This window comes from Tubulanus polymorphus, chromosome 1 (assembly GCF_964204645.1).
Source record: "Tubulanus polymorphus chromosome 1, tnTubPoly1.2, whole genome shotgun sequence".
Classification (NCBI taxonomy): domain Eukaryota; kingdom Metazoa; phylum Nemertea; class Palaeonemertea; order Tubulaniformes; family Tubulanidae; genus Tubulanus; species Tubulanus polymorphus.
Window position 1 is genome coordinate 12695068 of NC_134025.1, and position 72089 is coordinate 12767156.

General features: G+C 37.2%; 4 protein-coding genes and 3 long non-coding RNA genes across 9 annotated transcripts; all 7 read left to right on the forward strand.

The window, feature by feature from the left end:
• The first annotated feature begins 16172 nt into the window (after nt 1-16172).
• Nucleotides 16173-19401, forward strand: LOC141898118 (uncharacterized). The gene is made up of 3 exons (XM_074783937.1): nt 16173-16447; nt 19110-19226; nt 19383-19401. The coding sequence occupies exons 1-3, from the start codon at nt 16252-16254 to the stop codon at nt 19385-19387; spliced, it is 318 nt and encodes a 105-aa protein (XP_074640038.1). The 5' UTR covers nt 16173-16251; the 3' UTR covers nt 19388-19401.
• A 1239-nt stretch (nt 19402-20640) lies between these two features.
• On the forward strand, nt 20641-21214 carry LOC141915369 (uncharacterized). The gene is made up of 4 exons (XR_012620953.1): nt 20641-20686; nt 20815-20851; nt 20959-21029; nt 21130-21214. It is a non-coding gene; the product is annotated as an uncharacterized LOC141915369 (long non-coding RNA).
• Nucleotides 21215-21368: 154 nt separating this feature from the next.
• Nucleotides 21369-22284, forward strand: LOC141915370 (uncharacterized). The gene is made up of 4 exons (XR_012620954.1): nt 21369-21398; nt 21565-21635; nt 21711-21824; nt 22216-22284. It is a non-coding gene; the product is annotated as an uncharacterized LOC141915370 (long non-coding RNA).
• Nucleotides 22285-22823: 539 nt separating this feature from the next.
• LOC141903243 (uncharacterized) lies at nt 22824-25357 on the forward strand. Its single transcript, XM_074791361.1, has 6 exons — nt 22824-22907; nt 23010-23051; nt 23154-23195; nt 24995-25053; nt 25130-25198; nt 25303-25357. Exons 1-6 carry the CDS (start codon nt 22824-22826, stop codon nt 25355-25357), a joined length of 351 nt encoding a protein of 116 aa, XP_074647462.1.
• Nucleotides 25170-28619, forward strand: LOC141903329 (SCAN domain-containing protein 3-like). The gene is made up of 14 exons (XM_074791472.1): nt 25170-25198; nt 25862-25902; nt 26100-26227; nt 26325-26399; nt 26480-26584; nt 26653-26796; nt 26866-27109; nt 27211-27267; nt 27347-27435; nt 27513-27551; nt 28016-28048; nt 28348-28377; nt 28490-28528; nt 28602-28619. The coding sequence occupies exons 3-14, from the start codon at nt 26117-26119 to the stop codon at nt 28617-28619; spliced, it is 984 nt and encodes a 327-aa protein (XP_074647573.1). The 5' UTR covers nt 25170-25198; nt 25862-25902; nt 26100-26116.
• A 1868-nt stretch (nt 28620-30487) lies between these two features.
• On the forward strand, nt 30488-34920 carry LOC141914822 (uncharacterized). The gene is made up of 9 exons (XM_074806132.1): nt 30488-30542; nt 30962-30989; nt 31944-32094; nt 32228-32295; nt 32387-32510; nt 32766-32818; nt 33165-33287; nt 33532-33615; nt 33820-34920. The coding sequence occupies exons 1-9, from the start codon at nt 30503-30505 to the stop codon at nt 34007-34009; spliced, it is 861 nt and encodes a 286-aa protein (XP_074662233.1). The 5' UTR covers nt 30488-30502; the 3' UTR covers nt 34010-34920.
• Nucleotides 34921-55388: 20468 nt separating this feature from the next.
• Nucleotides 55389-61144, forward strand: LOC141914570 (uncharacterized). 3 transcript variants are annotated; one of them, XR_012620858.1, is made up of 6 exons: nt 55389-55880; nt 56896-57121; nt 57206-57399; nt 59117-59345; nt 59690-60184; nt 60288-61144. It is a non-coding gene; the product is annotated as an uncharacterized LOC141914570 (long non-coding RNA). The 3 variants fall into 3 exon arrangements; XR_012620856.1 differs by lacking the exon at nt 57206-57399 and adding an exon at nt 59450-59603; XR_012620855.1 differs by lacking the exon at nt 57206-57399.
• Nucleotides 61145-72089: the final 10945 nt, after the last annotated feature.

Sequence of the window (72089 nt, forward strand, 5' to 3'; positions counted from 1 at the left end):
CAATGATTGGTCTCTCTGGGGAACATACGACAATGCAAGTCTCTCTGGGGAACATACAACAATGCAAGTCTCTCTGGGGAACATACAACAGTGATTGGTCTCTCTGGGGAACATACAACAAAGCTGAGGAATTACTACGAAACGGAGTCAAGCCTTAGCTTAACCAATTTATTAACCAAGTCGTACACAATTGTAGAGATCGGGATCGTTGTTATTGTAGGACATCAGAAAAGCGAATTTATCAGTGTGAGACAGAGTCCTGCCTGAAATCGGTAAAAGTATCCAAATATGTGTAAATATCAGACCTGGCACTGTTAGAATATGTACAGTTGATCAACCGGTTTGTGGCATCGTCCAGTTTCAATACGAACATGGTGGAACCCAAGGCGTAATTTGGAGAATTCGCGGTGATTTGTGAAGTTGTTAGCAACTACATAATTTGCTATAATAAAGCGTGATTGAAATAGTTTGTAGGATCCGGGATGGGTTTTTGTTTGAGCCTTTAATTTGGGGAATCTGTACATAGGCCTGGTCATAATGATATGCAGATGATAATGTACAAAGGCATGATCGAAAAGCCACCACATAAAATATAACAGACAAGAATCTATTATCCAATAATAAATGATTTATTCATTTTCTTTAGAAAATACATGTGAGTAGTCAAAAAATAATTTCATACATGAATATACGGAAATAATCCCACCGGAAGAAATGGCACCGGTGAAATTAGCACCGAATTTTGCAACGTAGGAAAACAATGCTACCTGTAAAAATGCCACTGTTTGCACAGTGGGAAAAAGTTCCACCATAAAAAAACTGCAATAATTATGAACCATCTTATCAATGATCTCGTTCGGCCTCTAACTTACGTATATTCAGTTTATATTCACTTTAGCACCCCCTCTCTAGTTTGCTCTTCTTACTCTTCTCTAATCTGTTAGGCTTGTAACCATGTTTAGATTGTTTCATGTTTCTTCTATTATTAATCGAAGAAACATGAAACAACCTAAAAATGGTAAATCATCCGTGTATATAAATGATTCTACATGTATTCTTACTTTCAATAAAATTCATAATCAGTTGTTAATCGATTGTACAGTCAACCCTCCCATATACAGCCACCCCGCCGTTTACCGCCAGGTATTCCCAATGTACATCTCAATACAAATACATAACAATAAATGATAATACAATGCCCCCTCCCCCGATATACCACCATACTCTCTATACCGATAAAATGTGGGCGGTATATCGGGGGCATTTTATTATCATCCTTTGCTGCTCAACTGTTGAAAAAAAAACATTGGTGTGGCACTTTTCCCTACTGTCATTGTCACTGACAGCAATTTTACCGGTGGCATTTCTTCGATCCGGTGGCATTTTTTTCTGGTGTTATTTTTTCCTACAATCATCATCAATATACGTACCGTATGAAAATAGCATGGACAATGGGCTACTCATAGGGGAACTAGTATTTGCAATGATAAAATATTTCGATCATTGATTAGTGCGACAAGTGAATTAAATGCAGAGAATTAATAATTAATCATTTTGTAGTGAAAACCATCAATTGAAACATTGAGAACAGTGAACGATTATGGATTTTACTTAGTAATGACATTTAAGCAAATCACGAAACATAGACACCTTTCTTAATTGACCACCAACAGAATGAATTTGCACACAATACCAAGATTGAAGATTAGCTTTATTGGCTTTGAAGAATTATATACTTATATGTGTGTATGGTGTGTATATAGAAGTAAACTTTAATTTACCCTCTAAACAATGGAAACAAAGTTTACTTCTTTATACTGCAATATTAGCATATTGTTATAGTGCTGAGATATTAAGTGGAAATACTTTAAGCATATTTGACTAAGATACAAGAAACTATACTCATTGAAAGATCAGGTCCAGATAAAGAACATAAGACCAGGTAGACAGAAAAGCAAAGCTGTACACAAAGGGTGATGAATAATGGAGAGACATCATACAAACCTTGAAAGACACCTGACGTTATAACAAATATAGAATTAATTCCCAATCACAGTTTACCTAAATAAAGGCCACCACCACAGTAGCATCACCAGCAAACCATACTGTGCTATTATATTAAGAATTTTTAAGTCCAAAATTTATTTGTTATAACAATCAACACAAAACATGAAAAATTAAAGTAATTATTACAGTGTACTTTCCCTGACATATGGACAATATGAATGTACTTACAATGCAGGGGTTCCAGTGATCTGGTCCATAAAAAAAATAGGAAGAGTGTCCAGAAATAGGAAAATTTCATAGAATATATAGGATATCCATCAGAAAATAGGACTTTAATATATTAAGAGAGGATACAACCTGCAGCATCATATTCACAGATGTCTTTGAATGAACTTCAGTAATCTGAAACTAGAAAATAAAGTTTATTTATTACATTTTTTCATTTCTTTTTTTCGAAAAAACATTTTACAATAAACTGAATGACAGCAGCAACTCATAATAAATTGCAGTGAGGTACCCGGTAGATACAAAAGGTATCAGAGTATTACTATTTAAAATCTTAACTACAGTGGAACCTCGTTATAACGAACCCTGATATAACGATTTATCAGTTAACTATATATTTTGTCCCGATTGGTGGATTTATTACAATTATCACCTGATATAACGAACTATCGGTTAAATAGCGAACATAGATTTCAGTCCCATCTACGAGCAATCATATGATTGCTCGTAGGTCCCATGGAGTTCGTTATATCGAGGTTACACTGTATAAACTTACAAACATAATGCTAAACTTTTCATGAACTTATAAACATTATATAAACATTATTAACTCGCAACACTACAAACTATATCATAACAAACTAAACACTGATGGTGCATTATGTTTTTTCAAAACTGTTTTAAAACACCATGAAACTGGTAAATAGTACAAAATGATTAATTTCACTTAACTATAAGACAAAATTACACTTTAATAAAAGAACAATGACCAAGGGCTTATACAGTACAACGATGAATGTGTCTACACACCGTTCATATCTTAACATTTTAGCTTTTTCATGGTTTCAGCATGGTCATCATTTAATTTTCTCTTCCTTTTCTCAATTTCACCTATTCTCTGTCGATTGTCTTTCATTTCCTTCTCAAGTTTATCAAATTTATTGTGTGCCACCTCAATCATGCACTGTGCAACTTTGATTTGTGTAAGGTCCTTTTCCTTGATAGCTTTGGCCAATTTTTCATTGCCTTCCATGAGTAGTTATTTATTTGTCGTCATTGATTCCATGGATGAATGATCAACTTCCAACAACTCTAATTTTCTAGTTTCAAGGATTTTTCTTGTATTTTCATATTCTGTCTCTACCTGCTTTGCCTCCTCGGCTCTTTTTCTATCTTCTAGAGCTTTCTTATTTGCCTTTTCAGCCATCTCTTTCTCTTTCTTAAGTCTCCCTGTATAGTTTTTATAAGACCGTCTACAGTATGATAGTAGCTCAGGTGATAATGTCATTTCACATGGCTTCCGTCCAGTGGTCTTTAATTTGTCCTTGATCATTCTCAAACCTGTAATTGCTTCAACTCCAAGACTTGCCCTTGAACCAGTAATGGTGCGTGAATTGGCAGAGAACCCTCTTTCAACCTCAGCACTACCATGAGATATAGTAAGGCATGCCATTACCAATTTGGGCAGGACAGTATATTTGCTATCACCAGAAGCAGTCTGGCGAACAAATATTTTCTCCCATGCTTTATCAATTCGTAACCTTATTCCATCTGAGTCTTTATACCAATCATCTTCAAGCAAGTCATTGCTATATATCTTCCATTCGTCTACAACTGTGGAGACTTGTGATGCAGGTATGATAGTCGGCAGATCAACCGCCAGAGCCTTAATTGACAACCCAAATCGATGAACAGACCGACGTTCCGGTTGTAAACACCTCACGTTTCGTAGGAAATTATTTCCAAGGGGAAGTTCTGTTGGAGATATGATGCTATTTTAACATAGAATGCCCGAATGCCTTTTATTATCAGTTTTTGTTTCGAAGAATCTAGAACAGCAAGTTTATCCTTGGTGAGCTTACAAACCACTAAACAAGCATCAGAGAGCTGCTCACATTTTTCAATATCAGCAGCCAGCAACTTTGCTCCAGTCTTTTCTGGGAGAGAATCAGGCTTAATAAAGCGTAACAATATTTTATGCATTAACTCGCACATTTCTGTATACAAAATGTGAATCATCGGTTCACGCTTTTGGAAAAGAGTTTCATACCGTTGAAACATATTACCGATATCTAGGATAAATTGTATCTTCACAGGAACAGTTACGTCGAGTAGTACCTTCTGTATTCGTTTACAACATGCAGATTGAGAATCATCATTCTTAGTATTCTTTTTGAGATCACCAAAATATGCCTTCAAAGCTGGAAACTGTTCGCTGATTCTACAGAGTGCTGGAATTAGTGTCAACCAACGCGAATCAACATGTTTGAGGAATGTATTTTCCTTTACACCAACCTTTCGCTGGAACACTGCATAATCTTGTCGCCTTGTGGCATACTTGAAGAATGTGTGTATATCTCCTGCAAACTCTTCTATGTCAGCGCCAAAAGATGCTAAGCCTTTTCTAAACGCATTATGAACCATATGGAGGCTGCATGATCCAACATCTATCATCTTTCCGCCCTTTTCTATTACTTTTGCTGACATCTTACGCCAAGTTGATATATTTACATTTGGGCCATCACTACACAAAGCTATGATTTTCGATAAGTCAATGTTGAAGTCATTCATGGCACCGAGAAGCTCCCCGAGTACCATTTCAGCTGTTTTGTGACCCATCATTATCGTCTTAATGAATCGAGTTTCAATTTTCTTGGATATAGGTGAAAAATACCCCACATATATATCCAACTGGTTCAGTTTCTGCTTGTTTGGTGTTTCATCGTATGAAACACAATATCCAGTAGTACAATCCTGAATATCATTCATCAACTCATTTGTCAACTGTATTCTTATTCCATCGCTTATCGTATAAGACACTTTCCCATTTGACAACGTCATTTTATTTATAACAGCTGGATCTTTGAAGATGCATCTGAAAGTTTCACACACATCGTTGCATGACAAGAAGCTGTAGTCATTTACAGCCACATACATGGCCCATATTATTTCTGCCTTGAGTACCTTATCACTTAAGCTTTCACATTCTAAAGTGTTATCAACCGGGAAAAGTTTTTTCTGATTTTTGTTCAGTTTTATCTTGCTATTATTTTGATGCATCATTTTTGAGGCATGTTGTATTAGTTGGCCTAAACCCTGGTTATCAATAGATAGTTTTTTTTCACATATAAAGCAATATGCCTTATAAATATCGCCTTTCACTGGTTGGCACCATTCATTTATTTTGTGTCCTTGTTTATCATCTTCAATCAACCATGAATCCGAGAACTTGGTCCGGTTCGGCATTGTTCCTGTCTAAGGTTACAATATTTAAAGCAGTGGCAACAATCAAAGCAATCCATAATTGCTTTCAGTATTGTCACTGCACACAGCTAGATCACAACAGAGCATCCCTGTGGTGATACTTGGCAATGTATACCTGAGGCGGACCCAAAAGAATTAGCATTATAATCAAGAAATGTTTGGATGAAAAGAGATTGACTTCTCGACCACCTCTGGTTTGTAACCCTCATATAGCCAAAGCCCAGTTGCACTGCAACATGTGACATTTGGAACAAAATCATTGGGCATGTTAGGATATAAAGATTAGAAAAGAAGTTGTATAGCCAGAACTTACCGAACATGAATGCTGCAGGTTCTACCAAACACTCAAAATGGTGTTTCACATCATATGAAAAGATATAAAGAACATTTTTGTCGATAAAAAGTCGTCGACGAGCTGGAAAATGAGAGAAAATAGGACAAATAGGACTTTTTCATATAAAAATAGGACAAAATAGGACAAGCACTAAAAAATAGGAAAAAAATAGGAAAATAGGACCACTAGAAGCCCTGACAATGTCATCATACTTACACCGGAAGAATTCCTATCTAATCATCTATAAAAAAAAGTTTCACTGTTTGGTGAATGTTTTAAAGCTAAAGTGGTTACACAACATTGTAAAGTCATACACACTTAAAAATCATCTATGAACAGGTAACGCGCCTCATTGTGTAAGAAATATCTAATTTTAGGATTAATATGAACATGTATCATATCATATTAAATCCTTATACGTGTATTTAGTTTTCGCGAGGGTGCACACCGTAATCTTCTAATTTGAAAGCCTTATATTTGTATTCAATTTCCGCGTTCTTTCTCCCAGTTGTTGCCCGGCAAATTCTGAATGCTAACTCCATATCAATACCGAAATATCTTGACACAAGATAACAACTAGCTTCCATCTGCAAAGCTTTCATAAATGAATCGGAACTGAAAAAGATATATTGTGCACACCGGTTTATGCTATATAATTCCTGTCTGAATGATAATACATACTCACAAATCTATATAACACTTTTGGACCTAACCTGATACCTAGAGAATGAAATTTATGATTATTGCATGCAGGTATTGTGCCCTTTGAGTATGAATTATGACTTACCTTATCCAGTCTTTTAATATATATGAAATGATCTTCTTATGCGCCATGAACGGTGCTCGGATGGGGGGATATTCTATACGCTTGCTGAAAAAAGATTTATTGATCGATTAACAAAAGTTATGGATGGCTAATAACTCTATCTGATTTCAAGAAAGTATTTTCATCATCATTCTTCATTTTCCCAAGTAACCAATGAAGATGTGCATTTGTTTTCATGTACATTATTCTTAAAAACAATGATAATAACAATAGGTGTGCTAAATATAGGGCTATAAAAACCATACAACCTGAGGAAGCCGGAAATAATGGGGGAAATTTGATGACCAAAGATGACTGACTGATTTAGCTAGTCTAACATAGAAGTGTAAGCGAACGTCTGTGTTAGACTGACTGAATTTTTGAGGAGTCGGCTTTCTCATTCGCTTACATTACACTTCTATGAGTCAAAGTAGAGAGATACTGGCTGGACTTCTAGGATCCTGGTAAGGTAACTGTCTAATGTGGAAAGTATGATTTTGAAGGACTTACGTTGGGTGAATAGACACTGGTTTATTAAATCCTCTTTGACTCCAGCCCAACAAAAAGGCTCCAACTCTGAGATCAATGACTCTTCCACCATGACCTTTTGATGACAATGGATTACCTCTAAGATATTTCTCAATAATACTGCAATAGAATAAAAAAGTATACAGGTAAAACACATTCCCATACAAATAAGAAAAACTATGTGTGATACATCCACATACTTTCAAGCGAGAGTTAGTTACTCGAAAACTATTCAACATTTTCCACATAATTAATTGAACTTACAAACATTAAAGAAATGTATCAATATCTTCAAAATTGAACTGGCCAGGATGTTCAGTCAACCCCTGATATAGTCAACCGCCCTCCCATATACCGCCACCCCGCCTACCGCCAGGTTTTCTAAATTTACATCTCAATACAAATACATACCAGTAGTAAAATACCCCCGATACACCGCCATACTCTCTAAAATCGCCAAAATCATTCTGCACCGATTTGGGCGGTATATTGAAAGTTGACTGTACATAACATCACTATGAGTTTTAGACTTAATATTGGATTCTGTGTAAAAACAATCCGTCAAATGTTGTATATGTTAAGTAATTTGATCATCGATATGAACGATTCATGCCCCAACCAACTTACTTGTTCTTTTCTTCAGATAACAGTTGAGAAATGTAGGTGTTAAGGTCATTCAGCTAAAAAACATTAATGATTTTAGATCTTCTGTCATAACTTCTTTTAATTTCATAATCTTCATTTTACATGCATGTGTAACTATGTACTCACTATTTCGCACTTGTTTGCAATCAGAAATTCATAAGTAACCATTCTTCCATCATCTTCCCGATTATTACCAGGAGCTTCTGGTTCAATCAACTGGTAACAGCGACCACAAATCATATACCACTTCATACTTAAAATCAATATTATAACAAATATTATAAAACCATGAAAAGATAGCCTTTTGGTTACTTAAAATCTCAATAAGGCAAAGGTAAAAGAATTGGAGCCTTTGGATTTCAGAAACCAGCTAGTATTATTTGATATCTCAGGGTTACAATCATACCATATCTTAAGTTCATAGCAGCATACACATTTAGACTTTACTTCACTTATCATAGCAGCCTAATGAAGATAATGAATTTCATTTATTCATTTATAATTACTGATTGATAGCCACAAAGAAGAATCTAAATTCAAGATTGGATAATTATTCAAATCAGCAACCAGAAATTTAGGTTTTCATTAAAAGTAATACTATGGAAGTACATTTGTTACTCACCTGAAAAATGGATTCATGCTTTCCGATGACACATACTGGACAGATATAAGTGAAGTGAAAATCAAAATCTTTGGAATCCCCTCCTACGCATTCAGGGTGAATTGCCCAGTTACAATTCCGTCCATTACATACAATTACTTGGACTCTAGGAATGACAAAAAGATACTGGTACAAGAAGATCTTTCATATTAAACAATATCAGTAGCATGTAGATAGAAAATCCCACATGGGAAGAAAAGTCTGAAAGGTTTCCCTAAATTTGTTCAATCGACGTTTTGACTATAACCTGTGTAGGATTTTCTATATATCATTACAACACAGAATAGCGATTCACCAATGGTTATCAGTAATATGGTTTCCATACCTTTCATTTTTGCAGAAGCAAAAAACCTTTTTATTCTTATCGATCTCATCTAGATATTTCAATCTTGGCTGCACCTATAAGAATCAATAATATCAATTAGGAATCTAAGGTGACATTTAATTTAAGCGTCATTTGGTCACTTAATTAGATAACCCTAGCAAATGAATATGTATTACATGTACTTTTTGAATGTGCTTGTACATACCTGAGCCTTTCTTTTGGAAGCAATATTTCTAACTGTACTCTGTAAAAAAATCACTAGTATAACAACATTACTATTTTTTCTGATTTCTAATTTTTTCAAAAGTGCATATTTAAAAAGGATTTTGCAGTATCAAAAATACTCCATAAAATGAAGAGAAATCTATAGATGTTAACACATTTCTACAAAGCATCAGCCGTGTCAGGTTCCCATAAAGCTATTTATTATCAAGCGCTGAAAAGAACATAAGCCTACATTATTAAAAGCAACTTACACTATGTTTTTTAAGCTTGGACTTGCAGGACGTGCAAACGAAATCAATTTTTTCTGCTTCCTCTTCACTTAATTCTCCTATTCCAATGCAGGAAGGATGATACCACGAAGAACATACATCACACGCAATGTAGAGACTAGAAATACATTTAAAGAAACAGAAAATCTTGACAAGGGAACTTAAAACATATTATATAGTGACTGATGAAGGAATATGTTTATATACCTTCCAGTATCTGACTTTTTACATAAACAGTATATAGTATTCTCAGGAGTATCGTTATCCTGCAGTAATTCAGAAAGTTTAGCACTTTTTCGTCTTTTCTTTTTTGCCTGAAAGATAACACATACCAGAATATTGGAAGAAAAGGCAAGTAATGAAATCCAATCCAATTGAATGTAGATGAAAAAGTATCAAATTAATTCCCAATGTATGAAAAATGCGAATTACGTAAAATGTCTACATAAAATGATATCAGAAAAGCAGCTCAACAATAATTCTGTGGTTCAGTTAGATAACAAAAGGTAAACTCAGCTCAGATCGACTGCATCAAATTATTGTAAGAAATAAATAAACCTGTTGACATGAACTTGTTCCAGCTACTGAACAAAAACTATCTCCCTGAGAAATTCCATCGTTGATTAACTGTGCTCTGTATGGAATATCATTTCATTTGCCTAAATCGATGCCATCAGTAGCGCTAAAAATTAAGTAAGAAAATCATAAACATTGTTCTAGCTTATAGAAATATACATCAAATACAGTGCATATGAATTTTCAATACTGCCCTATACATCAAACAACATGATGGTTATTAGAACTATCCTTAACTTTAAATCAATCCTACTAATAAAATTTCAATCCATTTACATTTTCATCTAGATTTTCATGTCCATTCTTATTTAAAGGTATTCAATGTAATGATACTTACTCTTCAAAAGGTATATCTTTGCTTGCTCCGAGTTCAGAAGATGGAAAATCCTCCTTTTCCAAAAATGCAGTGTCACAACCGAGGTGTGTGGACATGTCTTCTGAAGATACCTAGAAAGTGCGACCATTAAAAATTACAGAAAGATGCTTAAGAGATAATGACTTATAACCATCAATTTGGTACAAGAGACTAAAAAGAGAGTTTTTGCCTCATGTGCTGTAAATTTAATGGTATATGACGGCTTACTCCTTAGTCAAAAATCACTCAAATAGTCTGATAAAAACTTACTGGCAAAGGAACTGTAGTTGGTATAATTGCATAGATTGCACCAGTTAAACTTTGACTTCTCAGATATTCCAGGCCATCATCAATGTCAAGAGTCACTGGTTTATACACTCTTGAATCAATCAAATGGTAACTATCACGATTACATTCTAGTACCAGCCAGTGGTCACTACTAGCCGCTTTTATTATCAGTCGTCTGCTTGAAAAGGGTGCACAGTCAATAAAGGCGGTGTCTAGTAATACCTTGATATCATCTGGCGATTGAGTTTGCCTTATGCCGGACACAATGTTTAAGGTAATATATCCATGAAACTCTAAACACTCAGTCATTGTGTCCATAGCATAAAATCCTTCTCTGTCACGAAGGGGTGTGATGCGGCAAGTAGGACCAATTGCTGGATTTACCAACTGTCGTATCCACATCTGATCAGCAATATTGTCCATATCTGAAATTGTGACACGAAAGCAGCTCGTTTCAGACCCAATAGCGTTATTAACAGCACACAGCCCACAATAATTTGACAATCCTTGACACTGCATATAATCCAGCTGTGGTGTCCTGACCGAGGTTACATGCGCCTGTCTTTGTGGTGATGCTGTTTTGCCAATTACTGTTGCAGCATAACTTAAATTGTCATGGACAGCTTGTAGGTCTTCAGTACTTAATGAATCGATGTCAATTGACGCAAATATGTTCTGGATATCAGCATTGATTTCTTCTAGAAATGAACGACATCTTTGTATTCGTGTGTTTCTGGAAACAACTGAATTCTCCGATCTAACAACTGTTGGAGCCGGTAAATCAGTTGCATGATCAACGCCTGTGGAGTCTGTAGCTGATGTTATATCTGGCGAAGGAAAACAACTGTCAGTGCTGATAGATGGTAACGTTACTGATGTAGCACGCCCAAATCGGTCATAGTCTATATCACCGAGGTCTCGAATGAAGTTGTTACGCATTGATCTATTCAGAGTTTCATTACGCAGATGGCACATTAATCTATAGACAAACATATGAGTAGCAGGGTTCATATTGTTGAGAAAATGTAAATCTCTCTTTCGATGACTGAACTCCTGTTCATCTCTCTGAGAATCGATAAATCCTGCAACATTATCGAGAAGAGAAATTTTTCTCAAGACCTCTACCGAATTCTTGCAGTTATCTTGGTGGAACCAGTCATATAATAGGTAATGATTCGGCGTTCTTGTGACAGGATGGTCATTTTCCTCTACAGGAGCATTCAACATATGATCAGGAGACAGGAAAGGTGCCTGAAATGTAATTGCACGACGACTTGCTAGTTCAATATTTTCAGCTGTTGCTTCAGCAAGGCGGCCAAGATAGGGTCGGTACATTTCCCCATATCTTGAATTCGCAAAATTAGCGATTAAATGTGCAATATCACACAACGACACAGTTGGGCGATGTTTTAAGCTCCTCTCTAGATCAACGTAATCGCGTGGGCTTTCACCTCGAAAATGATTTTTAATGCAGTACGTTATCCCGTGTTCACAACAGCCTACAGCCCATCCACCTAAAAAAGGTTAATACTAAATATCAATAAAGATTTTAACTCATATTACATACCAAATATTTCAAATGATATATGACTTAGCTTAATTTTTAATTTCTAAATTAATATAAATCCAATATTGAATGTTATGTTCTACCCACAATAAGATAGGACTACATTTGTAATACATACAATTAATATTCACGACTGATGGAGACAGAAAAACATTACCCAAAGAAGGAAAAGTGGGTCTCATTAAAACATTAAATCTATTAACTAATTCTTCCTCCATAAAGTTTTGAATAGAGTTTATAAAAGTATTCACTTTGAGTTTAGCAGAAATTTGTTATGAGTAACATCATTTTTTCAATAATACCTACCTAAATGACCGAAAATTTCTTCATATATTCCATCAAACTGCAACCTTGACATTGACATACTTCTCAATCGACAAATCATGTCAGCTGTTGAACCCATTGAGCTTACACCAGCTTTCTTACAAAATTTTCTGATTTCTTTAACCTTTTACAAGATAGGAATACACATACAAGATAATGCAGCATGAGAATCTGTGTAACTATGTAAAACAAATAGAATAGCTACAATAGCCTCTGATGTGGGAAATGATAATGTACATCATAATTACAAAACTCACTGTATACAAATTTAAAGATTTTAAAATGAAATTTAATACCGTACTAATACTCAAGAATCAAAAACAAATGACATAATGCTTTGGACTCTACAGGTGTGATGTTGGTTTTAGACAGACTCAAAAGATCTGAATATATACAATGTAGTGGGTTTTAAACTTATAATCTAGTATACCCTATTGATCTGATCCATACCTTTTCATTTTTCAAAAGATGTTCAAGGGTTTCAGGAGGGATAGGCTCACCACCTTCACTGTTGACTTCAGTTGAACATTTCTCAAATTCGGTGTTTATCAGAATATTGGATTTTCTACTCCTTTCTCCAATCCAAGGACTCCAGCAATCAAAACTCGGTTTAACGATCGACTCTGGTAATAAATTATCCAGACGATACAAATCACTTTTCAGGTATCAAATAAATCAACAGGGGGCATTCAAGTAGGAAAGTGTGAGCTCATTTCTAAATTTACAGTATCTACCTTTTAAGCAATCATGACCTCTGCTCAATAACTCTTTTTCAATACTACTCCAAAATCTCACGCAATCTACTTATTCATTTCGACTAATGGGAGGTAAAAGTTCTGAAACTGATAATATAAGAACATAATGAAATTGACATAAATTTATTGACTCCAGGCGGTTTCAGTTGTTATAATAAATACCTGAATAACGGAAACAAGCTTTCCGAAATGTATCCCATATCAGCACTGGGGGATAGATACCACAGGAAATACAATAAAAGGAATAATCATGATCGGTCAAAGACTCAAAATGTAGATAACAATGCTGCAATGAGTTCAAAGGTATTGATTCTTCTTCTGGTATCAATGACGTCAGCGTTTTGATTGTCGACTGAATAGCTAAATGATTCTGTAAAAAATTGTATAGTCAGAATCATAGATATGAGCACAATTTTTCATGTTTTAATAACAATTTATTTGGTTATTTATTTGGTTTATATGGTTATTTACATTCATATCATCTCCCATTTGTCCAAGAATTTATAATTTGCAGTGAAGAGTTACCTGGAGACCTGCTCGAATAGTCTTGCACATTACGATTGACATAAATATCTGGTTGTTGAAATTGTGTATACCATCTTGCCATTCTTGGTATCGGTAACACATATCGCAGTTCACGCACCTTTTCGTGTAAACAGACACATCTGTAGAGAATATTAGAAAAATACAAACACGAAAGTTATGACAACAATAATCATCGTAGAAAGTTATTTAGAAATACATACGTAGGCTTAACTACCGGTAGTCTAAATGTTTAATGAAAATTACTTTAGCTATGAGGTAATGCATTTTACCAATACAAATAATAATATTTCAGTTACAATAATAGATCAAGATTCTATGCAGTTGATGTCTTCTTACCTTTGTGTACTCTCTGGATGTCAAATATTCTGGCAGTTTTCGTAGTCAATACAGATTCAAGTTGTGAATGGCAAATTGAACAAACCATTTCAGCGGGAACAATTCCATTTTTTAGATTGAGATTCACTGCTACATCATCTGGAATGTCGGCAGGAATCCGCTTCTGCTGAATGACGTAGTCAAATTCTTTTAATTTCCGTGATTTATCAGTATCTATTTCCACGGGCTCAGGAGGACATCCTGCAGTTATTTCGATCGGCATTGTGGCCTCATGTTGGGCCATATACCACTGGCAGCAAACTTTATGGCAGCAGAACCTTCGTCCCTTAGAACACCTACACCGATACGATTTCCGCACACGATCAAAAATCACTACCGTGCGACCTAACAGCGAATAATAATGTGTCTCTTTTGTGTAAACAGAAAAATAGATATATCTTTCAGATGGATCCGTAATTTGAGAAACTAGTGGTGAATCATTTTCAATAGCCATGTTGAAAAGTGATTCGATTTGGGGGGTGTGTTCGGATTTAAATATCTTCTTCTGCTCAAGCTGATTGAGATAGTCTAGATCTAGGGGATTACTGCACAAGGGCTCAGCAAAATCAAGAGATTTTACATGAGCACACTCGAATATATGATTCCCCGATAACGCGGCAGCTTGTTTCACATCGCGACATTTTTTAACTTCGCATGTAATTTCGGGGTTACTGGTTGTTTTTTTATCACATGGATTGGTTTCGAATGGCCATGCATAGATTCAAAAACTGCAAATATACTGTGTCGCTGATCTACACATACGGCTCGATGATGATGAGCAGATGAAATCATTTTCGGCGCAGCAATTCCTGATTTTGAACAAATTCTAATATGCTGTGCAAGCCACCGTTTGCTGAAGTTTTTCGAACAATGGGGACATCGGTTCCCAGCACAATCATTTCCTTTCTTCTTTTTAACTGCAATTGTTTTTTCACGACTTTTGGCAAGATGACATTTGAGCATATGTGACGATATTCTGCCTCTGTAATGGGCAACATGCTCACAAGAATCACAATGATAGTGTGATCTTGTAATACAATTGTGTGAGCAGAGAACACTGTACCTAAAAATTATGAAAAAAAATCCAATTTCAAAATGGAGTGCACGAGGGGATCCAGGTTCTTATTATGACTACCCGCAAATAGGTTTTTTTGGGGATATTTCTCTTAAAAATTTGAACACATTTCAATTGCTAAAACGTCTGTTTTTACTCGTTTGAATAAGAGAAAAGAAACTCAATCTTTATTTTAAAAACTAGCCTAAATCAATTTGAACAATATGTCTCCAGTCCATATGCCTACCATTTATAGGCCTACATTGGTTTCAAATCATCAACAATTATTGTTCGTACGCACGGCAGCATGGAACATATTGTTTAAAATTTAAATGTGTCCGATTTTTTGTCAGTAGGGGAAAATGAAGACGCTTAGCAATCCTTAGTAAAATTATAGGCCTGACGATGAACCTCATCATCGGATCGATCACGCTAATAAAAATTTGAGGCCATCTTATTCAAGTATCATTCAACGTCTTCAATCAAACACAGACATTTCTATCTTACCTGTTATTAACAGTTAACGGTTAACATTATTTGAATTTAATGATGATGAAGATGATAATGATGCTATACCGGGTACCGGTACTTTTGATGACCAATGCACTTTTCGTACATGATTTATCACATTCAACTTTTTTTTTCCAACATATCTTACGTTAGAACATAACGGACAGTGGTAACGGTGGTTCAATGGCTTGTCTTGGCAACATGACATAGAGCAAAGCTCTATTTTAGCCAGTATTTCGTCCACGTTTTCGAAGAACGTCTCCATTTGTTGTGTGGTTACCAAGGAAGCGGCCATTTTTGCATCATGTGACTAATCAATTGCTGTGGGGAACACAGGCTCTACGGGGAACCATCTATCAGCCACATAGGAAGTGCGTATGCTATTGCACTTACAACTGTCGTGGTGTTATGCGCCAAGTGGGAATATCGTGCCAAGTAAGAATTATCGGCGGAAGTACATGCCAGAGTAAGAATCAAAATGCAAACAACATCCTATACTGAAACGTTGGCAATAGTAGGAGGCGCCACGGATACTTGCGCCAAGTTGGAATAACTTTTTCGACAAGTTTCGACTCAGCGATTTAACAGTTTTTTTCAGTTTTCAACATACAATATGATGTTCTTAGGTTCTACTGCTTGGGCATATTCTAAGAGGCCTTCAAAATACACTCGTGGTCTTGCTAATTATGGGCAGTCTTGTTATATGAACAGCGTTATTCAATCGGTTAAGTGTGTAGCAGAACATTTCAAACTGTTCTCTAAAAAGTCCGCAGAAAGCCAGAATTCAATGGAGCTTTTCAATAGATGTCGTAAGTATATATAAAGCCCATTTTGAAGGCTTTAAAGAATGGAAGTGGATATTTTGCCAACAATGCAGCATTATTTTAGTAAACCAAGTGGCTATTCGTACAGACACGTACGAATAATTCCGTAGGCTATTTGTACGCGCCCGTATGAATAATTCCGTAGGCTATTCGTACGCACCCGTACGGATTACTGTGGAATTATTCGTACGGTCAGGCTAGTCAAAACATTCGGCTGACTGTCAGTGAGCTCAGTGGTCTAGTGGTATGATGCTGTGCTAGTTATTTACTGGCCCAGGTTCGAGTCTCGCTTGATCCACTCTATTGTTCTCTAACTATATTCTCCACACTTTCCTTGAATGGCGGGCGTTTATCGGCCAATCAGCGACAGTTATTAGCGTACAGATCCTTCACCCAGCACTGGCAGTGGTTGTCTCCACCAGTGATCTCCGTCGCTCTACGATCCTAGTGTAACCAATCCTGTGGTACATCAGACACTAAGATTCTTGGTGAAACAGATCCTAGTTCCGTATGAATAGCCTCCAGAGTAATCCGTACGGGTCCGTACGAGTAGCCACAGCGATATGCTATTTTGCCAATGCCCAATGGCTATGAAATGTAACAATAAAATCGCGCCGGTTAGGGTGAGGTTTAGCCACTTAAGTGTCCGTTATTACCCATAGAGTTTTGGTAAAGGTGAGGCTGTAGTGAAAAATTACGGGTAGTTGTCAGTGAGCCCAGTGGTCTAGTCTAGTGGAAAGACGTTAGGCCAGTAATCTGGTGGTCCAGGTTCGAATCCCACTCTAGTCTATGCTCTTATTTTGTCTAGGCTAACTCTGTTCTCCAAACTTTCCTATGCAGCCGCAATTAGTCATTCAGAACGCGCCATTGGCAAAATAGTGTTAAGAGGAATAATACCGCATTGGCAAAATATTGGCTGCCTTTCTTATTATTAGACTATGTCATTTTTCCAATGACTTGTTTTGATTGCCTAATTGATGCTGCGCAAATGCAAAACTTTGAAAATTCAAGAAAATTTGAACAGATTTAGAGAAAATAGAGCGGGATTCGAACCCGGACCAGTGTATATATCCTCTAAATATAAATATAAAATACGTTCTTGCAATCTGGCTGTAAGTTTTCAATTCATATAGCATTCAACGTATCGTATCTCAACCTTACCCTAACCCTTTCATCTCTCTAAGTGTAAAACGGACCCTTAAACTAACCCTAACTCCCTGGGCCCGGTTTTACATACAGGGATTAAGCCTCTAATTTGGGTTAGTTGCCCAATTCGAATAAAAATTTTTAGGTTAATTTTCGATGCCCATTTCAAAAATGCAAATTAAGATATTTATCATATATCACCTACACATTTTTAGATTTAGGGCCTATTGAAAATCTCATTGGAGAAAGAATTGCAAAGAAAATACGGAACGATCAATTATACAATTTCATTGTACAACCAAAAAATCCTACGATATTTATGAATGAAACCTTGTTCATGTTATAGGACTAATGCATTATGGGCAACTAATTCAGAATTATCTGAGATAATTTGAATTGGTTAATTATTCGCTAATTTGCGTTAGTGAAACAGATTTAATCATCAAATGATCTATGCCTAATTCGAAGAATTTTTGATTATCACCTTCGAATTCGAAGTTAACTGGCGTTCGTGAAACGACCACCGGTATTCAGACTAACTATAGATACCATATAGCCTATGCTATTATGATATATCTAACTGAAATATTTATCATCATCTATATATATTATTTTAAGTATCGCTACTTTTCAGCTGCACCAAAATATACGGCCCCGTGACTTGACTTGGATGTCATTTGGGGCAGAGCCCTGTGAATATCAATGCCTGAGGAATAGCCTAATGCATATCGGTTCAATTTTAGTCAAGTTACCTAGGCATATTTTTACCACAATTGCAAAATTGTCACCACTTTGCAAAATTGTAGCTCATTATGAGTTCTATGATTGGATATATAGGCCTAATCATCATCATCAAATTTCGGTGAGGAGCCATAATTTGACATTATGCTTAGCCCATATAAAGGATGGGTACCGGTATATATGTTATCCTATGTGTATGACAACCTCCCTCTCCTGACTTGACGCGATGGAACTGAGCGCAGGAATACCAGCCAATTAGAGACCGAATGATCATAGTACAAATTTTGATTGCTACATTAGTGTCATTTGTATCATGTCACAAATATTTACCGGTAATTTCAAGTAGTTTCAAACGCAAACCAAACGTCCAGCATTGCAGTTGACTGGACTAAAGATCTAGAAACGAAATTGGTAGAATTACGTAGTGAGCGGCCATCTTTATATGATGTCGCTTACACATTGTATTCAAAACAGAATCAGAAAGATAAAAGTCTTAACGAAACTGCTTTTCAACTGGAAATATATTTCGCAATTCAAAATAATTTAAATCTATCCTCAAAATGCTCATGACCATGTGATCCAGTGCAGTTGCCAGTAATCGGAACCGGACAAAAGCAGGGAAGCAACTGGGAGGATCTCATATCCCGCTAATCAGCCTCAAGCCAGCCTTAAGGGTGGGATGATAGTTAATTTGTCTAATCGTCTCACAGCCAAGCATTCCTATTGTTCATAGAATTGACACATAACATCTTTGATTTAGAGGTAAAGCAGGATAATTTCACCCAGACACTGGAGGATCTGTGTCTAGTTCTGCGAAGTACATCAGCAAATATTAGTCATGTAGTGAATCCTAGTGCCATGAAATGTCTTTTGCCTAGTACGTATTTACTTTGATCAAAATTTCTCATTATACTGCAATTTTTAGTCCTTTGAAATAAAATATCTCTAATTCATAAACTAGATTAGTTGTGTAATTTGAGAATTAAAGTGTTTTTGACCTAATGTTTATATTTCAATTTCCTTTTCCTCACAGAATAATGGCAAAATGGTTGGTATATATAATCTTCCTATTTGTTTTTCATCAATTTTCTTTGCTTCACATTGTCTATGTAAATACTCTACACATATAGGCTTCATCTCAGGGTATTAAGTATTAAGTAATCCACATGATTATGTCTCATTACAATGCAAATGCTTTTTAACCCACTTGGGACTTAAATCCTAGCGGGCCTAATTTGTTCACTTTTCATTCATTGTTTGTAGACAGGCCCCAGTAATTTGTGGAAAATTGAACTGTAATTGATGCTTCAATGGTTTGTTTTGATATTAGGTTAATAGCTACTTTAGATGCATCTGGAGCCAAAAACTGGCCTGATCAAATTCCAGATGGCTGGCTGGGAAATCTTGAATATGCTTCAATGAAGTTCCTTGATATTTTGACAAAAAAAGGTCACTTGTGCCCTGAATTCTGAGACCTGTAGCTTCCTAATGGTAGTGATTATGGTTTGCCATTATAATGTGTTGAAATTCGTGCTGGGTGAGTTTCAAGGTACATAATTCGTTTCTGAGTATGATCACCAGGCGAATAACGGAATAATGTGGTATTTGATTATTTTCAGATTGTCAAGCATTTCGCCAGTAGGCGTGGTGTCCTAGTTGTGTGGTTGCACCAAAAGTCTTTTTTCACCTTATTGCAGCGATTTAGGAAAACATTTTATGTGCCTATCTCAGGAAAAGTGATCAGATGGGCTTATACTAGGAATAGCCTGTATCAAACACTTTTGATATGATATTTAATTATAGTATGATTTCTTGCCAAACCAATGACAGTCACATAGGCGTTATTTTCTTGGAAATTCCATAGGTATCCCCTAATTTTGAGTAGGGTCTTAAATGACTAGAGCCTCATTGCCACTTGCTTCTGTATCTGAAGACTTTGAGGTGACCACAATGACCAGTGCAAATTGAATATTTCACTCCTATTTCATCTGTTTTCTGTTTTATATATGTTGCTTCGCTTCATGACTTTTATGCTATTCATGTATGTTATACACTACTATGATCAAAATATGTAGGTGATGTCTCGAGGAATGAGACCCTTGCCTATCTGTTCTATAATGAAGAGCTGGATGGTTTGGTGTTCATACACAACCGTGGTGAACTGGAAAAAAATGTGGTTTTGCTTCTTTCTCACTTCTTTCTTCAACTTTCCTTTACTGAACCAAACTGATTTTCACCCCATTTTATCTTAGATATAGGGCTCTACTCAAGACGTCAGTGTGATGCCCATGAGTTCTTCATTCGTTGGATGAGTAAAATTGAAGATGAAAATTCAAGGTAAACAAAATGAATGAAGCAACGAGCGAATGAACGAATGCAATTATGTTTATACTTATCAAAAAATTGAGGCTAGATAGATGATGAATATAATGTGTGTTTATTTTTTCTGTTCTGATTTTAAACAGATTGTTAAGTTTTTCCATGGTTCTCTTCAAACAAAAGGTATTTTAAGTAGCAAAGCTTTTCAAGCAATGATTCATTCATTTTTACTACACTTAATTTTCACATCAGTAAGCCCTGTTTGAATATTTTATGACTTTCTCTTTCAGTCATCTGTAGATCCTGTTCTACTGAATCAACACAAACTGATGGATTCACAAACCTCAGTCTATCACTAGGGGTGTGTAGCTGTGTTTTTGGTCCCTTAAACCGCTGAATATTTCTATATGTTTCCTATAAATAGTTCCTATATGACATTTGAGATTTTCTTTGTATTTCAGAAGGATAAAGGAAAAGGAGTCACAACCCTTGTCTTGTTACTTAATTCATATTTTTGTAGTGAGGAACTGGATGACTATGAGTGTTCCCAGTGAGTTTGTTATGTTTATTTCATGTAGTGATCATAAGTACTGATTCCATATTTATAGGTATTATCTTTTAGCTATGATTTCATTTCCATCGTTTTTCATTGAAGTTGCAAATTAAAGGTTGCAAGGAAATCTACTAAACCTTTGAAGGCTCCTGAATGTTTAGCTATTCAAATTAACAGGTAAATACTTAATCTGTCAATTTGGTTAAACTGCTTTTGTGTAACTGAAAACACATTTTTTGAGGCACCCTGTAGAATGGTATTTTACGCATGGCATACGGTATGAACAGTATCTCTAGAATTGATTGGTGGAGTTATAACTAATAGACTGTCTTGTCCTTTTAAGATTCAGTAAGACATTGGAAAAAAGGAAATGATTTTGTGAGATTTGATGAAGTTCTTAGCTTCCACAACGAGGTATGCTCATTTACTGAAGATATTCTAGTTTTTTAGGAATACTGCACATAAATAACACTGTCACATATTTTTCAGAATTTTAAACTTTGCAGTGTTGTGGTTCATCAAGGCTCTTCTTTGGAAGGAGGACATTATATATCTTTTGTTTGCGATATTGATGGTAAATGGTTTGAAACAAATGACAGTAAGGTACTGTAAATCCATTGATCATTTGCAACCAGGAATATTTTATCATTTATTGATTATTCATCAGACACCTGGCAGCTATGTCTTGAACATGAGTCAGATAACTAAGGCGAATCACCATTCTGACGCAGCACCTAATTCTTTAATCTGGTTCATGCCCATTCTGTCACATTATATAACAAAAACCAATGCAAAATGTGCAATTACAGGCAAAAGTGACTCAAAAGTTTTATTATCATAAAATAATCGCTGCGGACAAACCCTTTGGAACCACAGGAGCTCTATATAAAAAACAAGCATACATCCTGTATATTTTTGTCATAATATCAAATGAGGACAGAGAAGTTAGTTCCGTTCATTTGCACAATATAACGTAACTTAATCTTTATTTTAGGTATTGAGAGCCAATAAGGATTGGGTCCTATCCCAGAATGCTTACATGCTATTTTATATAAAAGTACCAGTATGTGTTCTTTCTTATTTTGTCATATAATATTCAACTTTATGTAGTTAACCCTTAACTTGCTGCAGGCTACTGAGTCGACACACTGGGGATCTGCCGTAGGCAACTGTAGTCAATAGCCCGGCCTATCTCGCATTAAAAGATTGTTTTTATGTCACAAGCGCCTCGCAGCGCGTTGAGCCTCTTCAGACATGGCAACTGCCTATACTCGTGAATCCGAACCCGGAAGTGATTTCACTTTTCGCGCTGGGCCCCCAAAAATGACCCCACCCAGTGTACCCCCTCTTTCAAAAATCGGAAGTTTAATTTCATCAACATGCAAATGATCTTGCTGCCAGAAGGTTAAGGGTTAAACTCGCCAGTAATGCACGATACAACGGTAATTAGGATTTAGGATGTAATATATATTTTTAATGAGTCTAAATATTATTTTTCAGACAAGGACAACAGCAGATAATTCACACCAACCCGATCCTCAGGTATGTGAAACATTTTACACGTTGATTTTTCTAAAAATGTGTCATTACTTGGAATTTAGGATGCAGTATATATTTGTAATGAGTCTAAATATTATTTTTCAGACAAGGACTACGGCACATAATTCACACCAACCCGATCCTCAGGTATGTGAAACATTTTACACGTTGATTTTTCTAAAAATTTGTCATAACTTGGAATTTAGGATGCAGTATATATTTGTAATGAGTCTAAATATTATTTTTCAGACAAGGACTACGGCACATAATTCACACCAACCCGATCTTGAGGTATGTGAAACATTTTACACGTTGATTTTTCTAAAAATGTGTCATAACTTGGAATGTAGGATGCAATATATATTTGTAATGAGTCTAAATATTATTTTTCAGACAAGGACTACAGCAGATAATTCACACCAACCCGATCCTCAGGTATGTGAAACATTTTACACGTCGCCCAGCCGCCCCTGTATGTGTTTATGAGTTGTAGGTTTAGATGTTGTATTTTGGGTGTCGGAAAATGGTCGGTTTCATGTGGAGATCAGTGTGACTTGTTTGAATCTTGAATCTTGCAATGGAGTCTGATCATTTTCACACCTTTAGATTATTGTATCGCTATGAAATTGTATGTGATGGCTAAGGATTAGAATGTTATTACCGGGTACGTATATTTCTAATTATTCCATCCATCTGGGGCCCAGTTTCACAAAAAGGATTAAAGCCAAAATCGATCAAAAAAAGATAAACTGAATTAATGAAGAAATTAAATCGATTTAAGAGTTAAAACTTTTTGTGGAACTTGGCGGCCCATTTTACTCTACTTTATTAGTGCGAGGATGTAGTGTATCATGCTAAATTTCAGTAGGCTAGGCCTACTTGTATCCAGTCATGTGCAATATGTACATAGGATTATTAAACTAAGATGAATGTATAGTTCTCTACTCATTTATGAATTGTATTCTTTTTTATTCGCATATTTTATTTGTAAAATTGTAAAATGAACAAGTTAACTATGAAATAATAATCGATATATTATGTTAAGTTTATAATTCTTCTCGTTTTCACTGTCAGGAGAGGAGGAAGCCAATGCCTAACGAGAGAAATCCCAGAATAGAATCAGCCCAAAATGAAAAGTTCTATAGCAAAGTGGTATATATTTTGAGCAACATATATGCTAAATACTATTAGCCATCATCAGATTATACCGATGTATATAGAATTTTACTCAAGAACTTAACATTTTTGGCTGAATCTATTGTGGGATTTCTCTCATTATTCATATTGTTTATCTTTCAAGACTAAGTCTCTTTTGATTTGCTTATTTTATGTGTGAGACCATAGTAAGTGAGGGCAAGTCAAAGAGGCTGGTTGCAGTAGTGATGTGCTGGAGGCATTTGGAATGACACTACACCTCCGAGGACCAGAGAAGTAGGAGCCGGTGTTTGGATGACTGATCTCGTATCTTGTCAAGGACCCTGACTTGATTGAGTACCTGGCAGACACTCGTCCTGATTGGTCAAGTGACTTCATTTAGATAATGTAGTCACCTGGGAAAGATTTCGCACTCATCTCGGACACTAGTTTACCCCTTTTAGACCTTTTATTCCTGGAGTCGGCCATTATTCATTCATCAACCTTCAGAGGATGACATTTTCCCTTTTCACTACCACTCCCCGGGACTGTTTGACGATGGCGGACCCTTGTAGATAGCCACGCCCTGACGAAGAAGCCTTTAGATTCTGGCGCATAGGATTTCGTTGATATTTTGGACATGCTACATTGGCTTCACTGGCACCATAGGGACAATCACTATATGTGCGTACATATAGATATGTCAGCGGCTGATCCAGGGGTTTGCGCAGAGGGCACGTGCACCCCCCTAAGGACATTGCTCTTTTTTTAGAGTCTGAACCTTTTCGTGAGAAAGAAGAAAGAGCATGTGAAAAATCCCTGAAAATGTGTTGGCCTAAGCATTGTTGTCATTTACCGATGCTTTTATCTGCAGTCCTCTAGTTCATGGAGTTTCATCGATGTTCATTGCTGCATTTGGTTGAATGACTGGACTGGTTCCAGACGTACTCTGATTGCGCACCTAGTTTTTAAAGATTATAGCCCTTGATTTTTTTCCTCTTACACTCGCTTGTGTGCATCCATATTGAACTCACTTGTGTGCATCCATATTTGAATGTAGTTTATAGTTTTGTCAACCCTCTACATTTTATATTTGATAGGCCTCAAACAGTCGCACTAAAGCTTCTGTGTCATGTGACCACATGCCAGATGATGATAAGTATGTTTTGAGAAATGACGTTTCCACTGAGACATGCTCATTAGAAAACTAGAATTTCATCCCATGTTAATGATAGATTTTCAGATACAAATCCTATAGATCATTCAGAGAAAGCACATGACTCTGCTAAGAAAGCATCATCTAAGTAAGTCTATCTATGAAACTTATTATATTCTAAAAGGTTTTTCAGGAAAAATTTCAACAGGTCTTGATAGTCTTAATGTTTAATAATTGACTGCATTATCGTAGGATACATCTCCTTGCTCGGAATTGTGGTCTTTTGTTCTCTCCCCACCACGGATAGTTTGATATTAAATTTAATATTTTCCCTTTATATTGGTACGTATGCATATTTTGTTAACCCAATCAATTGCACATTGGTAGCCCATGATATGGTATGGTTATGTTGAGTTAGAAGGCGATGGCTTCTGCTATATGTTAACCATGGAATATTATGGTATATATGCTCAATTGATTGGCACTATGGCATTTAAAAGTCAGTGTCATTCATCTATTGCTGTATTTGTTCATCAGGGGGTGTTGAATATTGAAATTTTGGCTGTCAAATATTTTTCGAAGTTGTCAGTTTAACTAGTTTAACCAAGAAAACTTTATTGATTAAAAAAAGAGCACAATTGGTACAAAATATTATTCAATGCCCACAAATGCTGGTGGTTAAACCTAAGATTCGCTTTATGGTTCAGTTTGTTTTAGGATACAAAATTGTTCATTTTATTACGTAAGATACTTGAGACTAAAAGCTGGCCAATTTATTCGCTACAATAAATTTTCATTCATTTTATAACAGAATTACAGATGATGTGTAAAGATCTGATGTGAAAAAAAGAGGTAAGCTAAGATAGCATGGGTTATTCAGATACATTCTCACCTTTGTTTTATAAAATACCTTTGTTTTATAAAATCAGAAATGATTTCCTGGTGGGAATGAATCTTTTTCCTTACTGCTAGGCCACAAATTAAAATGATTGGTTTCATAAGGCATTAGGCCTATGTATGAATGTGAATAGAGGTGTTTCATTTTTTAGCCAAAAATAGCTCGGTTATGGATAAAGAATATCTGGATGTTGTCAAACAGTTTCTTGAAAACCCAATGCATCCAGATGTTAAGAATTATTTTCCCAACAGCCAAAGCTTAGCCAAATTCCGACATCAGGTAAATGTTCTCGTTGTGAATGCTTGACGACTTGTATCACTACAATTTTCTCATAATAGAACTGATTTATGAAGTGATGCTTCGTCTTATTTTGCAGGTCAAAACCAAAGGTTTTACTTTAAAAGAGGAGGAAAACGGTGATAAGAATGTAGTTGCACCATGCAAAAGTGATGTACGTATCTTACATGGAAAATATCATTTTATTGCAGTATGTACAGAAGTTATTCATTTGCTCCAAATGGGTTGTTTCAGGTTTCAAGGAAACTCAGAGTTATCCCTTTGGAAGATTTAGATCAAATCATATTATCCTGTCACGAGGCTATTGGGCATGGTGGAGAGAATGCTACATTTAAAAAGGTAAAATTATTCCCTGAGGTTTTAGTTAATCATATCTTTAATCACTTATTCAAAAGATCAACTTTCAGGTTCAAGAAAACTACTTCGGTGTCATTCGTATTCATGTAAGGAATACCTTGAAAAAATGCAAAGTGTGCACACTGAAATCATCGCAAACTGGCAGAGCCCCAGTCATTCCGATCATTAGCCAAAATGTATTCGAAAGAATTCAGGTAAGACATAACTTTTATTTAAGGTCTGAGTACTATTATCGTTAATTCATACATGTATATTCATTTCAGGTTGACTTGATTGATATGCAACGTCAAGAAACAGAAGGTTATCGCTTCATATTGCATGCTATTGACCATGCCTCCAAATTTCATTTTCTGTGGCCCTTGAAGGGAAAATTTGCGACTGATGTGAAAGATGCTCTCAGGATCCTATTCAGTTTTACTGGGCTACCCAAAATTCTTCAATGTGATAATGGAGGTGAATTTTCTGACCGGGAGCTGGGTGATCTTCTGTCTGAATGGCCCTCCAGCTGTAAAATTGTCCATGGTAGACCTCGTCATCCCCAGAGCCAGGGCTTAGTAGAACGGGGTGGGGTCATCGTATCGTGGCTGATATAATTGCCTCATTCAAAGCGTCTTTCACTGGAAAAGGAGAATTTCCATGGCATCATTATTTACCACGAATTATGTGTAAGTAAAATTGAACACGATATCTTGATTAATTCATAATATGCTTCCCCTATATGCTCAATGTTTTTTGCTTCTTTAGATATGATCAACACTACGTATTCCACACGAATAAAATGTACCCCCTATGAATGTGTGTATGGGCAAAAACCCCCAAATATTGCACTTCAGGTAAAATTTGTAGTTACTTCAGCAAATGGTATTCATATCATTATTCAGTCCTTATAAGAAATTGTATTTGATTTCAGTCAAATGAACATAATGACGAAGAGGAGGGCAATGCAGAAGTATGTACTAATACTCACTAAAATCTATTTTAGGGCAGGGCTGTAGGAACCGGGGAGCCATGCCCCCCCCCCCATTTTCTGACTCTTGCCTATGACTTCCTACATGCCTAGGGTAGGTCTCCATAGTACCTAGTGGCAGAAATGGTGAAACTGTGAGCTTATATCATTCCTAATTTCAACCAGGAAGTACTCAGAATGTACCTAAATGATATAATTTTTCAAAATTTTATGACCATTTAGTGCTTTGTGCCTGCTACGCCGTCATTATGGGCCACAATTCGTTCCTATGGCCCTGTAGGGTGTAGTAAGAAATTAAGTTTCAAATACAGTAGTATCACAAAGTCAAAATACCTTTCAAAATTAATCAACATCTTGTAAACAGAGCCAGGCTGTAGATATTATCTTAATGCATGTTTTTTTTATAATACTTACCAAGTATCAGTAATCCATATTCTTTTTCATAGGCCATAACAATTCAGAGTGATGAAGATATTACGGTGTGTACATGCTTGATTGATTATCTTGTGTATATATTCGATTTAATTTTAAATACAAATATGTCTATCTCATCTCCTGCAGAATAAGGCTCATTGAAATCTTGTCCTGAGAAAAGATAACTGCCAACTTGCATTTTATAAAGGGATACTTACAGTATTTCATTAATGTAAACTTTGTGGCATTTCTAAGAGATGTATATTTAAAAAATTAACAATTTTTCAAGTGTCAGAAAATCGACATTTATTGCAAGTGCAGTGTTTACCAATTTTCATTCTGTATATCACTCAACTTTTTTCAGATGGAACCAAATGCCTCAACCACTTCGCAAGTAAGCCTTTTTAACAATGCACAAAACTTGTCACTTTGCTATAACCTAAACTCTACTTACTACATTTGGCCTTATTTTAAGCTGGCTAACCAATGCACCACTTCCATTCTAGGGATTTGATTTTAGTGAGCTGCCAATAAAGAGAGTTAAGGTTGCTAATGAGCTAGCAACTAAGGAAGCTCACCAAAAAATTAGGATGGCTGCTAACCTTGCCTCCTTAAAAGGCGCAAAAAGGATGTTGAAAAGGGGATACAAAGAACAACTAATATTCAAAGTTGGGGATTTTGTAACTGTGAAAATTCCTGAGCAAGACCGCCACAAAATAGATCTACGTAGACTCCCTGGTGTGGTAGTCCAAGTGAAAAAGTTTAAGAATGGAAACTTTTATATAATACGGTTTGTCAGATAATTTCATAAATCGTAAAGCAAAGTCTTAACAGCTCTATTCTTTATTCTGTTAATCCTCATTTTTAGAACCAAGTACGGAGTCTTAGATGTTGCCTTGCGAGCAGATGTGCTACAACGGTTTGTTGGGGAATTTGATATTCCTGTCGCTGGGTGGGGATCAGTTCCCAAATTGCCGATAAGAACAGCTGCGATGGCAATGTCACACTCTTTGAAACCAGCTAGCCGATGCCACTGCAAAGCAAATTGCTCGACTTTAAGATGTCTGTGTAAGAAGAGGGGTGTAATTTGTACAGCTAGTTGCCACTCAGGAAAGTCATGCGAGTAAGTTTACATTGCATTCTCCATCTTATTCATATTTTATATAGTATGTCTTATTGGTCATTCGATGTAATTTTCGCTTTCAATCATCTAAAGAAAAATTACATGTATTTGATATCAATCTGTGATTTTTAGAAATAATCATGTTATGAACAAAAATACAGAACAGTTAAATGTAAGTAATTGGTTATATTTTACAAACATATAACGTACTAATATAGTCAATGGTGTTTATGAAAGCTACCTACAGATTATTATTGAATAAGTTTATGATAAGTTTGAGACACTAGTGTATAATTAGCAAACGTTTGTTAACCAGTTAATAAGACAAACAGAAAAGTCTTTGATGTGATCTGTAACTAAATACAAATATCCTGTACATAGAACTTGAAATATGTTGATGATTAAATGTGAGATATTAGCATTATATTTGAAGATTTTTTTTATGCAACCATTTCAAATCCCTATTATATACTTGATAATGTTCCCTATAATATTAGTACCTTTACACATTTTGTAAAACACAATCAGAAAAAGTAAAATTGTAGCCCATGACTTATTCTATGTTTGTGGTGAGTTTCGCGGACATTGGTTTCTATACATATTTACCAGGGGCATTGAATATTGAAATTGTCAGGTTGCAATGCATTTCACTAAGTGGGTATGGTGTCACTGGACCCCTGGTTCATTTTCATTTGCCTACAGTGTCAGTCCCTTGCGGTTCACGATTCGGATTCATCGGAAACAAGTTTTGAAATGCTGTAAGTTTTTGGCCAGGAAAATATCTTACTTTATTTGTCCTAATCATGGAACATTTAAAGTTGATAGTTAAATTGATGATTTTTCACCATTTTAGGGATGACTTAACTGTACCCGAAGAGATCAGACATTGTGTTGATCAAATCGTCAATGAGGTAAAGTTTTTAATTGTTTCTGTTTTTATTAGTGTATGTGTTCTACACTTCAGATCCATATGAAAGAATGTTTGAAATATGGCGCTTAACAATCAATTTTATCATTCATTCTTGTGTCAAATTAATAATAGGAATTGAATTTAATACATTTAGTCATTATAGACATATTACTTTTGCTGTTCCTATCAAAGTTTTGCTGAATGCTTTTTGCACTGTAACATATTAATGTGAATCATCATTATTATTATTATCAAAGGAGTATTTTGAGATGATTTGCATTTGAACATGATCTTCGTTTGATTCTTTCTTTTTTATGCAGTATCAGCTTGATGAGTTAAATATGAATGAATCGTAAGTTGATGCATGCCATAAATGTATCAACAACTTTGAAACTAATTTACACATATATTTCCATTTCATTTTTTACCAGTGTATTGTGTATTTTTCTTTTAGCCTAGTACCAGTGAAAAATAAGAAACAGAACAATGATGATGGACATATTGAAAAAAGAAAAATTTGTAAAGAGTAAGTATTAATTGTGCAGTGGATACCAATTGTAGTAAATTTAATCAAATTTATAGAAAATCAATAACTCAACAAACTCTTCAAACTAGATGGTTTACATTCATGCTTCAACATACGTATGCAGGATTGATACCTAAAACCAGATGTGTTGTACATTGACTTAAAAAATGATATTAAGTTTTATCACTAAGTAATTTGGGTGAATTCTTTGAAGGGAAAATATAAACGAATTCTAGCATTGATTGAGTTTTGCTATAGCATTAATGAGAAAACTAGATCATTAGACTCTGGACCTTGGAAATCGGTCAGCATTGCTAAGTATCTCCTAACAAGGTTATCCTTACACAGCACTATATCAATGACTTTGAAAATCAATACATTATTTTATTTCTTTTGTTGAAAATTTTGTCCACTTTTAGAAGAAGAACTTATCGAACGGTCTCCCAGGTATGTGAAAAATCTAATAAAGCGCCATATGCGCATGAGTTGTGAAAACAGAAATTGATAGTGGTATGGTATGCTTTATTAATGATTTAACCCCATTTGTCTGAAGTTAAAGCGTACAAATATCCAGAAAAGAAGGCAAAATTTCGATATACTGCGTAATTTAACGGATGAAGACAACAAACGTCCATTATTGTGCTTTTGTAATGCACAGAAAAATGAGTAAGTGATCAGCAGCATGAACATGAAATAATGGTAACAATGGATAACTAGCTTTTTGGGAAAATGATTACCGAAAAAATAATGATGACTCTTGTGGTGAAGTTGGAACGTTTTGTCATCTTTGCAGTAATTTTGATCTTGATTGACTTCAAGATGTAGCACATCTTTTTATTGTCAACATTTACATGACTGAGCCAAAAATTTCACTGAAATTATGCATCAGAAAGCTAGGAGTTGGTATAAAATGTCAAAGGTTCTTGATTGTTGAAATTGTATATTAAAAACGCCCTAATGATATCATTTAATCTACATGTCTATGTGAATGAACCACCCTTGAAGAATGTTGTGTTTGGATCTGCAGAGGTCTTCACCACTCATGGCGCATATTAGCCCTTTATTCATTCTCACATGTGCTTCACCTTACAATCTCCCCCCCCCCCCCACATAGCTTATATGTGACTTATTATGGTTGTACTTCCAGTCAAGACCAATACAAAATACGTAACTGCATTATATTACATTGCAAGATATGTTATTTCTTTTTTACCTGAAACAAAACCACTTAAACTCTGAATCAAAGGATTTAATTTTATAATTTCTTTTTGCCTTCATTATTGTATGAAATTCAAACCAGTATACCGTTACTGAATATGATACATTGAAGATATCAATAATTCTTAATTGAAAACTATTCACTCCATAGATTCAAAAACTAACTCTCTTCCTATTTTATAGCAACTATCATGTTATGGAATGTTTGAATGTAAGTTGTAAATGGCTCATTCATCCTGGATGTGTCGGTCTGGAAGAAAAAGATTGTCATTTGATTAGAACATACACATGTCCCATACATATCGTCGAAACAAAGCTCAGTGCTTATAATCAGGTAAAATCATATATACGTACTACTACAAACTGTCCATCATTTATAGCATCAACCAATAATTGTCAAATTGATCCTGCCAGTAGTTATTCTACAGAAATGTCTAATTTGGTCTCTTTGCTTTTGTTTCTTCTAGGTCAAGGAAGAGGTCAGATTGTCCATTACTTCTGCGTGTATTATCTGTTTTTCCAAAAGTAGCTCGAGGTTATTAATCTTAAGTTCATGGTTAACATTACATTTTGTAAATTCAGTTTCTTTGATGCTTACATGTTATGTATTTATTCATTAAATTTAGAATGTCTGATAGCATTGTATGTATGATTTGTTCGCAAAAGCTGAATAAACTCATTGATGATGAAAACGATGTAGACGATTCAAGAATGATTCCTTTGTCATATTTGTATCGCAGCAATGGGAAAGTGAGTATATATGTCTTGAGCCCTCAGATGGCTAATCTATAGCCAACTTCAGTATAGCATAGATCTTCTATTCCTACTTTCTATTATTGAATATTAGTTAAGATCCTTAAACATATCGGTTTCAACTAGTCAGCAGACGGTGTTGCTGTAGTCTTTCATAGATTTTGATCCCATTGAGCAGTGGCATGGTGTCCCGTTAATATGTCTATAGGACTTTCAAATGTACACCACTCCAACTCTCTATTATACTTTCAGGTTCTCCTTGAGCTCAGATATGATATTGAGAAGATGTTCAGTCTACCAAGCATGTAAGAACAAAGTTTCATGACAGGAGATTCTGAAAATTTGATCGATTTGGCTAATTTTTGAAAAAAAGCATCAGCTCATGTACATCTAGGGATTTAATACAGATCTGAATCTTGACCATAGTAGCGACCCATATTATGGATGAATTAATAATCAACATCCATAATTTCTATGAATTTCTGATCTAAAGCTTAAGGCAGAAAATGGAAGTGCCAAGTTCATGTAATCATCATCTGATGGACTCTAGAGAAATTCATATCATTATGACATCCCATTTGTGCCATAATTTTAGTTTCTCTTGTTATTTGCAATTGTTTAACGATAAAGATAATTGCTCTATGCATTCAGCTTGCAGGAGGAAAATATTTTGTCTGATAATGCGTATGGTGCTGGTGTTGTCGAAAATAATGTCAGCTGTGTCGTTCAACTGATTGCTGAGTCACTTTTTGTAAAATTTACAGTACATCCAATGTAAGTTTACTCAAATCACATAAATATTTGAACACTCTCACAGATTATTTTGGTAAAGCAATGTTTCGTACTACTGAAAGAGCATGTTGCACTCGGTATTCAAGTTCAAATATTAAAACATCATTGAATAAAACATTATATCTCACGGTTTGTTTGTACAACCCTCCAATAATTTAACCTTCAAAATACAGTTGGGTCAACAGTACAAATATTTGCTTTAAAGCCGTTAAACTATCATTTTCAGAATGGTGTATTCTTACTCACAAATGGAAGTTCCATTCATGGCACCAATTCATTTAGTATCCAAAATTCTTCAAAAGAGATTAAGGTAGGTATTTCATTGCATTTGTAAATGATTGTATTAAAATTTCAATTCCTGAATCCCTGTATGACTGGTATACCAGTTCAATGTATTTAAATTTTTGTCTTCACTCAAATGTGTTTGTTAGGTACAGATCTAAGATTCAAATTTATACATATATGGATAGATAGATATGAAGTTTTTTCTTATTTGATTTCTCTCATCTTTCAGTTCTTCATCAGTACGTGCAAGAATAAGGATACACATAATTAGATCCCTGGTGGCAAGATATTTTGGTATCAGTGATAACCAAGCTCATGAAGTCTGTGCTGCGACGTTAGGAAAAAATACAGCTGAGCGGTACAACAGATTGGCAAATTTTAAGATTGAAAATTACAATATAAGGCCACTTAAAAGTTGATTTGTAGATTCTCAGCAATTCTGCTGACATACGTCGTTAAGTGTTATCCAATATCGTTGACGGAATGTCAAAGTCGAAGAGCCTCTGTGAATGGTTGTAATATTTTGTCGATAGAAATTACGTCCGCATCAGGATATTTCCTTTTTAGCCCACTTGAGACTTAAGTCCCACCAGATTATTGTGCTCACTGTTCATCCGTTGTCTATCTTCGCATTTATCCATCCGTCCATATAGGGAATATGGCATTGCTGAACTTAGCACTTACACACTTTTGAAGTTTTGAAGGGAGATTTTGAAAACGCTTTAATCAATTATCTTCTATCTATCAAAATTGGACTGACCTGAGATGGTCCTCCTGTGGCCTAAATTCATGTACATGTACATATATATATTATTAGTAGTTTAAACAGATTACTTATAGGGATTCATAAATGTATTACCAATGGACTGATGTCTACTTGTATGTATGTATGACACATTTTTAAGGCATGGAGGACGGCCATTAGACGAATACTTGATTTACCGCTGCGCACCCATTCTCGATTACTACGAACATCCAAAGTATCAAAAAACTCTTTCAATATTATTTTGAATACTTGCAGTTATTTAGCTGAGTCAGGTAGTGGGTCAGTATGCTATATATTAATGCAATATTAATTTTTATCTTGCATTACTAAACCAAGATAGATGGTCTCACACGCCTTCTTCCATGCCTCCTGTTCAGACTAATGACGTCCAACAAGCTGTAGCTACTGGTATACGATTTCATCAATTAATTCTCGAAAACCGATGTGCATGAGAGAAATATTGTACAGAAGATAATCGAAGATTGTATTAATTAGCGTTTTTTTTATATATGTTTTTGATACGCTGTATTAGTTTTCATTCCTTAATAATGCTTTAAGTGGAAAACCGATAATTCTGTTTTTTTTATAATAAATTGTATCGTTTTGATATTTGAACTGTTTAGCTTTGTGGAACTTATATTGAACTCTTTTGCTAAGTTTACCTCGTCAGTTATTCGTGCATTACAGTGGAACCTCGTTATAGCAAACTCGAAAACAACGACTCATCGGATATAACAAATATAGAATTTTGTCCCAAGTAAGAAAGATAACTATTAATTTCATACTGGATATAACGAAACAAACTATCGGTAATAACGAACATATTTTCTGGTCCCATGAACCTCGCTGTTACGAAGTTCCACTGTATTATAGAATAAACTTAGTAGACGTTTTGATTGGATTTTTTGTTTCAGTATTTAGGGTCCCCTAACTTATGTCATTGCCTTCATCTGCCGTCTGGAAATTTACTCTGGAACTTAATTCACATGCTACAGGGATGTAGCCATGCATAATTTAAAGCGAATCCCACAGAAATAACGAAAACGTCCAAAACAAGGTCCTAAAAATGTTTCCTTGAGCTAGTCTTTTACTCAAGTGAGCAAGTTTCTGTGTGGTTCTATGGTTAAACCGATCCTTTTGTATTCGTGTGAAATATGGGGATATGAAAACCTGAAAATCTTAGAATGGTTCACCTAAGTTTTGAAAGTATATACGTCTTAATAATGCGACACCAAATACATGATATATGGAGAGTTAAATATATGTGTATAAAAAAAACCGTAAAATCTGTGAACTAACCTTGTTTTTAAAAATGGGAAAATTTATCTAGCAAGATATACCATAGACTTCAGTATTTCAAAAGTTTTCAATCTTAAATGATTAGCTTGTATGAAAGGTATACTGGAAGAATGTGGAATGGTCGATGTTGGGGCACACCAAAATATCCGAATATTCAATATGTTTAAGAATCTATTAAACTACGACTAACCGACCAATTTATTCAACATTGGAATTCAGACTGCTTAACTTTTTCAAAAGCCGTAACATATCTTGAAATCAAACCAACTTTTAACCACAAATAACTAGAACTTATCTTTTTAAATTTATTTTTTTCAAACCCAACTATCCATAATCATGAACACGCTTTTTTATATAAATGACAAAAAACACCCGGTACGTTAAGTTATTAAAATATAAAACAAGATTAGTTAAGTCCGCTGCACACGGCATAACAAGACACATCGAAAACGTTTTTCACGAGGAAAAAACTTTTTTTCGGTGCCTTGTGCAGCGGACTTTACTATATGTATAAAGTTTTAAGATGCAATGTGGTAAACCACTAAAACTTCAAACGCGAAATAAGCCTGCATTTATTCACTCACAAAAATGGTGTCAGTCATCGCTGTCTTGAATATGAACTATTTAATTTTCAGCCTATTTACCATGTTGACCGATAATGCCTTAAAAATGTGTCATACATACATACAAGTAGACATCAGTCCATTGGTAATACATTTATGAATCCCTATAAGTAATCTGTTTAAACTACTAATAATATATATATGTACATGTACATGAATTTAGGCCACAGGAGGACCATCTCAGGTCAGTCCAATTCTGATAGATAGAAGATAATTGATTAAAGCGTTTTCAAAATCTCCCTTCAAAACTTCAAAAGTGTGTAAGTGCTAAGTTCAGCAATGCCATATTCCCTATATGGACGGATGGATGAATGCGAAGATAGACAACGGATGAACAGTGAGCACAATAATCTGGTGGGACTTAAGTCTCAAGTGGGCTAAAAAGGAAATATCCTGATGCGGACGTAATTTCTATCCAGACTTTTGATCCTACGGTTTGCAAAAATTCCCTCAGAACTGCAAACTGCTGAAAATGTTTGTCGTGAATCTCATTGACATGAAGGTTACTTTCCTCCAGCCATGAACCTACTTTGCGTGCCTCTGTACCGAACCAAATATCAGGGTAGTTCATTTATATCAAGAATAAGCAAGCAAATTACATATCAAATTTCATAGATTATATTATAAACCAACCTGGGTTTTTTGAACAAACCGTCTGTGGCTGGTGATTCTAGCTGTGAAAACTACTTGACTATAGGTCATGCAGGCGCAATGAAAAATGAAAGTTTGGGAATTAAATCCTCGAATTATGGTGGGAAAAGTCTACATCTTCCCCCAAAAATGACTGTCATGTGTCTTGATTTGGAATGTTCTTAATTTTTACCATATCATTCACCTTGTGGAGGCATATTTTTGACCCAAACAAATGTGTAGATAACTATTGGTCCAGCACCTTAAACTTTCCTTTAACATTTAAAAATTTAGAAAAATTGTGCATGCCATATAATATTCACCAAATTGATGCAGCCAATGTACTTTATGACGAGTATCGAAACGCTGTATCATTTTGATCTGATGTTTCTAATGAATGTTAGGACCAATTGAACGCCTAAACTTGCGGTTTTTAAATAATCTAATTTAGAATGCCGCAATATCTATTGATTCTTTATCAACGCGCAATGGATCCTATCTTAATCAATCCGATTGCGCTCCTTAAAGACAGGCTTACTAGCTGGGCCTGAATATTTAAATTTCCTCTATCTAGCTTATGTAACTGTTATTGAACAATCCTTCAAACATGGATAAAGCCTTATGTAAAATCTTAATCATTGCAATTAGTGTAAAAAGTCTTACTCTTCAAAGGTCTATATTATCACTCAACTTATTTCATGAAATATTAATAAAAGAAATCATAGTCGAACAAGGTTCTTAATTTTTCAATGTGGGTTTTCCTAGTCAGTAACCTGATCCGGGCCTAATCATTACACCGACACACACTTATACTACAGAATATATAGCCCACATTCGATAATGACAATGGTTTTCTATGATATGGGTGCTTCTTTCAGGACCCCATAGCGATCTGACTTCAAATTTGAATTTTGTTTTAGTTGTGATTTTGTTATGGATTTATCGATCATTCAACTCTAGCCAAAGTGATGTGATATGTATTAGTTGGCATAGGCAGGGTTGGTATGTTTGCCTCAGTTTAACACATACATGTATTTTGAATTCAATAGGGAGTACACTATAGCGTAGTTAGTCCCATGAATTACTATATATGACCATTATCAATTTCAAAAATTATAATTTTGCGTGTATCTTTATTCATAAAGGTACATATCTCCCTGTTCATTCTTGTCACAAACTGAAGATAGTGTACGTTTTATTTGAGTGAGCATCGACTTGATAGTGTTTGTTGATGTTTTTGCAACAATTTGATTCTGAGCAGCTGAGCACTAGAGTAGGCCTATTGTCTCGGTCGTGCCAGAAAATTTGAAAAAAAAATACAAGCGCTCAGATTGCAGCAGATACGTTTTTTCGGTAATCCAACTGTTCCCCAGGCCTAGTTGCAGTAACACATGCCAGTATATAAACTTACCACACGATTGAATATGATATAATAGGAAGTCTGGAAAATGATTGGTTCGGCGTTAAGGTTCGGCGCATATTCGCTCGAAAACGCGTAACCATAGAAGTTCAATCAAATTATTCTGTTAGTAGATAGAAAAATATGATTATCTCCTATTCTTGATTGTCATATCGTCCGCATACAAAGCCGTCACTTCAAGAAATAGAAATATTGCAACTCCGATAACGAGGAAGGCCTATATAATTTTGAAATGAAATCGCCGTTTCCCAAAAGAAATCAAAGTCAAACTGAAAGCAGATGAATTTAGGAGCCATCTCATTTTACATGAAGAATACCGAATCTGGGAGGATGATTGTAGGCCTACGAACCGCATTGTTAGAAATCACCTTATGATATCCAATCAATTTTTGAAAATTGCTTTAGGTGACGAACAAAATTTCTCTAATATTAAACATTTCATGAAAAAAACTTTATACAAGACCAAGACAAATCATTAGTTGATGGCGTAGGGGAAATTGAAACTTCCAAAAATTCAGCTCATCAAAATACCATGACAAAAAAAATCAAGTTGCGAGCGCGAATGTTTAACATTTATACGGAATTTGAATTATGAATGAAGCATTTGGGGATGTTAGGCCTAATTCTGTTCGTAAATCCTAACAGCGCATTTCTACAGCGTAACGATTTATCTTTCCAGAAAGTAAGCGGTTGGCTATAACTCACAATTTATCATCAAAACATGGAATTATAAAATATTCCTAATTTTTGATGGGTCCCGCAACTATATATATGATGTCTTGATATTTTGGGAAAAAGAAGATGCGCATAATCGAAAAGCAGGCGGTAGCCATATCAGAACTCAAAAGACAACTTGTTTATTTTCATATTAAGATTGCTTTTTCTTTTTTAAGCAAGGAATTAGTCTTTCTCTAAAGCTTATTTTTTCAGAAAAAAAGTATATAGTTGCGGCTTGCCTAATCTGGGCAGGCTAATATTCTGATATCATCTAAAATTCTAGCAAAGAAACGGATATGATATCATATGATATCTATGAATTCATTTTCTATACAATTCTATAGAAGAAATGGGAAGAAGGGGGAGAAGAAAAGAAAGAGGAAAGAGGAAAGATTTTAGCGGGCTACCGGCGCGAAGCGCCGGTAGCCCGCTAAAATCATCGTTTCGCCAAAGCAATTTTAAATTTAGAGTAGTGCGCATATATTCTCAGATGGCACGATTCCTATTCGGCACGCAACAGTGGCCGCCATTTTGTAACGTTCTCATTCACTCACTCGCCATAGTCTTGAGAGCATATCAAGCCAGCCGGTGGCGCCACCTCGTGGAGTCACTTGACACTTTCGAAAATCTTTATCGACGATCGTCGGCTCGCGATATTTTTTAACGTAGATTTTTATGATTGAGATACGAACAAAATGAAATTTGAGACTTGTTTATGGAAATCATAAAAATGACAAGAAAAATCGTAAAATCGGGATATTTTTATTTTAAAATCCTATTTTTCAAGCACGAGTCAGAACGGCGTATTTTTCTATACCAAAGCAACGATTCCGCCTAAATCGGGACACTTGGCAGCACTGCTCATGAGAAACCGAGAGAGATAAATATATAACTAGGGGTCCAGGGACACCATGCCCACTTGGGAAGTGCTTTGAAATGCTCAACAATCTGTCAATTTCAATATTCAATGCCCCTGGTGAACATATACTGAAACCAATGACCTTGAAACTCACCACATATGCCTAGGTACCAACATAATATGGAAATACTTAGTTATTCTGCAATTCAATGCCCCCTGGTGACCATATACAACAAGAAACCAAATTCTTAACATGGACTTTCCTAAATTTACATACCGCACATCAAGAAGAAAATAATGAACAACTATGAGGAACTGTATTGATTGCTTTTGTGTTTTATTTGATTTTAAACTGTTTAAAAAATATTGTAAATAATCTAAAAATCTATTTTTGTTAATAAAAATGGACAGAATATAATTCTATTGAAGCCCCAATATGGCCACTTGGTAATATTTCCTTTTTATGAATCAGACAGAAATTATGTGACACAATAAAATGCCATGTCTGGTTTGATACATTCTTTATAATACTTATACATTTACATTAATGTATTACAACAGTAGGTACATATATTAGAGAACAGGGAGTTTACATAGAAGTCTGAGCTGAAAAAAGAACGCGAATGAGTGAAACTCAAAGCAAGTAAATCACCATAAAAATGTTATAATACTGAAAGATGGTCACTGGCTAGATGGGGAATGTTAAGTGGAGTGGCCCTAGCTTATTCTATGTTTTCAACATTTATGACTAATCTCATATTGAATAATTACAGGGTGTGAAGCACACTAAAATTACACATTTAACATAAGATTGTAGGAAGTCAAATGGTCCAGCTAGTACTAAATAAACTGAACTGAGATAAATATAACAGTATCCATATTTTGAGAAAATGTGTGTCCATGATCCAAATCTTAAAAAAAGTTAGTAATTCATGCTATTCACAGCAGGAAAGTAGAACATTCATAGTAACTTATATCCACATCATAAAAGTTTATATCATGACCTTTGCTTTGTGCTATAGCAAACTGTAATTCCTGATTTTTTTAACCTTTAAATTATTGAATTATCAATTATTGACCAATACACATAGGAGGGTCACTGCATTTTGTAAATTACATGGAAGAAATAAGCAGTATTTACCATTATGTCAAAATAATAATTGACAATATCATGTCAACATGTGTCTTTACTACACATTGGAGCCTGTTGTCTTTACTACACATTGGAGCCTGGGTAGCTAGAAAATGAACAAATTTGTCATCAACTCACGAGTTACTTACAAAATTCAAAAACAGCTCTTTCAATTGATACATTAATTTCATGCGCATTCTTTGATGATAAGTAAAATGATCTAGCAAAGACTATTCAAATCAAATGAATATGCAATGTCCACATCAGTAATGCTAGGACTATTCAATTCAAACTAAAATGCAATGACCATAATAGTGCAGCTAGAACTACTCACCAAAATGTAATGCCTATGGCAGTCCAGTTAGGACTACATGTATTTACTTTTAACTAAATTATAATGTTTATGCCAGTCCAGGTAGGACTATTCACTTTTAACTAAAATCTAATGTTCATGTCAGTCCAGGTAGGACTATTCACTTTTAACTAAAATCTAATGTTTATACCAGTCCAGGTAGGACTCTTCACTTTTAACTAAAATCTAATGTTTATGCTAGTCCAGGTAGGACTATTCACTTTTAACTAAAATCCAATGTTTATGCCAGTCCAGGTAGGACTATTCACTTTTAACTATAATCTAATGTTTATGCTAGTCCAGGTAGGACTATTCACTTTTAACTAAAATCTAATGTTTATGCCCGTCCAGGTAGGACTATTCACTTTTAACTAAAACCTCACGTTATTATCAGTCCAGTAAGGACTATTCTCTTCTAAATAAAATCTAATGTTTATGCCAGTCCAGTTAGGACTCTTCACTTCAAACTTAAATGCTATGTATAGTTGTTTCACCCACAATGTAAATTCAAAAAACAATTCTTATAACTTTTGTTCTAATGTTTCGGGTGGATTACTTCTACAGGGAGGAAAGTCACCATAGAAGAAAAATCCGGAAAATTAAAAGTTATACATCTGCCCCCACCTCGCGAGCGCCGAAGCCGCGAAGCAACCCCTAGGGGGTTTGGGGGTCCTCCCCCAAGAAAATTTTTGAAATTAAAAGCGTTTTCCGAGCACTTAGAGCGATCTTGAGCCCATGAACGATGACCCTATATTTTGAAAGTAATGTCCATTTCCAATGCGACACATCCACATTTCACTAACAATCAGCATCTGAAGCAGTAGAGGTCGAACCCCTAAATAAGTGAATATTGTGCGCTGCGCACCGCGCTACCCGAATGACTGTATTGAGGATAGACGCTCGAGACACGACGCTATGTTTTCTCACTATACGTACTACTTCTAGTGGCTATAAATAGACCTACGAGCAATTATCTAGTTAGATAATTGCTCGTAGAATAGACGTAGCCTATTAATGATCGATCACACTATGAGGTCACGCAGATGCGCTATTCTCGCAATATAAATAATCGCAACATTTCAAACAAACAGTTTAGAATAAAGTCCGGAATTCCGTGTTAAAAACTCCCTCATCAGTTTGATTCATGAAGTACCGGTACACAGTAATATTTTTTTTCTATTTTTTACATTGATAACAAAAAGGCAAAATAATACTCACATTTCTATGAAATATCCAATAAACAGCTCCCATGTTGACAAAACACAAATAATTCCACACCGACGTTGTCGAATTTGAACACTACCGGTACTTATATATAAGTAAAAGTTAGCACTAGCAGGCTGCACTGGATATTCCAACGAATTGTTCATGATAAAATCACATCAGATATAAATATATACAGTATTCAATTTAAGAATGTACCTGAACTAGAACTACTACTATCTAAAAACTATTAAACTACGAACGCAAAGTTATTTTCAGTCTATTTGAAAGACTGACGACGACGGCTTTCACTAGCCCTGGACATAATCCTACGTTTGGTTTCTTGAGCTATTTGGTGAACCGTTTTTCTTTTCAAGTTCACACGACTTGGTCAATTGGATGCAGTTTTGGCAACTTTTCTTGGTCGCAGTAGCTCACTTTCCCGGGCTAAATCAACACCAAGCTGTCGTTTTTCGGTGTTTTTCTTCTCCCGAATTTGCGAGTTGTTTTTAATAAATCTCGAGTAGGCAGTATGCATATGATATGCTATATTACGGTCTACCGGTGAATATTCTATGTCCGGTCTATGGTAAACTTCAAGCGCGCTTTTACCTTTAGCCTTCAAGTCGTACTTTACGTTTTGAATAGCTGCGAATGTTGATGCATGCATCCTGTTCGATTTTTTATCCATTATATCATTCATTATAGAAAACGAATGCTCGACTCTTGGCCCAGTGATATGGACATACACGCTTTAACCACTTTTGCAATGTTTGGGTACTTATTGGTCTTAAATACTTCGGTCCACCACAGGTCAAGCCTAATTTTCTCAGCATCAAACTTCGGTAAATGAGTGTCAAGTTGTATGCGATTTATCTCCAATAAATAATTGTTCATAGATTCGTGGTCGTTTGGTGAAATGACAGTGGGAAAGTAGGTAACCAAGTCTTTCAGTGCAGACGCGGTTTCACTGTTACCGAGCGCATCGGGCCCTATGGCCGATAAACAACGCAGAAGGTGATTTTCAAGGGGCATTTTCTTCGGTAGATATCCACCAGATTTAATATATGCCTTGGATACAGTTTCCAAGAAATGTGTGCGCATTTTTTTGTCCCACGAGTCTAATAGGTTGCTGGCTTCGGCCCCGACAAACATATCGTCAAGTTTACGATGTTTCGTACTGTTTGTAGCGTCGAACTCGGATAACTTCTCTGGAGTGAGATTTTTAACAAACTCGTGCTTAACATATCCACATGTAAAATCTCTAGACAGCGCATATATCTCGTCATGAATCTGATGTATTTTGGGTTCATCAGCTTCAAAAATCATCACGAATGATTTGAACAAAGGTAAAATGCGTGCGTACGTTTACATGTGTATAAGAGTCTCCTGTCTCTTATAGAACTCTTTTTCATAAATCCGTCGCTTTCTTTCTTTACCGTCCGCAGTGAGGGATTTATTTTTCATTTTTTTAACGACACTGTAAACTCGTTTCCTAGAAGCCTCCGAGCACGATTTCAGGATGTCAATAACATAGTTATCATAGAGGTTTCTGTCCTCATCGCTCATAAATGAAAAGTAAATGCAAGTTAGCGCGTCAAAGAGCTCCAGATTTTTTACGGTTACGTCGTACATAGACAACCAGCGATGCGAGATTCTTTCAGCGGGAACAACAAACGGTATGTTCAGTATAAGACAAATTTGTTCTAATGCCTCACGCATATCCGGGGAATACTTAAAGTCGGTATATATATCGTCATCAAGCTTTTCAAGGTACGAGTCAAATGCAGAACAAAAGTTCTTAACCATATTGTGTACATGATGACATATGTCCCCGTCAATGTCCAGCAGATGATTGACTTTTCGTCGTAATTTGGCTTCATAGCCATTTAGACGTCCTCGCATGTAATTTGTCGAATCAGAGAGCGACGAAATCAGATTATCGAGAGAAATATTTGCCGATTCAAATAATCCAATAACGGTATCGAACACGGTCTGCACATTCACAGTTACCATCCTGACAGAATCAAAATGCTTAACGACACACTTTCCTTCGATTTCTGAGTAAAAGTTGACGAGTACCGTGATGATTCGCTCTTTATTTTGTGCCGTACATTCATCTAATTTGATTGAAAAAAAACTGCGCTGCATCTCTGCAACTAGACGCTTGTGAACCGCTGGGCTTAGTCCATGAGTCAGTTTATACTTGGCCGTAACCTTACTCATGGAAAATGACTGAGAACTTTCTCATCTCTCGACATAGCCTGTGTAAATTGTATCAAATGTGGCGCAAATGCAAACGGCAGCCCGTGTTCCGCCAGAAAACTAACGGTTAATGCTTGCGCATTAGACAAACGACCGAGGACCGACACAATCGGTTGATTTTGAGTCGCCGTAGAATTTGAGCTAGACGCCCCGGGTGATTCATCACTTACCAGTGCTGGGGGCACTACCCCTTGATAAGCTATAGGAAGTTGTTCGTTTGATCGAATGGCCTCAATGGCCCGTTTATGGTCTCCACGCTTAGCATGTTTTTTTAAATCACTTTTCCCCGAGTTTCCATATTTCAAAGTCATGTTACACAAAGAACAAAATGCAAGTCCAGGAGCATCTATTTTCTTTAAATAGATCGACATAACATCGCCAATACAATCCTTCTCTCCCAACCATGCCCATTGCCATGGATTTTTAACATCACGATCTATAGTTTTTATATCGTCACTCGCACGACTTACTATTTTGGAATTCATTTTGACCTATCCACACTCAATTACTGCAGAGAATTAAGAGACTCAAAAAACTTCTCTAGACGTAGCCTACACGTACAAATGAGGTCACGTCACTCAGGTGCACGGCTATCGCCGAAAGAGTGATAATTGTAACAGAAGGAAATTATACACTTGTTAAACGTCAGTAATAGAATCTAACTGTAAAACGAAATAAATGTCGTCCGGTCTGCGGCGCTTTTACGGCCACCGGTACCAACAAACTTTCAAATAAACCCTACCCCCCCCCCCCCCCCTCACATTTTCTCATCGTTTTTAGGCTTTTTAGAAAAATGACCTTGGACTTGAAAAATCCGGAATTCCGGATAAATCCGGAAAACTTTCCTCCCTGCTTCTACCCATCTGGATGGGTGGAAGTAATTCACCTCAAACGTCAGAAAAAAAGTAACATAAATTATTTATTGAATATATTGTGGGTGAAAGTATATACTAAAGTAATATAGTATAGACTAAAAATAGTCATAACTATCTACATAAAATGCAATATCGATAGGAGTCCAGCTAGGACAACTGAACTACAATATCCATATTGTGACTGTCAGTATACTTTGAACAAAAAAGTTAGGTAACTAATTTTTGTTGAGGGATACCAACTTAACAAAGCATTATATTTTAGTTATCAACTAAGATAAACTACAACAGTAAAAAGTGTCTGAAAGAGGAAAGTCACAGATATGGAGAGTAATGAAGTGAATGAATTCATCCTTTAATGCACAACAATCTATTGTGAATTTACAATCAAGGTAAACCATTCCTTAATGCTGAAGAAATTGTGTTCCTGAGCAGCAACTACTTTAATGATTTATTCTGGTAGACAACAATCAAAGATACAGCTGCAATATTTGTCAACTTCTTTGCATAATTTGATCTGGAAAGGAAGGAATGTACGTCACAAATTAACCATTTTATAAAATCTTTGTTTTTGATTTTAAGTTGACTTCTGTTTCCAGTGGAATACGTGTTTAAAATACGTGGGATGAGGCTTCATGGGTAGATTCATATTCAAATTTTATATATAAATATCTATGCTAAAATGAGAGATATTACTCCATAAAGAAAACACTTTTTTACCAAAATACTAAACATTGGCCAACATTAACTTAGTATCTAGGTCAGAATTCACAAGAAAACATGTTTTATCATAGTGAACACAAATTATTAGTTAAACTGGATGGATAGAGTCTGCCCAGTAGCACATTTAATACAGCATAGAAAATGAAAATGAATACTCAATGGATGAACAGTAGTGCATTAACGTGTGAAGTGATTAAACAATTCAATTCATAAATCTTCATAGTTGAGATTCTCTTCTTTTAAATCTTTTAACTATTTTAGTTTATTCTAAATATTAGGTGAGATATGATGGTTTGAAATTAAGGTAACGTTCTACAAAATAAGCCTGTATGTTACATTACTTTTTTTGACAGTGTATATGGGCAACCAGGTTGATTTAAGTCATAGAGGTGATAGATTTGCCTCTCATGTGCACGGTAGGCGTAGCAGGTAATAGTTGCAGAATGTTATCAAGATCAGTTGGAATCACTGTTAAGTTGAAATAATTGTTCACAATTTCATGCGAGCATTGAAGTGTCATTACTTCATCAGTGCCTGGTTTTTCAGCGAGAAAATGTACCAACTTGTCATCAACTGATTCGATTGCTGTTAACTCAAGCTCAGCAATGTCTTCAGGAGCTTGAGTGATCTGAAAAGAAATATTCACCTAACTTAAGACACGGCAGTATTAAGATGGTTGCTAGAAATATTCTGTAGCAATACTTGCTTGTGGCAATAAATGGGGAGCTGCAACACCACATGGAGTGATGAGCACTCATGCAGCCGTCAATATTTGGATTAACTCCCCCCCCCCCCCTGTCCATCCACTCGATTTCACTTCAATTTAGGTTGGTAGTCTATTTGACTGGGGTTCTATTTCCCTATACCTTAACTGAGATATGCATTCGATCATCTATCGGTGCGATTCAAGAATAGGGGACTATAGCAATATATATGTAGTGATAGTAATCAATTAAGTAATAATATTAGTAATTGATAATGATGATATATAATGATAGTTATGTATATAGTAATTAATGATGATTAGGGAACTAAACCTAACCCTAAACCTAACCACTAGTCCCCTATTCTTGAATCTTACCCATCTATCTATTTCACAATTGTCATGACCTGTGGTACACTCGACTATCACTTGACTACCTTAACTACTACATTAGTCTCTGTCTAATGGGTATTGGTCAAATCTGGTAATCCATTCAATTGGGTAGAAGGAAAATAACATAACGGTTTGCTCCATTCATTTTTATGCTGAGTACTTAATGATGAATACACAATGTTTGTGGAATTCAATCAAACAAACATTAAGTATTGTGTAAAATAGGACTTCAAAACACAACCCTGCTTAACATCTGGAACACGGCCTAATGGGACGTTGGTGATACATTTTACCAAATATAAAGTAGAACTGGCAAGTCGGACAGTTGGATTATTGGCAAAGTTGGCTGAAATTCTAAGGTCTTGATTTTTTCAGTTCATTTTCAAAATCTGTCTCAAAGTTGAATTCTGGAAGTTGGAAATTCAGCTAAGTTTGCTAGAATACACTATGTTCTGAAAGTTTGAAAGTAATGCATTTTTCAATCTCTTAAGTCTGTTGGCCAATTTCAGTTCTTTTCAAAAAGATAGTTTAATATTAATATTATCATACTACCCTGGTAAGCAAACATTTTCATAGGAAAATGCTAAAAGAAAAGCCAGCAATTCATTGTATTACAGAGGTTTTTGATGTAAGTCGAATTGTTGTACTAATGAGGCTTGACTGTAATCATTTGATAAGTTGACAGCATTTTACATATATGCTTTACCATAACTTGTATCATCAATAGACTCCAGCGATACTAACCTGAATGACTGTGGATGCAGTTGTAGCTAGTACTGTGTTGTTGTTGAAACTGGAGACAAAGAGGTCCGAAGCTTGTATATGTTGTCCTGTTGCCACCTTTGTCTCAGAAAACTGCCTCCACAAGGCAACTTTCACGGATGATGAGGAATCTTGCAATCTAATGTTCCTTATTGGAACATTGGTTTCACCCACTTTGACAGGGCTTGGTAATTCATCCTGAAATATAGAGCATGAGATTGACATTGTTTACAGGTCTTCCTCTTTAAATGAAAATGATTTAGAATAATTAGTAATTTGGCAATGAGAACTTTGGCAATGAGAACGAGAAAGAGATTCAAGCGAAAAACCAAAATTTCAAGGACTGTGAATTTAGAATATAGTGGTAATTTTGTATATAAAATATAACCTATACTAACATTTCATAATGTAACTTGGAGTAAAAGAACCAACTAATTATCCATAGTTATACAGGCCAAGTTGAAGTATAAAGAGTTTTACCTGTACTATGGTTCCTTGAATCGTCACTTTTGATTTTAAAGGCTGTGCTTTAGCTTCTTTAATAGGAGACACAGGTATTGGAGGCGGGTTATGTGTGGTGCTTGTATAATTCCGACAGTAGTGTCAGCATTGATTGACATTGCGGAATTTCTTAATCGAAAATTAGTTAAAATCAATCCTGCATTCTGGCGTAGTTTGCCATCATGTTTATTTGAGTTGACGAAACACTTCATCACCCCAGTGGAATCTGCGATGACGATTTTATCTTTTGTTTTAGAGACATCCATTAGTTTCACTTTTAACATTTTATTTCCTGGTGTGGCACCATCTTTCAACCCTTGTATTGTTAGCGGCATGATCTGTAAAGAGAATAATAAATCAAAATTTACAAGATTTATTTCAAGAATAGTTGAAATCATCACAGAATAGTGAGTTATTGACTGTACTTTGAATATCTATATTTTGTCACTTAAATATCTTCAATTTAACTTTGAGTGCCATCAATAGAGATCCATATTGCTTAATGGTCTGAATAATAGCATTCTAATACACCAGAATCACTCCAAGAGTTATTATTAACTAAGATGAAATCACGGATAGAGTGGTAGTCAGTCACATGTGACTCTGTTATTGTATTATTCAACGCCCCCTGGTGTCCATATACAAAAACCAATGACCTTGAAACTCACCAAAATCATAGAACCCGTTATGAGCTACAAATTTCCAATTGATTGTGTTGAGGTAACAAAATTTGCTTAGGTATCAATAATGTGGAAACACCTTCCCTCCTACGAATGAGTACTGATGACACCAAAATGGCCGCTAATTGTGTGATAATTGGTTGACTGTCTCAGGTATTAAACATCCCTTTCCATAGAATAGCCACCACAAATTGCAATGAGAAATGGCAAACCAGTAGGAAAATTGACAAATTGACATTTTCGGGCACTAAAAAAGGTCACAGGAAGGCCATCTTGAGTCTGATTGACCCAATTTTTCTTAATATGGGCCTTTAGGGGATTCAAATATATACGAAAGATCAAGGTAATTGATCCATAGTTTTTGATGATTGTAGTGACTCAAAACATTTGACTTCGCCTCGTCAAAACACAATTGAAGTGAACAAATATGGTGGATCAGATTGTTTTCTTGTGGGAAGTTACAGATTTGGACTTGGATTGATGCCAGCAACTGATTTATTTGCTGATTCTTTTCTTATTTCAAATTTTCAAGATGTGACTCAAATAAACGTTTATTATCAATAAATAGTACCATTGAGAATAAATTAGGATCAAAGTATAAGTTTGTTCAGTTTATCAATTCAGTCCGTATTATTCAATATCCCAAGAAAGTGAAACTAAATTTAATTTAAAGCCCCAGATTTCCAATACAAATCACACGTTTAGAAAGTCATGCAAGTTCTCAAAGTCATGAAGGTAAATATTCGGATTATTTAATAAAATAGCTTGGATTGTGGACAAAAAACTGTGGTTGCACTGTACTGAACTGTAAGAAACAGGAATTAACTACGTGGAATTAACCTCTAACAAGAAAAAAATTTCTAAAAATGGACTCAATGTTGGTCAGTGTGAACTTTTAATGAAACTGTCATTTATCAGAACTCTCTTGAATAATATCTTCGAAAGATTGATGATGGGAATTTTAAGACTTACAAACGTTCATAATTTTAATCCTGAGAGAAGATGACATAAAACTAAGAGAAAAAGCTTACGGATTCAGGACCAGGTACAAACTAACGAGTTTACTCATCAGTTCGTTAATCATATGGACACAGTTATAAAACTAGAAGACCAAAGGTCCCGTGCTCTCGTGGTCCAGTTTTTTTATAATAGGGCCTAATAATGAAAACATATTACATTATTCATTCTACTACTCTTTTAATTATGCAGATCTGTTCACCTAGTGCCCTGGACCCTACGGTGAGACTGGAGCCTCAAACAGTGGCAGGCTGGAACAAATACGTCAGATCGATTTGTTTTACCTTAAACTTTAGAGTGAGATATGGCCGGTTAACGTAGTTCAAAAAGATCGACAGACCAATTAAGTGTATCACATTCAATGACTTTTTAATACGACAACTTCAATGAAAATCTATGATAAAGTTTACTTCATCCAAAAAACTAATTTCACTGTAGGCCTATGGAAAACGCTCGTATTCATAACGCGCGCGGCAATATGAGCATGCTGTCACTTCAAATTCAAATTCAAAATAACTTTATTGATCCTTAATGTTCAACATATACATCATTGGATTGACATTTTAAATAAAGTGGACAGGACAAACAAGAGACATGGAGAATAGAAAAAAAAACAAAAATAATACAGTATAATGGAGCAGTTTAGAAGGAAATTTTAACATAATTAATGTAACAGAGAATAGGCTATAAACATATATACAGTATCATGAATGGAGTAGGATAAGAGTATTAGACATTTATTAACTACAGCCTATATATAAACTTACAATGAATATATACATATACATACACATACATACATACAAATATACATACATATACGTATACATCCACATACACACATATACACACACATACATGTGTATCTATATAGTCCACTCAACCCAGAGTAAAGCGGTATCTGTATCCGTGTTTAATTAGAGTTGTGACGAAAGGTAGCTAGATCATTTACCAGGTTACATACAACTTTGCCTATTTCAGAATCATTGTTATAATTAGAGAAGAGGAGGGCGAATTGTTCATCAGGGTTTAGGGTTGAGAAGGAAGGGATAATATCATTGATGTTGGTGTAGCGGTTGTAGTGTAAACATATAAAATAGTAATTCTGGTAGTGACTGCCGTTGTCCATAGGTAGCGTAGTCGTAGTCACTCTGCTGTGCCGGGGCGCTCGCTACACGGGTCCGCCTGGGTCGACTGCACTCGGGTAGTGAATACGGCAAGGAGACTCTTGTCTTCCCCAGGAAAGTAAATGGTATAAAATATGTAGAATCTGTTCCTCTATTGAAAAATGTCGCTAAAAAGGGCGCTTAAGCAGTACGCTCTCCTCCAAACAGTCGCCTCCCTACTCCACGTAGCCTTAATCTGTGTGGCCAATACAGACCCCCCAACCCGCTCTCCTCAGAGTAATCCGCTTTAGGGGCTTTCCTCGGACGAAACTCGCAGTGTTGATTACTCGGCGGATATGGCTACCCCCATTCCAAGTGCCCTCTCGCACATAGCTGTCCCCCATCATCTCAGGAGCTAATTGCGACTCATGCCAGATCTGTCAAACTAGTCGTATGCATAAGTGTTGTCCGTAGCGACGGTCAATAGGGGAACGATCCTCACGTAGAACTAAATGGGTTCGATGCAGCAGGAAAACAACAGAAATCCTCGTCCTTCCTTCCAGTGCCGGCGAATCAAATAAACGCAAGATTCGAAGTTTGATTGGAATGTAGTACGAATTATTAAATATATATATTTTCTTATAATACAAAGTTCATCGTTCTTGATGCCAAGGGGACATCATGTCCACACGCAAAACACCTTGAATATTTACATTTCGATATATAAAAAGAATGTGCCCTTCATGGCTTGCAAAGCCTTGGTACAGTCAATGTACGGTAGCATACAAAGGAGACGACCGAACGTCAAATAGAAGCAAATGAATATTAAGATGTTAACGACGGAGCGACAAATAGTTAACGACGAGCGTGGTCGTTAATCAACGATAAGAATTATACGACGGAGCGTCAAATAGTTAACGACGAGCGTTGTCGTTAATCAACGATATGAATTATACGACGGAGCGTCAAATAGTTAACGACGAGCGTTGTCGTTAATCAACGACTGCGCGCCAAATTCGAAATGTCGTTGACGCGAACTCGAATAGTCGAAATTCAGAGGCGACGTCAAGGAGATGAAACGGCCGCGTGTTCGTTCGAAAAAGGAGTTACTGAATACAGGCGATTTTCATGGTCAGCAGAAATGACATCTCGGAGTAAGATTACGGAAAAATAGCACAGAAGATATACTATACTATTACTATTACTATTAGTAATTACAGCGACGAGAGCGTTAAGATGGCATCATCAAAGGATTGAATTTAAACAGACGATAAATTGACAATATTTACAGGATTGTAAGTGATGAGCTTATCAGCAGCCCATGGCCGACGACTACACGGCCCCCGGGTGCGTCGGCACCCGGGACTCACTGAGGGCGGGATGTCAAAAATCACTGCAGCGATCCCGGGGTCAGACGACCAGGAGGCCCGTGTCCCGTGTCCCGTGTCTCCTTACATGATCTGTACGATTTACAGCGTCCGATTCCTAAAACGGTGAAGAAGCAGCAAGAAAGAGTTTCTAATGGGGCTCTGCCAGAGCCAAGTTGCCAATGAGCGCGATTGCGCTAAATTTATAGTTTTCATGCGGTCAATGCACGCGGTGATTGGTCAAGCGAGACGAGCAGTAATACGCTCCGCGGACAAAGTAGAGCACGCGAAATTATTCGACCGTGACGAATGATAAAACCCTAAATAAAGACTTCATACGCGAGAAATAGAATTAAGTTCTATAATATTTTAAGATTAACGCGAAAAATGACGACTATAAAACCGATACGGAGATATTTACTACAAAATAAACCGGATTCAACCGCACCACCGAGAAAACGCTCATACGGAAGTGAGGCGGCGCCAGCGAACGGCGTCGTAAAAACGAGCGTAAACACGAGCAGGGCTGGAGAATTCTCCGGCGACGAGACGGAACCAAAACCGCCCAAAATCAAAGAAGTTGGGTCTCAAATATAAAAAAATGGCCTGGACAGGCGCCGAAAAATCGCTAATATCACCGCGATGTGGCGTGGCCAACACCGCGGGGGCCTGCCCAGGTCGTAAAATTGGAATCTGACAGAACTGCCAAAAATCTGTCAGATTGAAATTGAGCCGAAAAGATCCCGAAACATCGCCGCAGAACACTTGCCCGGTCCCGGAATACGTACATCTAAAAAGAAACAATGAGAAAAGAACGGCTTAAGGCCATTCCGAAATACATAATATAATTTCACCAAGAGACCGACATTTTGTGGTCAAACCCACCCCAGATATAGACAATTTTCGCCACAAAAACCCCCGCCCAGCCTCCTACTACGCTTAAGGCGATGAGGCGAAATGAATTTAAAGAAAATTGGATGAAAAAGAAGCCTAATCAAAAAGCAAGCCCGAAAGTAGAAGACCCGAAAATAGTACAAATTACAATTAATATTACATTTACAGGAAACGGCGTTCCGAGGAGAAGAGAACCGACGAGGGGAGCAGGCACTCATCCGGAGTGCTCCGAATCAGCCTCCTCTCGGCCCTCAACGACCCCCACCAGATCCCCGAAACCAACGGAACACCGTAAAAACAGAGCACTAACACACGTTTGGGATCTTGGCGGATTTGCAGTCGATGGCGCACAGAACGCACGGACTGGGCCGACGGTCCAGGCCCCAGGTGGCGACGGGTCCGTGCGGGGTTGGATGCTGATGTCTCAGGCCAAATACTGCGACACGGCGCGGAGCGATCTCTTTCTCGGCGGGAGGCCATTTAATCCTGTGGTGGGCTGCGAGGACCCGACACGCGGTGCAAGTGAAGGTGAAGTGAAGTGAAGTCACATGCAGGCTACGGGTAGACGCCGAGCCAACCTCTTCGTCGCGCACAAGTATGACGTGCTGGCCCGTGCCAACACTTATCAGTTCGTTAGTTCCTATAATGACTTCCGGCACACCAGCGTCAGCCAGGGCGAGCAGCCGCTGCTCCTCCTCTTCGATGTTCCTGGTGGGTATCACCTGCGTGATTTGATTATTGAACAGCTGGAACCTGCCCGCTTCGGCCTGCGTCTCCGCGACGACTATTGGTGCAACGACGGGAATGTCGGCCGACGAATTTGGAGAAGTCGCAGGCGGCGAAGGAGGGGCGTCCCCCTTGCTCCAAACGTGATCAAAATCAGCCGGCATGTTCGGGCCGATATCCGACGCAGGTGTCGTCTTCGGTGACGGCGCAATAGGAGATATCACGATCGGTGTTGACACGGTCTGAGGCGTCGCGATCTGTGGCGGCGCGATCTGAGGCGGAGACGTTGCTATCGGTTGCGGCACAATCTGAGGCGTCGCGATCGGTGTAGGTTTACCGGGCTCAAGCCGAGCGGTCGCCTTCTTGGCCTCGAGGTCGCGACGAATTTCTAAACCTACATTGGTCTGTTGCGCCAGAGCTGGCGGGCCTCCTCTGCAATGCGGTCGCTTGCGATCATGTTCGCCTTCACGCGTGCCCGATGGGCCCGGTCGGCCTCGCGTCGCGCCCGACGGTCGTCAGTGCGGATGGGAGATTCCGAGATAGTTAGAGCTGGATCTCGGTCCCACTCCTCGGTGCGCACGATTTTGCGCGGAGGTGAATTTTCGTCACCCTCGGTGATGACCTCGTACCCCGGGTCGCGATTTGTTGTTTTGACATGATATTTGCCGTGCTGACGCGCGGAAAGTTTAGTATGAGATATACGGCCGCAGTCGCGGCATTTGTAGCAGCGGCCTGCGACAGGCCGCCCCTCGCACCCATTAGCATGTGCTTCGATCGCTTCCAGTTGCAGATTTATATAAGAAAACCAGATTAGACGGTCCAATCCCCGAACCTATCGGGCAAGCGGGTTCTTCGATCAGATCTTCTACTAGAAAGGCCCTCAGAGGGCATCGCACCTAGGGGCGAATCAACGGCCACATAGGGCTTCAATCGATCGAAATGTATATATTTGACATTGTGGTTTTCAAGATTCTCAACACCAAAGACCACGTCGTTGACTACGCGCGTGACTGAAAACGGACCAGTCCAAAGACAGGACAATTTCTTGGTCTGCCGGGCCGAAATGGCGGGCGTGTAGACCCAGACTAAATCTCCGATATTATAAGTAGAGCCCCTCTGTCGCAAATCATAACATCTCTTATTTCGCTTCGTTCTTATTTCCAGGTTGCGTCGAGTTAACGCAAACGCGGTTTCAAGACGCTCTTTAACTTCGATCGCATACGATTTAGTTGGAAGAGGAGAGTGTTCCGCCGCAGATGTACCGGATACAATTTGAAGCGGTAAGTTAATTTCACGCCCGAACATCAAATAATTCGGAGTAAAACCAGTGCTATCATGCACGGAAGCACGGTACGCCATAGTTAAGAAAGGTAATTGTTCGTCCCAGTCAGTCTGGTTAGAATTCACAGTCATAGCGAGGCCGTCTAAAAGAGTCCGATTGTACTTCTCGCACAACCCGTCGGATTGCGGGTGATAGGCCGTTGCACGGGTTTTCAGCATCTCAAGCAGTTCGCATATCTCTCTAACTAGTTTCGATTGGAAGTTCGTGCCTTGGTCACTATGGAATTGGCGGGCTACACCATACCTCGAAATGAATTCTCTCACTAAGGTCGTTGCCACGGTAACAGCTGTCTGATTGGGTAGAGCATAGGCTTCTACCCACCGAGTGAAATAGTCAGTCACAACTAAGATAACTGTATTGCCGGAGTCAGTCTCGGGGAGAGAACCTAGAATGTCGAGTGCGATTCGTTCGAGTGGTAGTCCCACTCTGTAAGCTTTCATAGCGGCCCTTCTCTTCTTAGGGGTGGTCTTTCTTGACGCGTAGATATGACACTGTTGACACCAGATTTTAATGTCCTCATGGATTCCGTGCCAGAAATATTGACCATGGACGGCGGCGAGAGTCTTCTTTACTCCGAAATGTGCCGAAGTACGGGAGTTATACGACGGAGTTAAAGACTTCTTTTCGATACTTTCTCGGGAGGAGTAGGAGCGTTGAATCGGGATGTCCAGCGCGTTCCTTGCTTATAAATAGTTTACCGTCAATCAGTTTTAATTGTGTCCATCGAGCCTAGTAGAGCTTGGTCGAAAGCCCAAGGCTGGAAACATCTTGCCAGGCAGGCCTGTCGCCGGACTTGAATCTTTCCACTATCCAAGATAGCTCCGAGTCAACTGCCTGTTCATTTATCAATTGTTGAGTCGTTCATTCGGTTGAACTTAACAGGGTGGTCCCAGATCTAGGTATATTTCGTTGTTCGATGTTAATGTTTCTAATTTCTGGTTCTGTCATTACAGGGAGTAATATCGCCCTGAAAGTTTGAAGAAGAACGGAGGCAGCTTGCACACTCTCGGCATGAAAGACCATCAGCATTGGTGTGAAAACGACCGGGTCGATGTTGAATCTTGAATCAATACTCGGCCAAGGCGGTTATCCATCTTGCGGTATGTCCCTCTGGCTCCTTGAATGACATCAGCCACCGAAGTGACGCGTGGTCGGTCCTGAGAAGGAATTCTCTCCCAAGTAAGTAGTGTCGAAAATGTTTCACATAAGTTATAACTGCGAGCAACTCTCGCCTGGTGGTACAATAGTTTCTCTCCGGTTTAGAAAGGACACGGCTACCATACGTGATCACCCTTTCCTGTCCGTCCTGCAGCTGAGATAGCACTCCTCCGAACCCCACTCCAGAAGCATCGCAATCTAGAATGAATGGTAAATTGGGGTCAGGATAGGCTAAGACTGGTGGCGACATCAACATCTCTTTCAATCGGATGAACGCATCTTCGCAGTCTGATGTCCAGGTAAACTTCCTGTCTTTCTCGGTTAATTTATACATCGAATGAGCGACAGAAGAGAAATCCGGGCAGAAATTTCGATAATACGACGCCAGGCCGAGGAATGATCGGACATCAGTTGGACACTTCGGTGTAGGCCAGTTCTTGATGGCTTCAATCTTAACAGGATCGCAGGCGACTCCCTCTTCTGAGACGATATAGCCTAGGAAAGTGACGCTTCTCTGGAAAAATTGACACTTCTTAGGTTTGAGCTTCAACCCGGAACGTCTGATTCGGTCAAAGACCGCCCGTAGATTCTGCAGAGTCTCGTCGAAGGATCTTCCGTATACGATGATATCGTCGAGATAAATTAAACAAATCTCATTTTGCAGCCCGCGCAAAACCTGCTCCATCAATCTTTCAAACGTGGCGCCCGCGTTGCATAGACCGAACGGCATACGCTTAAACTGATAAAGGACATTTCGTACTACGAATGCTGTTTTCTCTTTAGCTTCTTCAGACAACTTCACCTGCCAATATCCTGAGGCAAAGTCCATCGTGCAAAAGTATTTCGATCCAGACAAAGAGCGAATCGAATCATCTATTCGGGGAAGCGGGTACGAGTCAAGCTGCGTACACGAGTTCAACGCCCGGAAATCTACGCAGAACCGTGTGGAACCATCTTTCTTTCCGACCAACACGATATTCGAGCACCAAGGGCTGGATGAAGGTTCTATCACGTCTCGGTTTAGCATGTCTTCCACCATTTCGTCTGCTGTCTCTTGTTTCGATATGGGCATCCGCCTCGCCCGCTGTTTGATAGGGCGGCCCCATTGGTGTCAATGTCGTGTGTCACGCCCTGGGCAAAACCCAAATCAGTGTCCGATTTCGAAAATATGTCAGAGTATTCTAGTATGAGCTGTATCGCTTGTTCTCCCTCAGTAGGACTCAAATTCTCAAGGGTCCTCGCAATTAAGTCCACTAAATGATCAGACTCTCCCTGGTCGGGTTGTAATTCTAGCTCGGATATGCCGATCTGATTCATGCTTGAGCCGCCAGCTCGGCTGATGGTGCTGAGATAACCCAGGGTTGAACCCTTATAAATGGTTATCGTTTCCGGGGTCGGATTCATAACCCTTGCTGGTAGAAATTTCTTCTCTGTGTCTACTAGACTACGTGCGGTGAGAAATTGGTGTTTATGGGTAAGTCGCGATGACTCTATTATTGCCCATTTTCCAGTATGGTGTTGAACATCTACGAGTCCATCAACTATCTGTTCCGAAAATGGCTGAAGGATAACTTTCCGCCGGCTTCGTACTCGAGTGTTATTCTCGTCAAGATTACAGTGCTTTCCGTAAAACTGTTGCTCATCACCCAAAATCAAGCTCTTCCGTCCGGGAAATATCTTACAGTCGAAAAATTCTAGAAAGTCCATGCCGAGTATGACATCTTCTGATATATCAGCAATCACACATTTCCAGGGAATCGATTTATCGAAGATCTCAGCGTCGATCTCCATCTGACCTTTGACCTCAATACCTAAGCAATTGGCCGTACGCAATGCAACATCTGACATCTCTAATTTATCTTTCATCGCAGGACGCAGTCGATTATAAATCTTGCTATTTACAACGGAGACGCAAGCTCAAATAATTTACATTGATTTCTCCTATCTTTCCGTGTATGATTATGCTCGTTGAATTTCTGCTTATTTGATAAATCTTTCTGATTTCCTTAATTTTAGGAGTTGGAGTATGATGATTTAATGAAGGAAGTGAGAGTTCTTCTACTTGCGCGGCTGGCCGGACTCTCGAGGAGCCAACCGTCCCTCGTTTCCCCGATGCCTTGATCTGCGACATTCTCGAGAAATGTGGCCGGGCTCTCCGCAGGCGTAACAGACGATGCGATTAGGGAGACGCCTACCGGCATCCGCAGGGGGGCGTTGCTGAGTCAACACTTGCTTCACCATTGAGGTTAGTTGAGAGACTTGTTCTTTTAACCCTTCAATTTCTCCACGGGGTTCCGATTTAACCTGATTCACGAAGCCATGCGAGTTTCTCTCCCGAACATCTTCTAGTTTCTCGAATGCTTCGAGTTCTACCGCTAATTTCACGACCTCATCTAATGACGTACTATGACTGATGAAGGTGCATTCTCAAATCTCTATCATCCAAAGCATCGATAAAATGGTTTCGTGTTAATCGGTCTCGTTGAGTCGGAGTTAAATCAGGGTAAGCCTTGGTTGCCAAGGTGATTAATACCTGCGAGAGCTCTCTCAGGCCTTCATTTCGTTTACGACGTCTGTTTCTTATTTCAGCCAAAAATAGTTCAGCCTGATGACCATGTCCAAAGCGATTGTCGAGCACTCTGACCAGTTGCTGAAAATCTCGCCTCTCCTCGTCGACGAGTGTACATACTAGTTGTCGGGCTGGACCACGAAGATGAGCAAACAGGATATCGGCTTTAAGACGTCCGTTCCAGCCATTAATTCGGGCTACAGTCTCGAAAACTTGGAGATAATCAGGCCATGAGCCGTCTCCGGAAAACGTCTCAGGTCTGATATTATATAATATATGAACAGTCGAGCTATAGCCGGTCGTTGCTGGGCCGATCGGTGCTGTCTCACGCTCAAAGGGCCTCGGTCGGTCGATTTCATCATTGAAAGGAAGGTCAGTGATGTCGTCCCTCGATTCTGTCATCGTACGAGTCTCCTCACTGGTAAGCCGGCTAAATGACCCGTCGTGAGAACCGTCGCCGGAGGCTGATTGAGTAACCTCACGATCTCTAGTAAGGTCAAGGTCTTGATCAAATCGTACGTGTCGTTCATCTCCCTGACTATGGGATCTGCTCTTTGCCTTGCCTCGGGAACGTGAGCGACCTCTCGTCATGTCATTATTTTCCATTTTTACTTATAGCTGAATTAGAAGACGAACGATTAGAATGACGCCGCGCAAGAAGGTTGAAAGGAAATACCGATTTAAATATATATGATAAGCTGATCACTGGAAGAAGGATTTCTGCTGCATCGGAAAAATAAAATAGCCCTAACCCGTCACTCGTCAAGTCAAACGAAAATTAATACTATAAGGGATATATATATAAGGGAAGTATTTTGATAAATATATCCCACCGCTACCACCATTTTTGTAGCGGTTGTAGTGTAAACATATAAAATAGTAATTCTGGTAGTGACTGCCGTTGTCCATAGGTAGCGTAGTCGTAGTCACTCTGCTGTGCCGGGGCGCTCGCTACGCGGGTCCGCCTGGGTCGACCGCACTCGGGTAGTGAATACGGCAAGGAGACTCTTGTCTTCCCCAGGAAAGTAAATGGTATAAAATATGTAGAATCTGTTCCTCTATTGAAAAATGTCGCTAAAAAGGGCGCTTAAGCAGTACGCTCTCCTCCAAACAGTCGCCTCCCTACTCCACGTAGCCTGAATCTGTGTGGCCAATACAGACCCCCCAACCCGCTCTCCTCAGAGTAATCCGCTTTAGGGGCTTTCCTCGGACGAAACTCGCAGTGTTGATTACTCGGCGGATATGGCTACCCCCATTCCAAGTGCCCCTCTCGCACATAGCTGTCCCCCGTCATCTCAGGAGCTAATTGCGACTCATGCCAGATCTGTCAAACTAGTCGTATGCATAAGTGTTGTCCGTAGCGACGGTCAATAGGGGAACGATCCTCACGTAGAACTAAATGGGTTCGATGCAGCAGGAAAACAACAGAAATCCTCGTCCTTCCTTCCAGTGCCGGCGAATCAAATAAACGCAAGATTCGAAGTTTGATTGGAATGTAGTACGAATTATTAAATATATATATTTTATACAAAGTTCATCGTTCTTGATGCTAAGGGGACATCATGTCCACACGCAAAACACCTTGATTATTTATATTTCGATATATAAAAAGAATGTGCCCTTCATGGCTTGCAAAGCCTTGGTACAGTCAATGTACGGTAGCATACAAAGGAGACGACCGAACGTCAAATAGAAGCGGTGGCGCGGCGGACTCCAGCGTGTATCTAATATAACTTAGGTCTCAGTAAACGAGCGTTGAAGCTAATCAACGATTAAGATGTTAACGACGGAGCGACAAATAGTTAACGACGAGCGTGGTCGTTAATCAACGATAAGAATTATACGACGGAGCGTCAAATAGGTAACGACGAGCGTTGTCGTTAATCAAAGTAATAGGGGTAATGGGCTTTCAAATCAAAGGTCGAACGGTCGAGCTCATTAAAAACAAAACATTAAAAGTAATTTAAAACTATAATATATTTTCATAACCGTGTGTATTTTATATTATAACTAAATATTTATTCTAAGATATTAATAATTTTAATTTTAAAAGCATATTGTATTAAATCAATTGGTCGCTCCACTTCGCTACCGCTCCGCTCCGCGGCCAATTGATTTATTTACAATACACAAATTCATATAATCAAATATATTTTAATAATAATAATTATTCTATTATTCAACTGAAATACACACGGTTATGAAAATATATTATAGTTATAAATTACTTTTAATATTTGTTTTTAATGAACTCGACCGTTCAACCTTTAACCTGAAAGCCCATTACCCCTATTACTCTTAAAATAATCATATAAATGAATAACATTTAAATTGACAGATTATTCAATATAAAAGTATATATTTACAACATTATTTCAATATTCATATTTGTGTGAGTTAGATTTTTAGACATTAAAAGTGTTAGTAAAGTGTGATTGAAATAATGCATATATAAATCATTGAACTTCTAAAATCAATTTTAATAAAAAATTTAGTATTAAAATGGAAGCAAATAAGTACTAATGCCCAACATGTAATATCAATATAGATAAATCCCAAAAAGCAAGACACAACAAGAGCCCCAAGGGGCACAATGGCCAGCCTGTCAGATTTGCTTTTTATAAATGATGTAAACTGTGGGTTATATTTATCAATATACACTCCCTGCTCAATATCATTTACATAGTAAAATCGTGTGTTAACACAGACAGCAGGAACGAATGTAATATAGAAATACTAAGTTATTGTATTGTTCAACGCCCCTGGTGGCCATATACAAAAACCAATGAGCTTGAAACTCACCAAGATCATAGACCATGTCATGAGCTACAACTTTCCAATTGATTGTGGTAGCAAAATATGCATAGGTACGAATGTAATATAGAAATACTAAGTTATTGTATTGTTCAACGCCCCCTGGTGGCCATAAACAAAAACCAATGAGCTTGAAACTCACCTCGATCATAGAACGTCATGAGCTACAACTTTCCAATTGATTATAGTAGGAAAATATGCTTAAGTATCAATTATGATGTGGAAAAACTTTTTTCCACCTACGAATGAGTACTGATACCCTCTCGGATATAAAAGATCCCTTTCCAAAGAATACCCATTACAAATTGCAATGAAACATGGCACACCATTAGAAAGCTACAGTACTCAGAATTCAGGCCAAAATGGACATTTTTGGGAACAAAAAAGGTCACAGTACGGCCATCTTGAGTCCGATCGACCCAATTTTTCTCATGCCGATGGGCCCTCGGGGGAAACAAATATATACGAATGATCAAGGTTATTGATAAAAGTGTCTTCAAAATTTCCCTCGAAAACTTCAAAAATGTGTAAAAAGTGCTGATTTTGGCGAACAACAATGGCTGCCAGTCGGCCATCTTGAATCTGACAGGGCCAGTTTTTGGCCTGAAGATGTGTCTAGGGTAGATACACGTATAAACCAAATATCAAGACATTACCTTGAAGCCTCTTCAAAACTTTGGAACTCTCACGAACTATCTAGATGGTTATCTCTCGACCTCAATAGCTTCAAGACCCATCTCAAAACAACTTTGTTCCATGCAGCATACCATTAACTCTCGGAAAGCGAATTGTATATAACATTTTTTGGCAGAATAAAATTTGATTGAATTTGCAATTCGGGCACATGGCTAATTAGCATATCAAGGTCATACACCCGATTTGGTAAAACCATTTTTTTCGCGAACCTTGCGCAATTGTCAAGGATGAATTTTCTGTAGAGCAAATAAAAATTCCTCCCAAACACCAAATCAACTAAAGATTTCATAGAAATCGATCTTGAAACACAATTTTAAATCTTAAAATAAAACCCGGAAGTAAAACAGTAGACGATACCGCGGGTTCACGTGAACCCTGATATCTGTAAACGAAATGTTGGTTGTGACAAAATTGTTCAGACGGTTTTAGGTGGTAATAAGTACGGAAACGTAACGACCATGGTCGACTTATTCGATGAAATCAGGCCTATGTGATATCCAAATTTTGACTTTTTTATTCTCCAGACCTCCCTGATATAGAAATAAAAAATGTTGGTGGTACGAAAGTGCAATCACAGCGCCGACGGGGACAGAGCCGTGTCAGAGATCGGCGGAATGAAAATCGAGGTGGACGAACACGAAGAAGTAGGCTATTGCGCTACTTGAATCACGAAAACTCCTGGCGCGGCCCCGACGCTTTTCGTTGATTAAGTAATACAAATATCATGCAATGGGTTTTCACAATCTACCGCTGGTATTAACCGGATTTCAATATCACTCCAAAATTCAAAGAAACCTCGAAATATCGAACCGGAACACTTCCGGTAGATATCCGCGGCTGCCCAACCGGGAAACTTATTTGTTTCAATAGATATTGATAGGATCTATCATCTTCACCCGTCAAGGGATTCGAACGCACTAAGCTAAAGCCATGCCAGAATCGGCTCGGGCCAATCACAGCGCTTGTAACAAACCACATTAGGCTTCTGTGGAATTTCCCAGTAAATGGGCCAATCAGCGAACACGTAGCGAACGCGGAAGTATTGTCGCGTGTTGATACATGACGTCATGCGCAAAAGCGCCAGTAATGAAATCGCGTTAATCTACGTGAACAGCTGATATTTTCAGATAAACCAATCACAGGGAAGACACAACTTCCTGATTGGCTGATAAAAATTGAAATTTTCCCGATTTAACTTTCGTGAAAAATGCAGAAAACATTTTTATGAGACCATATTTCAAAATTCTGCTCGCTACGATTCCGAGAATGGATTACGCTTAAATACGTGATTTGTTCGAATATGCCCTCACTTGGCAAGCAAAAGAGCCTTTTGTGTGGAAACCATGTCATTTAAATTCGCTCCATTTGTATAGTAATAGGCTCAGCCTACGGCTGGCCTAATAAAACTAAAACACATTTAGAGAATAAATTGAAATTAGAATATGAAGATGATATATTAGAAACTAAATTAGATGAATTAAAGAATGAAAAAGAAACATACAAATGTGATACATGTAATCAATTATTCAGTGATAAAAGATATTATAATGAACATTTAAAATCTAAAAGTCATATTAGAAATAAGAATAATGATATTTTAAGGAATGAAAAAGGATGACGTTAGTCGAAGAAATGGAAGAGGATTCTAAAATGTTAATCAATTTTGATAAAAATATATATTATAAATGGAGGAACAATCACAAGCTATAAATATAAACAATAATGGTGTAATAAATATATGCTATAAGAAATGTAATAAGTGTGAATTGAATAAATCATTAACAGAATTTCAAAAAAATAAAACTAAAAAAGATGGCAAACAAACATATTGCAAAAGCTGTACTAAACTATATACAATAACAAATTTCTTGAAAATAATCCAAATTATTCAACACAATATTATATGGATAATATTGAAAAATTCAAAGTTAGAAATAAACAATGGAGAGAAAATCACTCAGATTATATAACAGAATATATGAGAGAATGGAGGGATAATAACAGAGAATATTATAAAGCGTATCAAAATAATTATAAGAAAGAAAGATATCAAACAGATTTTAATTACAAATTGAAAAAATGTTTAAGATCTAAAGTATCAAAATTATTCAGTAAAGAAAACCACTCAGTAACACTAGCACATTTATTGGATTGTTCAGATAAATTTTTTAAATCATGGATAATATATCAATTCGATGATAAAATGAATATAAATAATTATGGCAATTATTTTCATATTGATCATGTGTTACCAATATCTAAATTTGACATGAATGATGAATATGATAAAAAGTTAATTTGGAATTGGAAAAACCTGAGACCTCTTGAAAAGAAGGAAAATATGATTAAACATAACAAACTAGATTTACAGTTATATTTACAACAGTTAACAAAAGTAAAGAAATTCATTGAATTATGGAACAATAATCCAAATAATGAACAATACGTTGAATCTTTATTGAGTGGTTAAAGATTAATAGAATTCAAATAAAATATATTAAAAATTACATATCTTCAACTAGCTAGTATTAGTTATTGTTTTTTTAATATTTTCTTTTCAAAAGAGAATACTTTATATCACAAATAAAAAATACTAAAAAAACAATAACTAATACTAAAATTCTTTACCTTTAACTAAGCTAGTATTAATCTAAAGAGATACTGGTATCATTTTATAATACTTATAATATTTTTTTTGCTTTTTTTCTCTAATATAAATGTCAAAGAAATCTAATAAGAATAGTATTGATATTGAAAAAACGATGATTTGGGTATAAGTGATAATAAAGATACAGTTGTAACTAATTGTGCTCAAGTTAATTGTAATATAGATTATGAATACTATTTATATTGTAAGCATCATCTAGAACTATTGATTGCCGGTGGAAAAACTAAAGAGTTTTTAAATAGAATTATTAATTTTCAAGAATTAGATGCTATGAAACCCGATAAAGTAATAAAATATTTTAAGATTTATGAAGAGGCAAGATTGGCCCGAATAAATGATTCTATTTCAGATGGTATTGTCAAATGTTATTCTAAGTTATGTAACCAGTTAATACCAATTGATGATGAAAATAAATTATGAAGTGATTTGAAAAATGACTACTTAGTTATGACTGAATTACAAAAATGGGTTGGATATGCTTCATTAGGGTTTTCTGTTACATCACAGAAAACCCTATTGAGATTCGCATGTTTCTTATTATTATTAGGGTTTTCTGTTACATCACAGAAAACCCTATTGAGATTCGCGTGTTTCTTATTATTATTATTATTATTTTTTTTTTTTCCACACATTTTTTGTCAAAAGTACATAGGCTTTTTTACATTACCGCTGTTGCCGATACAATCCGTCTGATATCATTCAGCTCAGTTCGATCTACAAATACTCCGTGCGAATTTTGAAGAATCAACGTTACAAAAGCACTGTCGGGCCGTAAACATCGAAAATTGAGCCCCATTCAAAGAGCCGACATGTTTTTCTAAGTCGTCTTTCCGAAATCTACCGCACGTTTCTGGTCACATCGATTATCAATTCAAGCATAAATTAACAAATTTATTACCCAAAGATTGCACATTCTGTCGCGGTTTTTAAAAACTAATTTTAACAATAACCCATTTTCCTCATCAAATTATAATACCAATACACAGGAAATTTACTACTTCAGATTTTAAAAGCACTGTCGAGCCGTAAACATCGACGAATCGACGTGTGTCACTACATCGTCGTTCCGGGAATCAGCTGCGAGTTTCTCCTCATTCTGAGAATCAAATCAAGTACAAATTAATTTATTACTACCAGTGATTTGGCTGCGGGCGTCAAGCAGTTAATTTAGCAAAACCTATTTTTCTTTACCAAATGTACCGTGTTTTTACTAAGATAAATCATAAGTGTACCGGGGAGTCGTAAGCCTAAACTAAACACGCCGAAGAGATATAGCGGAGAAAAGCTGTTATGTCGACGAGGTATCAAAATAAAAGAATATATTACTCTATTCGGCCGCGGGCTTCAACCATTTATCAATACTCCTACAGTACATACCGATCATTGTCAAATCCACAAGGTATTTACTAAATACAAGTATATAAAACAATCCTTTCCGTATGCTGGACTCACACTTGACATTCGGAGTAAGCGTTCGCTGTGGGGGAAAGGGATCGTTCGCTGTGTCGCTTGAAGTGTTTATCGAGTTTGACGCGGCTTTAGGCCTACCGGTACTGAGCTTTACTCAAACAAACAAACACAGTATAATTGTTCGGTGTTGTCATATCCCGGAAAGACGGAATCGCGGAATTTTCCAAAAACGCGGAATTTCTTCATTTTTACTATAAATAGTTAACGGGGTTTTCCCACGGGGATACCCACTGTCGGACAGGGCACCGGACCCAGGTTTTCATCACCGGGAATTAGTATTTGATAATTTATTATATCGCCAGTCAACAACTTAACGATACTGTTCCAAATAATGGAGAACTTAGGCAATACGTGCTTTGCGAATTCAGTGATACAGAGTATCGCTGCATTAACTGAAGGAATACAGATCGATGGTACGTAAACGTAGGATTTGTGATGACACCATGGGTCATTCTCCAGGACTCATTTCCGAGTTAAGATTTGACTCTGGTCTCTGGATTTAAAACATTGGAAATGAATTGATTCTAAGAAACTGAGAGTTAACTCACAACTGTGGAACTGGATCGATGTCAGACGAAAATAAATAGACATCATGTATATTTCCTTCTGGCTTAGGATTGTTCATGCGTGTTGTGTGTCTACATTGTTGTTATAAGCGAATGTGGTTTATCTTTTAGAATTAAATGATATTAAAGATTATAAAATGGTTTCGTTTTTTTAATGTTTACTTTGTGACTGCTATAACATATATGTCCCTATGCTGATTATTTGGATCCAAAGAATCTTATTGGTACCGGTACTGGACGGCCGTAAAATTATAATAATTTCAAAGGAATTTGAACCGGTACTTGTTTGGTCGTAGGATTTCATGTTTGCAACCATCTACAACTACGGTCCGACACCGCGAACGTGCCCAATATTTATCTGATAATATTCGTTTCTGAAGTTCTCAAAAAGTCGATGAACTTCGATAACCGAAGTTTGCCTAGTAGAAATAGACATTAGGTGCCTGGTCTCTTTCACCCCACTTGATTCTTACTTCTTCTACAGGTGACAGCCAGGGCCACCTTCGGTTATCTGAGTTAGTCGAGTATAGTTAGTCGAACTAAACGAAACCGAATGTCCGATAGTCGGAACTATATTCCGGAAATAGTTCGAAAATCAAGCGCATTCGGTTATTAGTTCTGACCACTAGTCGACTAGATACGAAAACCGAATTTGGCCCAGTCAACGGTATCGTAATATAATATTTCCATATAAAATTGCCTGCAAATAATGGGATTCGAACCTAACTCGTTGCATCGATCGGTCCGGTGCCCTGTCCGACAGTGGGTACCCCCGTGGGAAAACCCGTTTACTATTTAAAGTAAAAATGAAGAAATTCCGCGTTTTTGGAAAATTCCGCGATTCCGTCTTTCCGCGATATGACAACACCGATAATCGTTGCGTTTATTAACGGACTCATTGGATTGAACTTCAAAACAAAATTTACGATATTTAGGTGGGTTGTTATTCAATAGGCCTACGACCAATCTGTCCGGATGTTAGGCCTACGCATATACATAGGCCTACATAGGCTAGTAGCCTCTACTAGGTTAAGTGTTGGCTGTAGGGGAAAGGAGATCGTTCACTGTGTCGCTTGAAGTGTTTATCGAGTTTTACGCGACCTTAAGGCTTTAGTATGGTGGCTGATAAGATAAAAAAACACGAATATGCAAATGAGGGCGACATTACGACAAAACTAAAATAACGCGAGAAAACAATGATTTTGATTTTGTCGCCCGTGACAATTCATTATTTTGGTTTTGTCACACGCGACAATTCAATACTTTGGTTTTATCGCCCGCGACAATTCATTATTTTGGTTTTATCCCTTGCAACAATTCTTTATTTTGGTTTTGTCGCCCGCGAAAATTCAATATTTTGGTTTTATCGCCCACGACAAATCACTACTTTGGTTTTATCGCCAGCGACAAGTCATTATTTTGGTTTTGTCGACCGCGACAATTCTTCTTTTTGGTTTTGTCGCCCGCGACAATTCATTATTTTGGTTTTGTCGTCTGCGACAATTCACCATTTTGGTTTTGTCACCCGCGACAATTCATTATTTTGGTTTTATCGCCTGCGACAATTCATTATTTTGGTTTTATCGCCTGTGACAATTCATTATTTTGGTTTTGTCGCCCCGACAATTCTTTTTTTGTTTTGTCGCCCGCGACAATTCATTAGTCTGGTTTTGTCGCCCGCGACAATTCAATATTTTGATTTTGTCGCCCGCTACAATTCAATATTTTGGTTTTGTCGCCTGCGACAATTCATTACTTTGGTTTTATCTCCAGCAACAATTCATTATTTTGGTTTCGTCACCCGCGACAATTCTTCTTTTTGGTTTTGTCGCCCGCGACAATTCATTATTTTGGTTTTGTCGCCCGAGACAATTCATCATTTTGGTTTTATCGCCCGCGACAATTCACCATTTTGGTTTTGTCGCCTGGACAATTCACCATTTTGGTTTTGTCGCCCGCGACAATTCATTATTTTTGTTTTGTTGCCCCCACAATTCTTTTTTTGGTTTTGTCGCCCGCGACAATTCATTAGTTTGGTTTTGTCGCCCACGACAATTCATTACTTTGGTTTTATCTCCAGCGACAATTCATTATTTTGGTTTTTTCGCCCGCGAAAATTTTTTCTTTTGCTTTTGTCGCCCGCGACAATTCATTATTTTGGTTTTATCGCCCGCAACAATTCAATATTTTGGTTTTATAGCCCGCGACAATTCATTATTTTGGTTTTGTCGTCTGCGACAATTCACCATTTTGGTTTTGTCACCCGCGACAATTCATTATTTTGGTTTTATCGCCTGCGACAATTCATTATTTTGGTTTTATCGCCCGCGACAATTCAATATTTTGTTTTTGTCGCCCGCGACAATTCATTATTTTGGTTTTATCGCCCGCGACAATTCATTATTTTGGTTTTGTCGCCCACGAAAATTCACCATTTTGGTTTTGTCGCCTGGACAATTCACCATTTTGGTTTTGTCGCCCGCGACAATTCATTATTTTTGTTTTGTTGCCCCCACAATTCTTTTTTTGGTTTTGTCGCCCGCGACAATTCATTAGTTTGGTTTTGTCGCCCACGACAATTCATTACTTTGGTTTTATCTCCAGCGACAATTCATTATTTTGGTTTTATCGCCCGCGACAATTCAATATTTTGGTTTTATAGCCCGCGATAATTCATTATTTTGGTTTTATTGCCCGCGACAATTCATTATTTTGGTTTTGTCGGCCGCGACAATTTTTCTTTTTGGTTTTGTCGCCCGCGACAATTCATTATTTTGGTTTTGTCGTCTGCGACAATTCACCATTTTGGTTTTGTCAACCGCGACAATTCATTATTTTGGTTTTATCGCCTGCGACAATTCATTATTTTGGTTTGATCGCCCGCGACAATTCATTATTTTGTTTTTGTCGCCCCGACAATTCTTTTTTTGGTTTTGTCGCCCGCGACAATTCATTAGTCTGGCTTTGTCGCCCGCGACAATTCAATATTTTGGTTTTGGTCGCCCGCCACTATTAAATATTTTTGTTTTGTCGCCTGCGACAATTCATTACTTTGGTTTTATCTCCAGCGACAATTCATTATTTTGGTTTCGTCACCCGCGACAATTCTTCTTTTTGGTTTTGTCGCCCGCGACAATTCATTATTTTGGTTTTATATTTGGTTTTAGTCGCCCGCGACAATTTTTTTTTTGTTTTGTCGCCTGCGACAATTCAATATTTTGTTTCTGTCGCCCCCGACAATTCATTATTTTGGTTTAATCGCCCGCGACAATTCAATATTTTGGTTTTATCGCCCGCGATAATTCATTATTTTGGTTTTATCGCCCGCGACAATTCATTATTTTGGTTTTGTCGCCCGAGACAATTCTTCATTTTGGTTTTATCGCCCGAGACAATTCACCATTTTGGTTTTGTCGCCTGGACAATTCACCATTTTGGTTTTGTCGCCCGCGACAATTCATTATTTTTGTTTTGTTGCCCCCACAATTCGTTTTTTGGTATTGTCGCCCGCGACAATTCATTAGTTTGGTTTTGTCGCCCACGACAATTCATTACTTTGGTTTTATCTCCAGCGACAATTCATTATTTTGGTTTTGTCGCCCGCGACAATTTTTTTGGTTTTGTCGCCCGCGACAATTCATTATTTTGGTTTTATCGCCCGCGACAATTCAATATTTTGGTTTTATAGCCCGCGATAATTCATTATTTTGGTTTTATTGCCCGCGACAATTTATTATTTTGGTTTTGTCGCACGAGACAATTCATTATTTTGGTTTTATCGCCCGCGACAATTCATTATTTTGGTTTTGTCGCCTGAAGAAAATTTTGAAGACGCTTTGATCAATTACCTTGATCTTTCGTTTATATTTGAATCTACCAAAGGCCCATCAGCATAAGAAAATTGGGTCGATCTGACTCAAGATGGCCGTCCTATGACCTTTCTAGTGCCCAAAAATGTCAATTTTGGCCAGAATTCTAGGTCCTGTAGCTTCCTACTGGTTTGCCATTTCTCATTGCAATTGCTGATGGATATTCTTTAGAGAGGGATGTTTTATACCTGGGACAGGTATTTTTGATCAGCCAATTATGCCGCAATTGGCGGCCATCTTGGTGTCATCAGTACTCATTCGTAGGTGGGAAAAAGTTTTTCCACAATTAATTGATACCTAAGCATATTGTGTTACTATATTCAATTGGAAAGTTGTA

What these genes read in the sequence shown, in the direction of transcription:
- LOC141898118 (XM_074783937.1), top strand. Translation starts at nt 16,252, where the DNA reads ATGATGTTCTTAGGTTCTACTGCTTGGGCATATTCTAAGAGGCCTTCA. An exon ending in GGAGCTTTTCAATAGATGTC is followed by an intron (nt 16,448 to 19,109) that starts GTAAGTATATAT and finishes TCTTTGATTTAG; the next exon opens with AGGTAAAGCAGGATAATTTC.
- LOC141903243 (XM_074791361.1), top strand. Translation starts at nt 22,824, where the DNA reads ATGCAGTATATATTTGTAATGAGTCTAAATATTATTTTTCAGACAAGG. An exon ending in CACACCAACCCGATCTTGAG is followed by an intron (nt 23,052 to 23,153) that starts GTATGTGAAACA and finishes ATTATTTTTCAG; the next exon opens with ACAAGGACTACAGCAGATAA. An exon ending in CACATGCCAGATGATGATAA is followed by an intron (nt 25,054 to 25,129) that starts GTATGTTTTGAG and finishes TGTTAATGATAG; the next exon opens with ATTTTCAGATACAAATCCTA.
- LOC141903329 (XM_074791472.1), top strand. Translation starts at nt 26,117, where the DNA reads ATGGATAAAGAATATCTGGATGTTGTCAAACAGTTTCTTGAAAACCCA. An exon ending in GTCTGAATGGCCCTCCAGCT is followed by an intron (nt 27,110 to 27,210) that starts GTAAAATTGTCC and finishes CCTCATTCAAAG; the next exon opens with CGTCTTTCACTGGAAAAGGA. An exon ending in TTATTTACCACGAATTATGT is followed by an intron (nt 27,268 to 27,346) that starts GTAAGTAAAATT and finishes TTGCTTCTTTAG; the next exon opens with ATATGATCAACACTACGTAT.
- LOC141914822 (XM_074806132.1), top strand. Translation starts at nt 30,503, where the DNA reads ATGATGATGGACATATTGAAAAAAGAAAAATTTGTAAAGA. An exon ending in AAAAGAAAAATTTGTAAAGA is followed by an intron (nt 30,543 to 30,961) that starts GTAAGTATTAAT and finishes GTCCACTTTTAG; the next exon opens with AAGAAGAACTTATCGAACGG. An exon ending in AAATTTACAGTACATCCAAT is followed by an intron (nt 33,288 to 33,531) that starts GTAAGTTTACTC and finishes TATCATTTTCAG; the next exon opens with AATGGTGTATTCTTACTCAC.